Source organism: Scomber japonicus, chromosome 8, assembly GCF_027409825.1.
Source record: "Scomber japonicus isolate fScoJap1 chromosome 8, fScoJap1.pri, whole genome shotgun sequence".
NCBI classification, from domain to species: domain Eukaryota; kingdom Metazoa; phylum Chordata; class Actinopteri; order Scombriformes; family Scombridae; genus Scomber; species Scomber japonicus.
In genome coordinates this window covers 8,431,506-8,483,193 of record NC_070585.1, presented here as the reverse complement: position 1 = coordinate 8,483,193, position 51,688 = coordinate 8,431,506, and the positions used below count along the sequence as shown (strand labels likewise).

The window sequence follows — 51,688 nt, the reverse complement described above, 5'->3', positions numbered from 1 at the left end:
CAAGATAACACATGTTAAGAGAGGACTACAATATGATTTCCACATGTTTTCCGTGCAAGTCTGCAATATCATATGTTGCCCATATATCCTCATTCAGAAATCTCTTTCAACATAATGTGTGGAATCAGATACCAACCATCATAGTGGAGTTATGTGTAATGATCATTATCTTTAGGCCTATACTCCATTCATAAACATCTGGCTTATGGTAATTAATTTTAAATTACTGCATAAAGACATACAGTTTTTCATCTTTTTCAGAGACTTCTGAGAATAGAGTCAACTTTGTTTTCAGTAGGGTAACATGAAAGAAATGGCTTCAGCTAAAATATTTTTTTTTCTTGTTGTGTCATATATCTGAGTCTTTAATTTATATTTAGTATACTGAAAGAGAAACAGAGTCCTTGGACTGGATGTTAATTGATCCCAAATATTTTCATGGTCAGATTCTCTTCAGATATGCTCTCCAAATATTGTCTCACTGCAATTGCATGGAGAAATCAAGTGTGTGTATGGACTTTGTTAGTTTTTGACTTTTTTAAGCAAAGTCTGCAAGCAACAACGCTGTGTGGGGCTTATAACAGCCCATCCTCTAAAGAAAAACGGGTTAAAAATTCGACTTGTAGTTACGGTTGAGTGACAGACACCATCTAGTGGCCATAGTTATTATGACCACTTCAGATGACGTTAATAAAAGGTCACAAATTTACATAATAATAAGTGATGGCTTGAATGGTTGGCAAAAAAGGAGACTGCTGTTCACTTCCCATTTCCAACCGCTACTGTCATGTTTTCAACCAAAAGCACAGCTGTTGCTTAAAAACCATAACTACAATTGTTGTGGTGTTTACTGTTGTCATGAAGATGAAGGAATTAGTAACTTTATCCGACACCACTTTTAGAGTAATCATTTTAGCCCAAACCATGATCTTTCCCTACCCCTAACCAAGTGTTTTTTGTGCAGACCTTAACCTCAGTGTTGTTCTGGAGTGCACAGTACAATTGGCCTGTGTGGTTGGATGTGTAATTATGACTGTATTTATACTGAGCAGCTGTTTGCCTCAAGTGTTCATTACTACTAATATAATTGAAATGCACTTTGCCAAAGAATTTAGTTATAGTAAACAAACGTTACCAGGAGACCGTGTATGACAGAAATCTCGGTCTTGGACACCATATATCAAGTATAAATATTTGCAATACCAGACACTCTTTAAACAGAATCATATGGAAATAGTGTAGTACAGTTGGGTTTTTTTGTGATGGGCAAAAAAATGTGGGACAGAAAATTACAAAAGCTTTTGAAGGCCAGCTCTAATTTTAGTTTTCCTAACAATTATGGACAAAGAGTTGCAAACCTGTAGTTGCTAAGCATGCACATAAATAAACAGCACAGCACTGTTGTCTGCTACTAATTTCACTCAACGCAAGTTAGTCAAAAGATAAATTATGTTGACACCAACCACATCTGTCACTACTTGACAGAGAGTGCGAAATCATATTTCAGAGTAAGACGACATTCTTTGATGTTACAAAGACAAATACGTCTCTCTAATCGTCACTTCTGCAACCTTTTGACTCTCATTAGACATCATCCACTTATTTAACTGGCAGTTTTAAATGAGGACAAATAGGCATTCTCCTTTTGCCTTAACTTCTGTCAGTTAAATCTAAAGTCCTGGAAGAAATTGTCAATTCAAGCAAACATTTAGGTTATTGCGTCAACATGTAAAGAAAATATTCAAATAGAAAATTGAAATAACTGAATGCAAACAATAGCATCTGTTAAAGATAGTTTTACATCTGGGAGAGTTTAACAAGTTCTCATTATAAAAAACCACAAGAGACTCACCTGGAAATTCCTCCAGAAGGAAACAAAACAGTTTGAGTACAAAATAAACCCCCAAAACAAATCCTTCAGTTTTGAGTTTTACAAGAAAAACAGGCAGTAAAAAAGTATCCAGTTGGTGTTTTAGTCCTGTTGATGTTTGCTGACTTGTAAAGCCACTGAGGTCTGTGAAAGAGAGAGCGAGCAAAGGGATGGAGCGCTCAGTATGTATGTGTGTGTGTGTGTGTGTGTGTGTGAGTATGTGTGTGTGGATTAGTTTGACCCTCTGTAGGTCCTGAAGGCATCTGGATTTCAGATTAACTTCTCTCTTGTACTGTTGTAACTGTTTAGTCAGGAATGCTGCTTCCCACTTCTCCATCCCCTCCTACACCTACGCTCCTTCATTCATCTCCTCTCCCTCTCTCTTTCTGCTTTACCTCCACCACACTTTACTTCCATTTCACACGGCTAATCCTGCTCGAAATATTATCACCCCCCTCTGTCTTTTACCATTTCCTTTCTTTCTCAGTCCTCTGTGTCTTTCTCTTTGCCTCCTTTCTCGATGTCTGCTTTCTGTCTCATAAACATCTCTTCTCCGTCTCTGCCTGTTTTTCTCTTTACATGCTTTCACCTATCCCTCTTCCTCTCTTTTCGAGGTACATTACCACTTGTGAATACAGATTAGCCAATTATAATAATCCATCTATTGATATGGAGTCTATGCCGGCGGCTACACACACTGACACATACTTTGCAGAAGTTGGCAGGCGTTCAGTGTTATTCATGTGGTTTGCCCGGATAAAATTTAGACAGGATGAATCAAACAGGATGGGAAGGTTTTAGCAATTAATTTGTCCCCTAAGCCCTGGTATTATACATAGTATCTATCTACAGTGTTGAAACACTGTGGCACCATACCTTGGCTGTGTTGACATATCAATTTACAGGATGTAGGATAGTTTTTTCATGTAGAAATGTAAAGTCTGGGCTTTTCATAACATGACTGCTGGCATGTATCAACTAAGTACGAGCCTGCATGTTGACTGTGTAATAGGTTTGATCTTGTCTGTGCCATTTGGAAACACTTAAGTTACTGACCTGTTGCTTTGTTGCCAGAGTCAGTCTCCAAACAAATGTATATGAATAGGCTCTTTGTAACCCAGCTTTTCTGTGTGTGTGTGTGTGTGTGTGTGTGTGTGTGTGTGTGTATATGCTCCCCCTCTTGTTTCACGTTTATTTGGTTTACTGCATTTCAGGAAGAAAGAGGTGAAGCTATTCATTTGTGTAAAAAGCTTGTAAAACACTTAGAAAACGTTTTGTTAAGAAATGTTTTAAAGTGACATTCACAAAATGATAAATTTAGCACAGAGAGACACAGATAGATTCTCTGGAGTTAAGTATGCCTGTAATTCAACCATTCGTTATTATAAAGTCATTCAAGGTCACTCTGACAAAAGGAAAAGAAGAACAGAGGATCAAATCGCCAACCCTGTGATTACCAACCTGCCCTACCTTCTATAACACAGTGTTAAACTTACAGCATACAGGGACCATTCAAACCAAAAGAAGGCTCACTGTCATTACATGAAAAAAAGATGATGTGCGCCGGATTTATTACATGAGTTCATCCATTCTTTTCTGACAACTGTACTTGTGCATCACTCAGCACTTTGTGCTTTTCTTGTATCCAGGACCATTATACACACACATGCACAGCCACTTCAGTCATTGACTTATCATAGCAATGATTGTGCCCGGTGCCAGTTCCATAGGCCAAATACTGCAAAGTGAGAAGCACAGTGAATCTGATGTTGGACATATTCGGAAACATTCGACTGCAAACATGACTGCCTCATCCTCAACTTTGAAGTTAGAAGACATAAAAAGATGAGGCGACAAGTCCACTTAAGGTGAACTTTATCAGAGAAGGATGTTTGGCAAGGTTGCCAAGTGAGTTAATTTTAAAATGACTGAGATGGTGGCAAACAAGATCCACAAAGAGAGCAACAATCATGCAATAAAACAAGAAGTGAACATGCTCAAGGCCATCAGGACTCTTGATCCAGGAAAGAAAAACTTAGTGAGGTTTGTGGATAAGTTCAAGTTCCAAGACCTTTCTTGCCTTGCCTTTAAAATGCTGGACAACAACCGTTGGGATCTGAAGAAGGAGAGAGTGTGGATGTTATTGACTTTCAATGAAATTCCCTCTGTCACGCATCAGTTACTTGTGGCATTTGAAGCCCTGAAGGGTACTGGCATCACTTCATGCTGACATAACACCGGATAACATTATCGTCAACCAAAACAATCAGCCCTTCAGGGTGAATTTAATTGACTTTGGTCCCGCCCTTCCTGTGTCCAAAGAACAGGTTGGAATGACCATGCAAGCTTGTGCATACAAGACTCTGGAGGTGACCTTGGGTCTCCTTATATTTGAAACCACCAATATGTGGGGACTGGGATGTGTCATTGCATTCCTGTACTTTGGGACCAACCTCTTCCATGGAAAAACAGTTTTGGACATATTTCTGAATACCCATGGCAGTGTTTGGAGATGTGCGTCCAACTACCATATAGCACTGATTATGTTCTGACTAGGGATGCACAATATTGGATTTTTTGCCTATATCCAAATATATGATATTTTCCAAGTCACTTTGGCTGATTGGTGATTCAGTACTGAAAAATGAACATACTTTTGTCTTCCTAATTGCAAATAACATGAAGTCTCTCCTGTGGTGGAATTACCATATTATTATGCCTACTGGCAGATGCAGACATAAAATACAATACTTTTAAATTCACTAAAAAAACCACCACGCCAACTTAGAAATTTGTTAAAAAATGTATTGCAACTATAGTAGAAGGGTTGGCCGTGGAGGGATGAGCCATGAGGGGATGGAGGGATGAGGATTGAGGGTCAAAGGGTTGGGAATGAAGGGATGAAAGGTAAAGAGGGGGTATGAAGAGATGGGGGTGTAAGGGATCAAGGAACGAGGTCAGAATCAGGGTGCCAGTTAGATGGATGGAGGTGTGGAATGCCTCCATCCATCTATGGGTATAGAGAGGGAACCTGTGTGTGGTGAGACTCTGGGTGTCCTGGATGGAGTCCCAATGGTTCCTGAAGTCAAATGAAAGAGAGAGAATGTTAGAAAGGGTTTGGGGAGGAGGGATGTGAGAACTGAGACAAAAGAGAGAGATGAACGGATAAGGTATGACTTAAGTTGTGCGGAAATAAGGGTGGTATGGGGCGTGGTCTTTGTTCCCGAACTAAGTTATAAACCTTCATGAAGTACAAACTCACTGCGCAAAATAAGAACACTTTCATACATTTTTATGTGACATTTTCAATCAGAACTGTATGCTTCAACCTACTTTAACAGGCTTGGATGTTGGATTGGGCAGTGATATACTGCATATGCTTTTATCCCCTCAAATGCTGCTAACTGTGTCTTGTTTACCTCAGTCTCTGGGTCAGTTTCACTTGGGTCAGTTTCACACAGTTACCTTGTGTATCTGTTAGCACACACACCATTGCAATCATAAATGAATAGCATGATGCGTGCTTCCCCCAGCGCAATGCACATTTTGAAGACTACAAATGTAAATGTGGGAATGTGATGGATGGTTTGAAGCAGATGTGTGATTGAGAAAGGAGGACACATACACACACACACAAACGTCATTTTAAGTAATAACAAACTTAACATCCTGTTTTGACAGATTTCTTTTCTTTCTTGCTGTAATATTTTAGGATGTATGTATGTATGTGCATTTTGGAGCAGTTCCACCCAGTATTATACCGGAAAAACACAATCTCACACTCAACCAGTTAAATAATCAACCAATAATTGGTCTTGTTCAGTGCATTCCATTAATGATTTATCTATTTCATGCATCCACTTTTCTCTTTACTTGCCTTGTCTACTGTTTTTCAGGTAGTGATTTCCTGTGTTTCCCAAAATAACTTTCCCCAGAGAGTGTGCCTGGAACTTCATTTAGTCTGTTATGAGACAATATTTTACATTGTGGTCTGCCACAATCTATCATCCACCCATGGAACAATGTCAAAGAAATAACTTTTTTATATAATAGAAATACAATCATGTCCTCAATTCTAGCTGTGCCTGCCATATTACATTTTTAAATTGACATTCTTTGTTTATCGTGACCATTAGTTGAGAGTTCAGGGTACAGTCATGTTATTCTGTCTTAACCTGTCTCTGATGTTAAAGGGATCTCCACTTTTCCCAGTCGTTCCTTTGAAATCTCTCACTGTTGGCCACTTAATCTCACAAACCCTGAAGTTCTTTATGTTAAACTCCTTCTCTGCGCTCCTATATTTCTATAATCTACCCACCCTTTCTCTTTCTTTGTTTCTTTACCCTATATATTATAATCTTGTAGGCTGAAAAACAGATTTCAATGCATATCCCCTCTGAAAGGAACTCCTCAGTTTATTTGGAATAGCTTTAGTGCAGGAGAGGCTCCATTTCAAGTATTAGTGAGGGGATTAGACACTTGTTTACTGTAGCTTCATTGGTGTCTTGGTTCAGCTGCTGCTTAATGCAGGATTCAGACAAACTTTTAAAATTTCAATTCTATTTTCTTTATTTATTCAGTCAGCTCATTGTTTAACAGAAGAAGATTTTGTGAGACCTGCTACCTTACATAACTCATCTTCACTTTAAAGCTACTACTGAGAATCTGTTAATTCTCTGATTAAAATGATAAATGACTGTATGTTTGTTTTCTCTTGGGTTTCCACGTATTCTTATTATTTTTTTAATGGTAAATCTTATATTCAGCGCATTGCCAGAACTTTCCCTGTGGCTTATTTGGCCCAGCTGTGTTGATTTGTCAGCAGCGATGGAAACAGGGACCGAAGGAACTAAAGCACCTGTATGTCTCTCATCTCTTTCATTCCAGCTCTTGTCACGCACTTTCTTTCACTTTCTTCTCTGCCTTCACTCACTCCTTCACAGAGCCAAGATTCCATCAACGGATGGATCGTAAAACATTAATGCTATCCATTTGCAGTGTGTTGCACTAGTTTATGCATTTCCACCAGCTGACACATACCAAATAAAAATCTAACTATATTTTAAAGAAGAATGGTAATCTACAGCATCTTCTGTGTGTGTGTGTGTTCTCCCTGCAGGTGAAACAACAACAGCCAAAATCCTCCTTCATCGTAGGAAGGAGATCAACAGGAAAATTGTAGTTTGATTTCTTTTTTTACAGCCATCATATGATACTAAAAAATCTGTTACAGAAACCTAAAGAACATAAATATCACTTTCCATGACAGAAAGGTGTGTCGGACTAAATATTATTTCAATTGACTGGATAGTCTTTAAACCATACAGAGTTTCTCCAGCACAAATTAATAGCCAATAAGTGGCTTTTATATAATTGAGTTTTTTTTTTTGGTAAATTAAGATTATGCTCACATATGTTCACATATCAGTTACACCAAATCTTAACTATACACCTTACAAGTACTGTGAAAGCTGAGTGACTGAGGATTGCTGCTACTCAACAAGTCCTCCAAATTAACCAAGATTATAGGTCAATGCTTTCTAGAACGACACATATAAGTGTTTATCTGATCTGATGCCAAGATTGTCAGCATTAAATTGCCTTTTCAAAAAAAACTCATCTGTTCTCTGATCTCACACTACTGAGGTTTGGTTAGGTTTAGGTACTTGGGTGGGGGACAGAGGCTGAATTTTACATTTCTTCTGACAGAAATGCACAACTCTCCCCAGTGTTATTAATATTTTTGTTGGACCATCAGCTTGACTGAAAACAAACTGCAATACAACCCCCTCAGCATCTCAAAACATTATATTTATATGGCAAAGATAACAAAATGGAGAAAATGTAGTAATGCTCCAAAACTGAGCTGGTTATAAATGGTTACTAAAGCCACTGTGTAAGGAGACCTGATGGACTTGAGCCCTGCTATATTTCATTCTTAGACTCCACATAAATGATTTAAATGCATTGATGTCAGGTATAAGATCAGATGTATAACTGTACATCATAATCAAATCAACTGAAGGATTCAAGTCACATAACCAGGTGTGTTGGAGATGTTTCCTCCTGACAGCTGTTCCAAAGAGTTCAGCATTAAATATGAAAACACTGTTTAATTACTGTCAGGAAATGACTCAGTGCTGGCTTTTGTGTTGAAGAGAGAGAAGGCAAGGTGAGCAAGGCAACATAAATATAGTTTTTATCACTGTAGTGAATAGGCATGATCCAGTCACTACAGATACCATATCATAAAGATAAATATGAACTTGATCGGATGATTTAAACTTGACATGGGATCAGATGTGTGACTGCCCATCACAACCAGTCCAATTATATAAAGCCTGAGTCACATAACCAGGCCTGTTGGAGACTTATTTTGAGGTAACAAATCCCTTAAACAGGGTCAAGGTTGTTGTTAAATTCATATAGTTTGGTCAAACACACCGTTATGACATCTGTTTTTATGTAACTACTTGATGATTTACTCATTCGAGACCCAACCCTGCTCTCTTAAAACAAAAACTGCAAAAAATATATACATTTTAAAAAACGTTTAAAATGACATAACCCTTTTTCCTTTTCTGACCCTTCCCTCCCAACAAATATTTTTTATACAGTCCCTTAGTGCTGAAGCGGCCATAAAACTGGTATCTTCAAAGGAGTGTGAAATGATACTTGCTGTTGACCCAGATGCCTGAACTAAATGCAAATAATTTTATATTCTATTCAATTTTATAAGAATCAGGTTGTGGCCTGTGTCCTTGAAAAAATGCAAGAAAATAGGCCCATCATTATTAATTACAACGTCAAATTACATGAGTCAGCTGTGCCTTTAAACCCACCCATGTGCCTAAAGCCAACTTTACTCTTCTATTTCAGGGGAAAACAATCCATCAGGATTTGATTGTTAATAGACAGTAATGGCACAACACATCCAGTCCATCACTGTGTCTGATATTACTGCACCACATCAATCATCATTAGAGCTCTTTTATCGATATCTATTAGTTGGCATTTTATCAACATATCTGTTGTGTCCTGTAGCATTTCCTAATCATGAAATGTGCCCATAATTATATGCATTCACACGCAATTAAATAAAGGCTGGTGTCTGGTGATCACTATATTTCTTTATTAAAATCTCCTGAGGGAAATGGCAGTCAGGTTTCTCTGTGTTTGTGAGCACTTCCAAACACCATCCAGCCCTGCTTGCTACAACAGGTTTTTCTTCGTTTCCAGATGAAGCTTGATGTTACTCATGCTTGTGGTATTCCTAAAAGGAAGTTTGCATTGGGTACACTTAAAGGCCTGTCTTAGTGTATGAAGTTCAATGTATAGGGTGCATCCTCTCTCAGTGTCCGACTAGTTGTTGTTGCTGATTTGTAATGTTGATTTGTCACTTCCTCTCCTCAGTGAACACTTTATTTTCATTTAGTGGAACAGGACAAATCTAGGGTTCCCTCATCTAACCTCTCCTGATCTCGCTTGATAGGACAGGTACTATGTATAGGAATCTTGCAAAGCAACGCCTTAAGGGCAACCTGTCACATTTTATAGTTTTTAGCTTCTGCACTGCTACAGGCAATCAAGTATAAGAATTTTGGTTTTACCATCTAAACAGCCATCAGAGCGGATCAAGAAAAACATCTGCATGCTTCAAAAGACGGAAGATTCTAACCATTACAGGCAGATGTACACACTTGAGTAAATTATTGAGATAATGTCAAGGTGATGGTAAAACGAGATAAGAAAATTAAATTTTAGACTTGTGGTTTTATATAGATCTCTGATTCTGTAAAGAACAAAAATCTTTTGTTGAAGATCTCTTCACAGACTATTGTCTGATGCAATGTCAGCATCAGAATTCCAGCCAATCAACCGCTTTATTAAACAGCTCTAAATCACTTCTGTCTTGCTCTACATTTCGAGCCAAGCCAGATTACTTCATACAAAGCCACACACAGCCACACAGCTGTAAAACACCCCATGTACACATCTGTGCTGTTATATTTTTTGGCATTTGTTTTTTTGTTCTTTCTTTCTTTTTGGTTTATTGATCTATCACCAAATACATTACTCTGTGTGTGTAACTGCCTCTTACAGCATGATGTACGTTTTTATTGCCTGCATCCACTGAGTGATATATCAATGGGATGACTTTGCTTAATACAATCAGCAGCTAATAATGTATAATGTCTAGGTTTTATTCCCTTTTTTTTGGTCAAGCAAATAAAATATAGGAAAACTTACTTGGAAAACAAATGGATGATGTAAAAATAATCATTTGTAATCTTGAATTGAATATAGTATATGATAAAACAGACAACGATTCATAGAGGATTTTTTCCAAGAAAGATGTGTTGAACAGAAAATGTGAAAACCAGCATGGTGTCCTCAATAAAATCACTATAATATTGGACCCCCAAAGTGTGCAATGCGTGCCATTCATATGTTGTTGTGGCAAACTGCAATTCCCCGGCATGAAATGGAGAAACCGTGACGAGGGACAGAAAGAAATAACCTTAATACACTCTTAGAGGAGCTTGGCGTGTTGACAGGAAGGCCTTATGGAAGTGGTTAGCATTTGGAGAGGACTCATTGTGAACTTTGTGAGGAGAGAAGAGACAACAAAAAAAAGATGTACACCTCATATGATAGTCATGAATCATATTCCTTATTGTGTCTTTATAAGTCCTGATGGAGCAGGACAGTGTTCTTTCACCGCTGTTTGTGGAACTTGCTTTCACTATTGGGAAACAGACGTGATTTCACTGCATGCCATTGCAACACAATCTCTTTTTATTGACTGACTCTTTGAGCCAGGCTGTAAAAATCTCAACAGCTACAGGATGGATTGACAAGAAATTTTGTATGGATGTTAATTGTTCTCAGATAATATGTTCCTCTCACTTTTCCTCTATACGATATGTCTGTCTGATTTTAGTGACATCCTGACTGTTCCTCTAACACCATCATGACGTTTACATTGGTCTGAATGGATAAATTATTTTATAATTGATTTAAATGATGACAAATTATTAGAAACCCCTCTCAGTATAACCCAATACAGCTCAACGGCACAATAAAGTACAGCCTCCATTATGACTAATACACCGCTCATAAAATGAAGGGAACACTTAATGATCACAGTATAACAAGTGATTGTGAATCAATTTCAACCCAGCAGGAGGACCAGTACTGCAGGCTACTGGTGTGCATGTTTCTGACCAAACTATCCCAAACAGACTCCATGAGGGTGGCCCGACATCCTCTTGTGGGACCTGTGCTCACTTGCAGCTTGATTGACATTCACCAGAGAACACCAGAATTGTCAGGTTCACTCGTCACTAACAGACGTGAAAGAGTCTGGAGATGCTGTGGTGAACGTTATGCTGCCTGTAACATCATCCAGCATGACCAGTTTGTGTTGGGTCAGTGATGGTCTGGGGAGGCAGATCCTTGGTGGGTTGCACAGACCTCCATGTCATAGCCAACGGTACCCTGACTGCTGTTAGGTACTTGGGTGAAATCCTCAGAGTGATTGTCAGACCTTAAGCTGGTGCAGTGGGTCCTGGGTTCCTCTTGGTGCAGGACAATACCCAGCCTCATGTGGCCTGAGTGTGGAGGCAGTTCCTCGATGATGAAAGCACTGATGCTTTTGACTGGCCCTCGCATTCCCCTGACCTAAATCCAACTGAGCACCTATGGGATGTTATGTATTGGTGCATCTGATGCCACCAAGTACTGCCCTAGACTATCCAGGAGCTCACTGATGCCCTGATCCAGGTCTGAGTAGAGATCCATCCACCGGCTCATCAGAAGCATGCCCAGATGTTGTCGGGAGTGCATACAGGCACATGGGGGCCAAACACTGAGTCACATTATGAGTTGCCATGATCAAATTCATGTTGGAGCAATTTTTTACTTTGATCTTCGGTGTGATTTTAAATCCAGCCCTCAGTGGGTTGATGATTTTGGTTTCCATTAACTGTTGTTACATCGTTTGTTCTCAACAAATTAAACAATGCACATCAGTACAGATTTTCAACTTGAATAATTCGTTCATCAAGATCCGATGTGTGATTTAAGTGTTCCCTTAACTTTTTTGAGCAGCGTAGATGTGAGAAAGCATTTATTCTTTATTTGTTGCCAGAACCTGTTATTGACCTTTCTGGAAGTTTATACTTACCTCAGTGCAAATGCAAGTTTGAGGATGCCAAAAAATTTGTCTTCACACACACCCAGTTTTTTACGACATTCAAGCCAGACTTTAATGTAACTAAACTGTGAGTGAACCTGTGAGTAAGTCAACATCAAATGACCCCTGCAGACCTCTGTGTATTGTATAAACAACCACAGACTGCATAGACTAACATTCCTGTTGTCTTCCTGTGAATCCTGCAACTTTTTTCCTGACCTGGTTTGGTTAAGCTGTTTATAAAGCATATGGTATAAATTACCACCCAATTCTGTGTCAGACCTGTTTAGCCAACTACATTACAACTTATTTTTCGAAATTGTGGTCAATTAGCTTAATTTAATGAAATTAGTATGTTCAATTCAGTTGTGTGATTATATGCCAAGTACCTAAATAGGCAAATGGAGTTTGCACTTATTGGCAGACTGTCTGCATTTTGACACAGAAACTCGAAGGTGAATGGACAGTTCTTTATGTAGCAGACTTGATGAGGAGCCCTGTTAAAGGCCTGTCAAGATCTACATTTACACGGCTATGAAATGACTCTGTGTGTGTGTGTGTGTGTGTGTGCGTATATGTTTGTGTGCATGTGGGCTTTATCCTTAGTTGGTTTGTTTTGGCCCCAGGGTCCAAATCTGTCCTGTCAAGCATCTGTCTCTGCCTGTTTGTTGAAACACACACACACACACACACACACACACACACACACACACACACACACACACACACACACACACACACGCACACACACACACACACACACACATGCACTCATACCTGTATGTCATTGCCATGGTGATGTATACAATATACAGAGGTCTAAGATATTGTCAGTGACACACAACTACACGCACAAGTATTTTTAAAGTGGTAACAGCTTATGATTTCTGACATTTGTGGGTACACACACACACACACACACACACACACACACACACACACATTCATGCATAAACAAAATGCATAGTCATAAACATGGTCCATGTGTTACATACGGACAAAGTTTATTTCTGTCAAAGTTGGAAGTGAAAACGGCTGCCACACAAAGTAAGATTTTCAGTCTGTGTATCCCTCTTCTTTCCTCTTCTTTCCTCTTCTTTCAAGGAGGAAAACAAAATACAAGATGTCACCATGACAGATTTTTAAATCCTGTGCGAGGTCACCATGGTACTGTGTGTACTGGAGCTGCCAGCGAGCTGGTTTGTGCATTTTCTACACAAATCTGGTTCATGAAAAAACACAGAATTTATACTCACATTTTCAGACCTGCAGAGTCTAGACTTTCAAAGTTTTAGAATCATTTGTTACACAGTGTACATCAGTAAATTGCTTTGTGGAATCAAATGATTAACTGCTGCTTGCTAACAATGTACAGCAGCAGGATGGTGCATTGGGAAATAACACACAAATGCATGTTCGGTCGGTCAACTTGTATGAAAAAGTGTTTAAAAGCACATCTGTCCCGCTGACCTTTTTCATTTTCTGTGATATTTCAGACCCATTCAGCTTGCCAAAGCTTTCACATATTAAGACAGCAAAATCGACACAGAAGCAGTGAAAGCAACGTTTATTCTGGCCTGCAGTTCTCCCCAAGGGTACACAGACAGCAGCCATAGCAGCGTTGTCCAGAACTTGAGATCTCAGAAAGAAGTGTTTGTGCATCAGGTGTGTTTGTTTGTGATTGCTTTCATCCCAACATGACACCTATCAGCTGTTACTGAATGCCTCCTGGGCAGAGCTTTGCCTACTGCTGCTCAGTGCTGCTGCTGCTGCTGCTGTCAGTGGATAATGATGAATGATTTGGTCCTGGAAGCTGAGTCACATGGCTACATCACAGTAAATCACATACCAACTGCCACCATGCTTCATCACCTTGTTCAGTGGTGTGCGTTAGATGATATGTTCAACAGGCAGTACTGTCTTAATAAAGTTATAAAGGAGCAAAGAGAATATCTGAAAATCTGCAGTCTCAGTTATAAATTAGGTTATACATTTGCTCTTGTAATGTATTTTTTGCTGTAATTAATTTGTCAATAGTAACAGAGACAGACTTATGCACACATTTATATTCATTTGTCACTTCAGAGGCCATAAAACTGTGATTAACTGTCATTAATGATGTCTGAAATGTTAGTGTCAGTAAATAATATCACTACTATCTAACTAATGGGACAAGCAGCAAAACTGTGCTACTACACACTGGGCATGTTCCCCTATAGACCTAGACCTTTCTCTAGTTAGTTATTCTAGCTAAAGGTGACCTTTCACAGTGTGCACATTAAAGGCTGAAGTGGATCAACATTCCTACATGGTGTTTAAAAACATATAAACCTAATTCTTAACCTGTCTTTAATTCAAATCACATAAGGAAACTAGATATATTTTGCAGTAGTTTTGCAACCAGTCATCATCCAGTAGGCAACTTACACAAGTGTGATGTGGAAACTTGAAGCCGCCAGTCATCAGCGTAGGAAGCATTGAAAATGTGGGTGGGATAGTCTTACCGTGGGTGGGGGGATTCCATGCTGGACTCAAACAGGGGACCTTGAGACTATGAGGCATAAGCACTTACCGAAACAGCTGCTGTTAGTCTGCATAGAAACAAAAAGGCTGTGAGCAACATGTGAAATAAAAGTCAAGCTTTGAATGTCCTGAACATTGTGTTGTGACAGTGTGTGACCCACCTTAACTCAGCTACCTGACAACCAAGCATCAGCAGTGCTGATCCTATATGACAATCTGCCTGGGTGTAAGGTAACAGTGAAAACGCGCTTTGCTAACTTCAATAGGGATCAAAAGTCGTGTGGCTCTTTTAGACTTTCCAAATGTATGGATCATTCTGATAGTGAAACGAGTCATTTCTTAAGGGTTGTGTGATGCTCAAAACAATTCCATTGTTTGACAGCCGCAACAATGGCGACATGAAGGAGCTGGTGTTGACAGCAGTTTTGTAATTACTCTCACTGCCAGACGGGGGAGACAAAAGTCCCACACTCCAGCTTTAACATCTCAAATAAAAATGTTTTGCAAATTCATAGATTCTATATGTTTTAATAGGGGAGAAGGAGTAGGTGCCATTTTGAGGATTTTAAAGTGGTAATTACACTTTATTTTCGTGTGGAAAAATAGACACACATTACACACAATGACATGACACACAAGAAGACCTTGTTCACTGTCTTCAAGCAGCAGGAAACACAATTTGTGTGTTCAGAGGGACATAAACATTAAAATGTTTCCTTCTACCTTCTACCTCTTTAAACGTCCAATATGCAATTATGTTGCATGTTTAACTGCTGACACCAGATGTCTCCTACTTCACTGTAGAGTCCAATCTAAGTGTTTGTGCACTGGAGGCTTCAATAATGTAAACTGTATCCTGGTCCTCAGTTGGCTCCAAATTCAAGTGTGATGTTACAAATCCTGCTCGTAGGTATATATACCTTCAGCTTAGATTTAAGGAAGAAGAGAAACTTCTTCAGCAGATGAATATAAAAACAGTCTTCTAGTGTCAAACTCTGCTCATTCATCATTCTGCACTGTGAAGCTCAAACATTCAACTGAATGAATATAAAGAAAAACAAATGACTTTTGACTAGAGGGGAACTTTTCTGCTGTTAAAAGAAAATATATGGATATTCACAGTGTCAAACATCTTTAATAAGCCATCATAATCTTCATCATAATAATGAAAATATGCCATACTTAAGTATGGCATATCATGTATTCTTTATCTTTGAAACAATAGTTTAACAACATAATCTGAACTCAAGGTCCACTTACTAGATTTTAACCTTGAGACTCCAAGTTGCAAGTGGAGAAGCAAAAGGCAAGTAGCGTTTAATGTCAAGGATTAGTTTTGGTGTGTGCTGCTGTGTGAAATTAAAAGTGAACTGAGAATATCTCCAAATTGCAGGCAGACCCATGTGAGTGTGACTAAAAAGATCATGACCTGATGGCCTCAGCATTACCTCCAAAGGAAGAAAATAAATCAAATACAGCAGGACTGTATAATATATAAGGGGTATTCCAGGTTCAGATCTGGTTCCCCCTGACACACACACACATCCTCACACATCTGTGTTGAACCTACTGTAACCCGTGACATCAGGAATACATAATACATGAACCATCCGACCCAGAGATGTGCTGCCATATAGCTGCAGGCAAAGACGGAGAGAGAGGAAGCAAAAACAAGTAAGAGAGAAAGTGAAATTTATATCCAGACATTCCAACGAGAATAGCCGACAAGCTGACACCCATTCTGAGGAGTGAAGGTGAGGCTGTGTTGCTCTCATACCAGCCTTTCTCCATCACACATTTCAAAAGTCTCATATTATGTATCAATGCCTACACCATCATTGTGAAGCAGCCCCCCCCCCCCCCCCCCCCCCATGTAGACTTTCCATCTCCTGTGAATGTGTAAACTTATAATCTTGATGATTACAAAGGAGGTTACTGTACATCTGAAGTCAGACCTTTAAGGGGAGGGGTTTACTCATTTTTTAATATTTAACATGTTACTGAATACATATATTGCTGTTTTTAATTTATTTTCAAAAAGTAATCAAATATAATACATTACATTCATTTAAATAATTGAAATAGTTACATTACTTGTTACATTTTAAATAGAGTAACTAGTAATCTGTAACCTATTTCATTTCCAAAGTAACCTTCCCAACCCTGTATACAATGCAGAGAGAGGCAGAAAACCTGAATGGGTTTATTTGACGCCTCCACCTAAAAAATGTTTCACAATATTATAGAAAAAAATTGACCATATAAAAGTGAGAGAAAACCAAATGGTTGCAACATATATATATATAATAACAACAATAACAAAATAAAGATAGAAAAATAAGTGTATATGTGTGTGCATGTTTGTGAGTAGGACAATGGCCTCAACATATGTACATGATACACATAACAAATAAAACAGATACAATGCACAGAGAAAAACAATTACAAAACAGCAGTTAAATGTTCCTTTAAGCATCTTTTATAACATTTTAAACATTTTTTTGTCAGGTGGGAAAAGCCGTTCAATAACTTGGTACCTAAATCTTATTGAAAATTGACAAGTAAGAACATAAGGGGGATGAAGACCTGACAACATCTTTCAACATTTGCAGCTAACTAAAGGCTACAGTAACTACTCAAAGATGTCTAATCACACTTTTTAAAGGCAGCTATAATTAACAGCTATAGCCTATGATTTCACAAGTAATGTCCTAAGTGCTAAAGGTCCTCATTCTGAAAATACTGCTATATAATATGAATCAACGTTGGGAGATTCTGTCATTTTAACCAGCGGCATTAAAAGTTAGGACATTCAAAATTAGCAGCTTGTCCATCTTTATATTGTCCATCGCTCTTTATCAATAAAAATGAGTTACAAGACAAAAGAGGTTTTGAGTGAGCATCGGAGCTTAACATATGGGACCTGGATCCAAAACTGACCAGGCTATTTGAACCCATCCCTAATAACAGCATGATATGAGGTTGTGAAAGCCTGAACACGTCAGCATATAGCAGTAAAATCAGGTCATTTTAAAGGAATTTGAAGTGAAATTGCGTCACGTAAGACACACCTCACTACATTCATCTTTATATACAGTGTATGAGGCCCACTAACACTACAGGTTACAACTGGGTGCAGTAACACTTCAATAGGACATCATGAAATAATTACAGGGTGCTATCAAATAAATGATGTTACCAAACCCAAAAAACATTAGGAGTGATAAAGTGGAAGATGTTGTCAGAAAGGGGAAGATTATTTTTTTAAATGTAAAAAAAGGAGCTGTTTCAACATTCTCAAATGTGAGAATCTGACAACAGATAAATGAATGAATAATTAAAAAAAAAAAAACCTTTAAAAACTGATGAGATGAGACTGAAATAATCATTAGTTGGAGACCTTGTGAAAGCAACTCAATCATAACTAAATCATTCACTACTGCACTCCAGCGCTGCGTGTGTGTGTGTGTGTGTGTGTGTGTGTGTGTGTGTGTGTGTGTGTGTGTGTGTTCAGGAATGGGAGACAGCAGTGTTTATTAGGGTGCACCAATAAATCATAATAAAGTTCTCTCAGGGGTTTAGCTGTCACACACACACACACACACACACACACATACACACACACGAACACATCATACATACACATACATGCACTGCAGGCGGACATGACCCGGCACATCTGGTCTTGCCATCTCATACAAATGAAAACACACACACACACACACCGACATACACACACACACACACACACCGACACACACCGACACACACACACACATTTTGTATTAAAAAAGATCCTAATGTGTGTACGTGGGTCTTTCTGTTTTTGCTTTGTTTTTATGCTCTTTTTTAATGCAAAATGTGTGTGTGTGTGTGTGTGTGTGTGTGTGTGTGTGTGTGTGTGTGCGTGTGTAATTCAGTGGATGCAGTGTAATGTGTCTGCTTTGTGTTATAACTCGTGCACCTTTCTTTCACTGCCACGTGTGAAAAGCCTGCTTTCTATCACTTTATGACCTGGAACATATCCAGCATGCTCTCATCCAGGAGTGTTCTTAATAAACAGGTGTCCAACACAAACAGTATCACACTTAGCTATCTGGTGCTGTTTCAAATGCCAGTTATTTCAACTATACCTGCAGACACATGTTATTCTGCTCCATGCTGTCAAAATCTACTGATCAGCAGTAATCCTTTGATAATCTTTCAAAGGTTAAATCTGTGACTGGACACTGCCAGCTCAAATCTGATATTTTTTCAACTTCACATTATTTTTAGAGCTGTCAAACACATACCATCATATGAAATGTGTTTTACCAATATTTGGATAGCAATAAAAAGATTCAGGCTGGAGTTCAAAAAGGCATTTTACAATGAGATCTTTGAGGGATTTGTGTGTGGAGCATGTCAACAGAGGGACATTTTGTCTTTGGGGGTATTTTGGAAAACTCAAAGTCAAATGATTTGCTTATTATCATTATTATTATTTCATTTTTTACTATTCCAGAAAGTAATGTGGCCTTTATATGAAAAACATTTGAAAATGATTCCAATGAAGGTGAATAACAAATAATTAATTTATTATTTTGTCCCCATTTCAAAGTTACAATAAATAGGCCAGTGCCCTGATCTTGCTGAAGGAAAATCAATTCTTCAGCTACTAGTATAACATACAATGTATTCAATGATGTGGAATTACATATTTGTATTTTTTTAATTTTTTTATACTCATCCATAAATTGTTGTTTTTATGTATCCATTCAATTGTGCATTTGATTTATTGTAGTACCATGAAGTGAATGATAGCAAACATACTGTATTTTATAAATAATCACACACATTCTGTAATATAGAAGATAGTACTTTGCCTTTCACAGATAGATTACTTTTGTAGACATTCTGGAAATTTCTTAAACATGTTTATTTTATTAAAGTATGGGTTCACAACAGTCAGGTAACCAAATGAACACTGAACATTACTACCATTCCTCCTGTTCATACTGACCATTAGAAGATCCTGTCATAATGCACTTACAATGGAAGTGATGAATGGCAAAATCCACAGTCCTCTTGTGCAAAAATGGGTCTCAAAGTTAATCTGAAGCTAATATTCAGCTGTCCAAATGAATCAAATCAAATAGATATCTTTCAACATTACAGTGTTTTTAGTGCCAACGTCCCTCTTTTTGTTACTATACTTCCACCACAGCTCAGCAGGGAAACACAAAGAGGGAACTTGATGATATAAAGACTGTAAAAGTGGCAGATATCCACTTGATATGATTCAGCTTCAGATAAACTTTTAAATGCATTTTTACACAAAATGTCCTCATTATATATTTTAATAGTCAATATGAACAAAAAGAATGATTACAGTGAGAAAATTATTTGTAACTGTTCATATAGACACTTTGTTTTAAGACACACTTGAACAACTGAGAACCTATCCTTTAAAATGACCACAAACACATGAAATTAATTACACTGTCATATCTCGCGTCTTTGCCTTGATCTATATCCCCCACCCGTATTCCGCATCGGATTCTTCACAATCTTCGCAGAATGCGGGTAAGTGAATAAAACACCATCCACCATCGTCCCCCCGCCTCTCTCCACCATTACTGACCCAGCTTGATGACGAAATCAAATCTGTGTTTACCATGGCGGCTATCTGCTAATTGAAAGAAAAATGCGGCGTGTGTAGCTTCAAGAACAGCCACATATTAAGGGGAAAAAGTAGAAAGATATTCGTTTCAGGATGACGAACAGAACCTCATATTTTTACGACCCCGACGTGGGCAACTTTCATTACGGTGAGTTGGGTTATCTCAGTCAGCCGGCCTACAGAAGGAAATGGATGCTAATGTAAGCTAGCGACGTGCTATGCAGGGTTATGTTTGATTCATTTAACGTTTTACACTCTCACAGTGCTGTTGGGTGTTTGTTGTGCAGGTTAGCATCATATTACTGTCTCATATTCATTCCTACATGTTCATACAATTTCCACAGCTTGTTGCGTTCTCGGCCAAGCTAACGCAAAGCTAGCTGTTATCTATGTGTCACCGTTTGTGCTGTGTGGTAGCTCCTTTTCACTTGATGTTTTATTCATGGATTTGTAGCTGCTGACCGTCACATCCTTGTTGTTTGACAGTTGTAATGACATTATACTTCAGCACAGTATAGTAAGATAATGCACCTTAAGCATGATGTTACCGGTGTTTGGGAAATTGGTTACTTGTGTGGTTGCTAGTAGTGACAACAGCTAGCATCTTACAAGTGCTGTCAATCTGATTTAAATCAATTAGCTGTATTTATTTACGTTAAATATTTACGTAAGTTAAATTGTGCTCAGCAAGAAGCATTCACGTTTCTTACAATGTAGGAAACAAACCGCAGCCTGTTGTAGCCTACAGTACCTGCGGGTTTCATACACTTTTTCTAAACTGTACTCTGTAGACTAGGGGTGTCAAACGTATGGCCCACTGGCCAGAACCGACCCACCAGGAGGTCCAATCCGGTCCACTGGATTAGTTTGCAAAGTATGAAAATTGTAGAAAAGTAATTAAATTTTTTCTGCCTCTCAAGAGTCCCCCCGTTCCCCGTCCCCCTCTGGTCCGATTAAAATTCTCTGGAAAAACAATACATACACATATACACACACACATATATATATATATATATATATATATATATATATATATATATATATATATATATATATATATATAAAAAGGTACACCTTTCTAGTAATTGTACAGTTAATTCTTACGTTGTATTTTCAGAAAGTTCTGGAATGTTTTTCCTTTACCAGAATTTGTCACAACAGAAACACATAACATATAATATAACAAAAAGGGGTTATATTGACGTGTTTTATTTTTATAGCTCACAAATGTTTTCAAAAGTTTAAGGTCGCCTGTTTAGTACATGCAGCCATATTGTAGCTCAGCTCTTTAGGGTTATGTCATTCAGAAGATTTATTCCAAAGATATCATCATGTAAGTTACAACCTATACCAAAGATGTAATTGACATGTTTGTGCTTTATTTTTGTGTGTGTGTGTCCAGCGCCTGACCCACTGAAGTTTTGTGGTTATACACACACGACTACTCTGTTTCATTAAACTTTGTGTGTCTTCCAGGTGCCGGCCATCCAATGAAGCCTCACCGTCTGTCCCTGACTCACAGTCTGGTGCTGCACTATGGACTCTACAAGAAAATGATGGTGAGCAGTACAGACGTGGTGTCACAGATTCAGACCCTGCTGATGCTTTTCAGTCCTGAAATAATGACACTAATACTAAAACATTATATTGTACATTCTGTGTGTTTTCAGGTGTTTAAGCCGTACAAAGCATCGCAGCATGACATGTGCCGCTTCCACTCTGAAGACTACATAGACTTCCTACAGAAGGTCAGCCCCAATAACATGCAGGGCTTCACAAAGAGCCTTAACACATTCAACGTCGGTGATGACTGGTAAGAAATAATTGATTAAATATGTTTTTCCCCCTTTTTTCCCCTTTTAATGTCATTGCGCAGTAGTTGCAGACAAAAATGACACAGCTCTTTGTCAACAGTTGTTTCTAAATGCTTAATTACATTTGAACATCTTCAAATTCTGTCAAATAATATCCATCACTCGAGCTGCAACCATTAGTCGATCAACAGAAAAATAATCAACAGCTATTATGATGATTGATTAATTGCTAAAATCCACGTTCTTATATGTGAATATTTTCTGGTTTCGTTCTCCCTCTATGACACTAACTTTATTATCTTATGGTTGTGGACTGTTTGTCAGGGCAAAACAAGACATTTAGGTTGCATTATGTCCTTTAGGAAACAGCTTTTTCTGACATTTTACAGACCAAACAACTAATCATTTAGTTAGTTGCAGCTCTATAGCACTCTCCTTACTTTACTGTGTTACTGTGTTGTTTTGAATTGAGACATTTAATTGTGACTTTAAGTCTGCCCAGTTAAAGAGCCTCATCAGTAATCAGTCCATAGCTTAAATGCCAGAATTCTTCACCATGTCTGTTATCTGATTAACACACTCACATTATTCTGTATCTCTGTGTTTCAGTCCTGTATTTCCAGGTCTTTTTGAGTTCTGCTCAAGATACACTGGAGCCTCTTTACAGGGCGCTACACAACTCAACCACAAGGTAATGCATGCACACACACACACACACACACACACACACACACACACACACACACACACACACACACACACACACACAATCCAGTGTCACCACACTGCAAGCCAATGGTCATTTCTCCCATCAGTAGCATGGTAAGCAGTGATTTAGTAGCTTTAGTTTTAACTGTTGCAGGCACTTCCTGTCCCGCTCTGTTGATTTAAGATGAACATGTGTGAGCCAGATGAGAACTAAATCACCAGACACCTCATCCTTACACTTTGAACTCTTCTTTGTTGTACTGTCTGACATGGAGGAAACATAGTTGCAGCACTGCTATAAACAGTAAACTTACTATTTAAGCTCAATAATATCTCACTGGACACAAATTTAAAATGTCAATAAAATAAATCATTATTCTGACATGAAATTACTGAGAGAAGTTTAGAAAGAATGAACAACAGAGACATCAGTCAGTGTCAGTCATTCATCCTGTCATCTGTCCTCCTCCAGCTGCTGCTGATGTGATTGACAGCTGCAGGTATTGGTGGTAGAGAGGAGGAGGAGGAGGAGGAGGAGGAGGAGGAGGAGCTGGTTTGTCTCATCCAGCAGCTCAGTTTACAAGAATCTACTAGATTTTAAGATACGTGGCAAAGTAAACAGTTGGGCAGCAGACCTTAGTTTGCTCATAACAATTTTCTATTGGATGGATTGGATGTGAAAAGCAGGTGTAAATATCACTTTAAAACCACACCAGGTTCCTAAAACTTTACAACTGGTTTTAATTCAGAGCTGGGTTTCAGAGAGTATCCCTGCTCAGGACTACAGCTACAGAGTCATGATCATTTTATGACCTTTAATTGATTCAGATTCCACTTTATTTATACAGATCTGTGACATCGCCATCAACTGGGCTGGAGGACTTCATCACGCTAAGAAATTTGAGGTCAGTGTAAAGTCTTTATGTCACTCAGTCAGATGTTGAGCTGTGGATGATTGTTTGTTTTTAGTTTTTTGGACTAAAAATGTTTCTCTTTGCAGGCGTCTGGTTTTTGCTACGTCAACGACATCGTCATCAGCATACTGGAGCTGCTCAAGTAAGAGGACGCACATCTGGATAACCTTCATCAGTGTTTCCTGTGTTTGCTTCTCTTTTTCTAATGCTTAGCGTGTGTTACAGATACCACCCAAGGGTTCTGTACATTGACATCGACATTCACCATGGTGATGGTGTCCAGGAGGCCTTTTACCTGACTGACCGTGTCATGACCGTGTCCTTCCACAAATATGGGAACTACTTTTTTCCAGGAACAGGTGAGGGGCTGCTGAAGTCATTCAGTTACATTGCATGTTTTCCCACTCCTATAAGTAGGCCTACAACTGAGAAGGATTTCTTTATTGACCAGTCTCCTGGATGTTTCTTCGATTAGTTGTTTTGTGTATAGAATATCTGAAAATGGTGAAAAATAGGGCTGGGCAATTAATCGAAAAATAACCGAAACCGACATTTAGAAACTCTAATCAACTTAATCTTGTTCATGTCAATTAATGGTGGTGTTCACTGTTATCATGACAGTAAAGACTGCATATTTCATTTTAACCCAAACCATGATCTTTTCATAGTTCTGATCAAGTAAACTAGACATTAACCACAGCGTCACACCTTAAAACATTTATTTTCACTCATGTGCGAAAATGTCACAAAATATCACAGTGTAAAATACAAAACAAAAGAAACTGTGAAAATACATAATTGTTCATCAAAGGTGGAGATAATCCTTCATTAATCATAATCGAGGTTAAAAGTTTAATTAATCGTGATTTAGATTTTTGCCATAATCGCCCAGCCCTTGTGAAAAATGTCCTTTATAATTTCCAACAGCCCAACAGCCCAAAGTTGATGTCACCAAATGTCTTGTTTTATGTGACCAACATTCCAAAACCCAAAATTATTCATTTTATCATCACAAAAGATTAAAAAAACATGAAATCATCACGTCAGAATAGTTCCAGCCAGTAAATATGTGACATTTTTGCCTGAACTGATTATTTGATTATCAAATTGATTTTCATTGCAGCTCTACAAATTCATTTTCTTTAAATATATGTACAGCACCTGAACAGAAAAAAGTGTAAAATTAGTTATGCAAGTTTTGCTCATTAAATAGATGAAGTCCAACATGTCAGCATGTTTGGGTACAACTGTAGTCATTGTGATGGTGACACATAGAGACAAAAATAGTCAAGATCAAACATTTCTGGGTAGTTTTCTTTTGTAAAATTGTATTTTTAATGTGTTGTCTCTGTATTAATACTGTACGTGTGTGTGTGTGTGTGTGTGTGTGTGTGTTTGCTGCAGGTGACATGTACGAGGTTGGGGCAGAGAGCGGCCGGTACTACTGTCTCAATGTTCCTCTGAGAGACGGCATCGATGACCAGAGTGAGTTCAACTCCTACAATAAACTCAGATTATTCAGTTTATATAAGAAACATAACAAAACACACACGACTGCATTATAACTGCCAACGTGTGTGTGTGTGTGTGTGTGTGTCTCAGGCTACAGGCAGCTGTTCCAGCCGGTTATTAAACAGGTGGTGGATTTCTACCAGCCGACCTGCATCGTTCTACAGGTCAGTCTGTTATTCTCAGTCTTCATCTGTTTCATTTACCCTACGTATGTGAAGAAGCTTCAGGTTTCCTCAGACCTGGTCCAGAGTAAAGGTCAAACTTTGAGTTAACTGTTCTGGGACGATTAACCTTGTTTTAGTCTAGCTTTATTGAACTGGTTCACTTTTTTTTATTTATCTATTTTTTAAATCTATTGTAATGTAGTTTTTTCTACTCTGACTTTTAATAAACTTTTTCTGTTGTTCTGTCTTATTCTTTTATTTCACTTTATTTCATTTTAGATTTTATTATAAATCCTTTTTTTTAATACATTTTTCTCATTTTAATTTTTCAATCACATGTATTGGTTTCAATTTTTTCTTTATTATTTGTTCTTTGTTTTTATTCCTTTATCATTTTTGTGGTCATTTGTTCTTTCATATTATCAGCTTGCCTTTCAACTATGAAGCACTTTGAACTATATTATTAACCTGTAACCTGTAAAAGTTCTATATAAGTAAAGGTTGATTGATTGATTGATTGATTGATTGATTGTCAATATAAATCTGTCCTTTCTAGTGTGGAGCAGACTCTCTGGGCTGTGACAGACTGGGCTGCTTTAACCTCAGTATACGAGGACACGGGTGAGACCGCCTAATTGCAAAAGCATCTGTTTCCTAACGACTGGCAGCAACTTCTCTCAGCTCAGTTTTCCTTGCGTGTGTGTGTATTAAAATGTGTGTGCTTTGTTCTCTGTCGTGCAGCGAGTGTGTGGAGTTTGTCAAGAGTTTTAAGATACCTCTGCTGGTCCTGGGAGGAGGAGGATACACCGTGAGGAACGTGGCGCGCTGCTGGTGAGAAATCCAGATAAAAAGTATTCACCTCCTCTTGGAAGGTTTAAGTTTTCATGTTAATGTTTGTTTTAATGTGAAGGAAAGAAATAAACATGACATTAGCAACCCATTAATCCATTTAGAGGTGGGTGAAGACATGGACATGTGTTGTGTTGCAGGACCTTTGAGACGTCTCTGTTACTAGATGAATCCATCAGTGACGAGCTGCCTTACAGCGGTGAGTCACACTTTAATAAACTGCATATTAACAGCTTTGATTTGCAGCTTTGCACCTCACATTTCTCTCTCTGTTGTTGCTCCAGTATCAGATGACTCAGTGTTAATGAGAAAATGCCTTGAAAAGTTTGGCGCCATCTGCTGGAAAATTAGTGTAACTAGCAGGGGGACATGTAGCATTATTATCATTATTTTATAAGTTTGAGCTTCTTATCAGTTTTATTTATGTTTCTTTTGTCTTTTTAATACCTTTAAACCTAGTTTCAGTCTACTTTATATTAAACTTTTTTTAAAAACAACACATTTTTTCTCCTATTCTCTTTATTATGTATTTATTCATTTATTTTTTATTTATTTTTTATTCTAACTTTACTCCAAACTGTATATCTTATTTCCCCTTATTTTGTGTATATTTTTACCTATTTACTTTTTAGTCTAACTTTACTCTAAACTTTTCCATTTTCTTTTCTTTTTATTTATTTAATGTTATTCATTTTTTAAATTTTCTCTCAATGTTTTTTAGTTGGGTGTATTGATCTTTTTTTTTCTTCTTTTTGTTCCCTCATCATTTTTCTTCCTTTTCTTAATGTTGTCAGGTGTTCTGTCTTATATCAGCTTGTCAATGTGAAAGAAAAAGATGTACTTATCCTCTCTGATATCTCCCTTCATCATTCTCTTCTTCTGTCCTTTACAGAGTATTTTGAGTACTTTGCTCCAGACTTCACGCTGCATCCTGACGTCAGCACCAGGATAGAAAACCAGAACTCCAGACAGGTAAAACCTCATCCCACACTCCCACACTCAGCAGGAAACATGTTGAGGTGGATTTAACAACATTTAAACTCAGTCTGTCATTCTTTATTCTTCCTTTTGTTGAATCATTGAGGTTAATGATGTCATAAAGATATTAAATTATGAATGTAGTGTGCACTTCCTCTAACTGTGTACACATGTGGGTTTCAGTACTTGGAGCAGATCCGTCAGACAGTGTTTGAGAACTTGAAGATGCTGAACCACGCGCCCAGCGTCCAGATCCACGACGTTCCCTCCGACATGCTGAGCTACGAACGCACCGACGAGGCCGACCCCGACGAGAGGGGGGGCGAGGAAAACTACACCAGGTCAGCTCACTCATTTAAAACACTTAATACATTCATTAAAGCGTGACCAAACAAAAAACAACTTCCCGTTTCTCCTCTAACTCCCTCAGGCCAGAGGCAGCTAACGAGTTTTACGACGGCGACCACGACAACGATAAAGAGAGCGACGTGGAAATTTGACCCCACACCGCTCGCGGTTTTTTCATCTCCTGCGGTCTCTGAACGTCACGTCACCCACTGCAGATTTACCACAAACTCTACAACAGAAATATCAGATCTGAATGGACCGAAAAGACTCTCAGAGCAATTATTCAGTTTCTAAGTCTCGTTTATAACGTCACAGAGTCCAAATTACATTTTACAAGTGGCATAAATGGATATAGAAACATACATCAGGTGTTCATGTGAAAAGAAAACAGGATTGGAATGCTCCTTTTTTTTGTTATTTTCAAACAATATCAGGGCTCAAAACACTTTTTCCTTTTCTGTATATGTCAAATGTCTATATTTTGGTAACAGCAATTTTTAAAACATTTTTCTGCTTGTTATATTGTCCATGTTATTGTAGAAATAAGATTGACTTCTTAAAGAGGAAAAACAAAATCACTTGTAACTAATTATGAGTCTCCAGCAAGTTTTCCACCTAAAAAGACACGAGGAACTCATTTCTATTTTATTTTGAAAGTGGCGTACATGACTAAGAAGCTGTTTAAAGATACACGAGTCACACCTTCGTCAGGTCAGATGTTCTGAATGCCGCTTTTTTTTCCTCAGACAGAAACTATTTTAAGCCCCTTATTTTGAAACTTTAAAACAAAGCAGCTTCACTTCATCCTCAGACTGTCTTCAACTCTTCTTGTGTGGCAGTTGCTTTGTTTTAAACATCACTATTCGTGTGCCTTAAAGCTCTGAAAAGCCGAGCACTGATGTAGAGCTAGGCACATTTTCACACAGACATCCATTTTTAACTTGACACCAATTTGGATTCCGAACAAGTAAAAAAGAAAAAATCTGCAGCTCGAGGCCACCGGACTGGAACTACTTTCCTGTCTTCTTCATTCCTTCCTCTTTTTCCTCTTCTCTTTAACTGTATATATATATACACATATAAATGTATGAGCTGTGAATGTGTTTCTGATGTAGAAGAGGACGCTGTGGTGATGATGCTGGTAGTGTGTTTGTTGGATCAAAGGAAGGAGTGCTGCTCTTTCACTGTGTTACACATGTATACCAACTGTTAAACAACAGTAGAAACTCTTAATGTCATCTCTGGTCCTCTTTTTTTAGCCAGAAACAAGTTTTATGTGATTTTTTTGATATATTGTTGTCAGCAACTGTTGTTTTTAATAAAATGAAGAAATTGAATCACACACGTGCTTTTCATTTGTTGTAAAGTCAGATCGCCAACAGGGGGCGACGTGACTTTCTCTGCTACAACCCTTAAGTTATCAGAGACCACCTTGGTAAATGTAAGAGAAAACACACCAGGAGGAAAAGCCAAGGTCACATAGACTTTATTCCTCATTCATCCAGTGATATGTAGAACATCCGACACAACAAACAGTACTTAAAGGAGAATACACACTACAACCTGCAGTTTCAAAATCTCGACCCTAACTTACCAAAACTAGACTGGTGCTTTAAGCAAATCCAATCTTCAACCCTGTTTCATTCAAACTTCATCATCATGACAAACTGTAGCAATATCCAGAAATGTTATATTTCAGGTTGTTATGGGTTGTTTAAAGAAAATCCTGCCACTGGTCTGTGGCCACACAGGGTTAAACATCAGTTTTTCACTTTGCATGCAGATCCAGCCAAAAACACATTATTTTGTGTGTAAAATTAACTCCTGGCTGGCAATAACAAGCAGTTCCATGGTAAGCAGGCAACTCAAGCCTCTTTGTTTTGATAGACTTTATTATATAAGGCCAGATAGGGAGACTTTAGCGAATCTGGGCCCAGGCTGACACAATGATACCCATTTTTAACTGAACAACGATTTCATGATGCATTCCTCTTACGTAAAGTGAATAAACACGTCTTATCTGCGCTGCAGATGTGATAAAATGTAAACTTTTCAAAATTAGTAAGGTCTGAATGTTCTTTTAAGTGCAGAGCAGCTTTTGTGTTCAGTTGTAGAGGTTGGGTATCAAAATAAAAGCCTGCTGTTGTTTCTCCAACTCGTCAATACAGCTCCGGTTTCAGCCTTCTGCAGGCGAGAGAAGGGACAACTTAAAAAAGTCCCGACTCTGGTAACTAATAACTTCAAATAAATATTCATTCACAGACACAGTATATTAGAAACTTTAAAACAAATGATTTCGACTGAATTTACACCACAGCAGAGAATCTGAGAAGTGAGAGATTTCTTTAAACGTCCATGTTTACGTCAAAACTTTAAAAATCCAAGTTTCTCTTGTGGTAAATGCTTTACAGACGTGTGTCGTCGTCGTCTGAGGCAGCAGCAGAGACTAACATACATTCAGAGGCTCAAACACAACTAACTTTCCTTTTTCAACTACGAGCAAGAAGGAAGAGTGACAAGGAGACAGGTGACGGGGTTAAAGTGCAGCATCTGAAAGACGTTGGCAGTGTTGGATTGTGAGTATACTTTCTATTTTCTAACTCTAGCAAGTAGTGTAGTGGTGTACAGTTATTCAAAGTGTTGTGCATTAGAGTCCAGTGTTTATAGCCCCTGTCTGCTCATAAACAGACTTAGAGCTGAAAAAAACAAGCTTTTCTAGGCTCAGGTCCAGTTTTAGACCTTCATAATTGAAATATTTTACACAAATAGTGATAAGTCAAATCATGCCCTGTCATCAGTTTGACAAATACCTGCTTTAAATTGAGGAAATGCTTCCTGGACCACAGGGGGATATATTTATTTTTTGTTGTTGCCGTGTTGTGGTTGGCCACTGGGATAAAACAGGCAAGCAAGGCTGACTCTGCCACACCGTATCCAGGTCTATTAATACATCCACATGACCTCCACACACCATTTTGCTGAGAGCAGACAGGACAAGACAGACGGGCTGAGCAGAGAGAGAGAGAGAGGTGTACAGACAGTGACAGTGTGTCCAATATGAACTCTGCACTATTACACAATAAACAGAAGCACGGGCACAGCGCTAACAAGCTGCAGCAGATGGACAACATGATGAGTTAAAGTCAGAAGTCACTTAAAGGTGCTAACTATGGAAACGTTTCTCTCAAATTAGCTACTCAGTGTTCCTTTGGGTTATAGATGTTTCCTCCCGCTTTAAAACATGTTTGAAATATGTCAAAACTCTTCTGATGGATGGAAGATGGGTTGTCACGAGCATGGGGAATTCTTAAAAAACCCAGATGTTCACATGTTAGGCCCAGTTTGACAGTTGTGAGATGAGTGATTGTGAATGGAGGATGAGACAGACTCGGGTGGATGGGGGTGGGGATTAGTTGGGATCTACAGCTCTTCGCTCTCATACAGCGGGGCGGTGTGCTGGGCGGTGTGCTGGGCGGGGCTCTCCACGGTCAGAGAGGGCACGTGGCTCAGAGACGACAGCAGTTTCAACGTCTTGGAGCCAGGGGGCGCTGTTTTCGGGGCTGCACGAGCTGGGAGGTGTACAGAGGGAGAGATAGAGAGGGGTTGAATTATTGTTGAAGACCAGTTTTAAAATTTGTTATACAGATTCAAAAAGTACCAGAATTTGTTTTGCCAGAAAAGTCACATCATCTAACAGATTATTCTATAAATTGTGGCTATTAATAATGTCAAAGAAACCATAGGTATCATCTAATAATCTCCAACTGCAGGGTAAAAAAAACCCATTCATGAACAGATTTTTGTTTTTTATAGAATAATATGAATAACACTGTTGGTGTCGCCACGAGCAGCAACATTTTTTTTAATACTGGACAGGCTAAACATTCCTCTCATACCAGGTGTCTTAAAATAACTCTTGTACCCAGCACGGCAGCACAGGACAGCAGAGCATGGATCAGTGCCTAATATGTAACTTACACACATTTGCAGAAACAACGGCTCCTCTTGTTTCACTTTCTATAAAATGTTTTATTATCTGCCTGAGTTATCATACACTACGTGTACCAATGAGTGAGTAACATGTGTACATGTCCTCTGTGATGGTTCATGTCATCAATGTCACTTTTACACTTTCGTCAAAGCTCAAAATGTACAAATAATAATCACCAAAGTCAACATTGCAAAACAGAAAGAGCTGAGATTAAACTTCCTTTACTGCATGATTATGTCAATATGTGACAATACAGTCCACCTGTCTCCTTTTATTCCTGTTAAACATTAACCAATGGCACAGATTAATATGATCTATCAAAGTATTCTTTGTAATGATTCATAAAGTGGGATTTAAGCCAACAGAGAAACCTGCTGTGGTTATAAGAGGAAACAGAAGTGGGCAGATACATTCAGGTTAATTACTGTATCATCTGCATATGTTTGACTTGTGGAAATGCAGAACTGAATCCACAGCTGGTACATTAACATAAACAAAGGGGTATTGTTCTACTGTTTCTACACAATTAATATGAATGTATGTAGTGTACCTTTGTCAACTTAAGAGTTTTTAATTGTGATATTTTATCAGGAATATTTTCTGTTCAAAATTGTATAGTTGTCCCTGTACATAAGTCTGAAATGAAAGTGAAACCAAACTGAATTACAATTCTGTCTATATACTAGGGCCCTACTAATACTGGATTTTTAGGGCTGATGCCGATACCGATATTGGGAAATAAAAAAATTCCGATAACAATATATCGGCCGATAATCTTTTATACACACAGAATATGTACAGTACCACACTTTTTTCCCAAACACTTGTGACAAAGATATGTAATGGAGGCTGTGATATTTTAAGAATAACTTAATTTTCAGAAAAAGTACATAAGTGCTCTGAAACAGTAAACATCACTGGGAATTTAATATGTATATATTAAACTTGAATTAGGAAAACGGATTAGATGTACATAAAATGTTGCCTATATACCATTAAAAAATATCAGCACATATCAAATGGTATAAACATCAATAGCGATATATCTATGATAGACCAATATCGGTAGACTGATATATCAGTCAGGCTTTGTATTGTACTGTATATTCTAAGTGTTGCATTTAAGTGATTCATTCTGCATACTGCGTTAATGAGTAATATACTGTCAAACAAATGTTGAACTAAATCAAAACTTAGACAACCACAGCAGGGTATTTAAATATATTCCATTAGCAGAGCAATAAATACACATTTAATAACATTTAAAACAAAACTATCACAGTTATTTTACTGTGATGTTTTATGAGCCACAATAATGAGGCTGTTTTCATACACTTTAAATTGTACAGTCGCTTAACCTGTTGATGTTTTTCTGGATTAGTTACCTGATAGGAGACACTTATCTACACTGTTAGACTTTCACTTTCAGCTCATGTGATACAGAGCAACAGGTAGTCTGTGCAGTCTTTGTTGCCTCTCCACAGAGCAGATGGTGTGTTATGTGATCAAGCAGAAACCTTATAGCTGTGTTGTATTTTCCTCTACAGCGCTCTCTCTCAGCAGTGGTTGGTGATTATGCAGTATTCTTTAGGTAAACTCAACAGCTCCGTGCCTCATATGATCACCAAGTTTCCGCCTGATCATGTAACACAGCATTTGTTTGACGTGTTCCAGGCTATAGAGCTGACTTCAGTCGAGCGTGGAGTGCCGGACACTCTCCATCTGCTGTTTGATTTTACAGCCCAGGCTACTATGGTAACTACCAGGTTATCTCAAACCACAGATAAGACACAGAGATTCTCCTTTAAAGATCATTTGCATGGGAGCATGAACACACACAGAAAGGACTTACAGCCAACATCCAGCCTGGCGTTGCATGTGGACATGCCGGCTTCGTTGATGGCGGAGAGAGTGTACCAACCAGCATCGGACTTCATCACCCTCTCTAACAACAAGCACTGCCTGCCTGACCCATCTTGGTACAGACTGTAGAGAAACAAACGCATAGATTCAAATGTTAATTTACCTTTACAGCCTCCAGATGCAGACTAAGACTTATTGTGCATATTGTTTAGTGGTTCAACCATTAGGGGAAATATTGAGTAATCCCGGTTAGATAAAGCTTGGATAACTTTATAAAAGAGTGTACCTACAGTAGTTTGTATAATATTTGATGTGCTTGATTAAACAGTGCTCAAGCTGTAAAGACTGATAATTACACCTTGTGGTGGACATGCAGTCCACGCCTTTACTTGAAGCATTTTTGTTAACAGTGTCGTTTCTTTTGTCAATCAGATGTATTTGTCTTTTGACAAATGCTTTAGATGAACTCACCTCATTCTGTTGGGGTCAATACGCAGCATGTCTTTATCTTTCTTCCAGAAGAGCTGTGGAGGTGGGGAGGCGTCCACTTTACACTCTAACCTAACAGTGTCGCCCTCTAGAGCTCTGGAGTTCGACATCTTCTGGGTGAAGGTGGGAGGACGGAGAGCCTCCTGGGCTGCAGAGATGAAAAAGAAGTGAACAAACTTTAAAATTCAATACCATGCTGAAGACAAAACTTTACAAAGTACACGTTCTGTTTCAGATCTACGACTTTAATACTAGGCTAAATTTTTGGTGTATTGACAGGAGCTTGATAAATTTTTACCTATTACATCAAGCCTCATGGTAAATCTGCTCTCTCCTGCGCGATTCTTGGCTACGCACTCGTACACGCCAGCATGATGAACTGTGACGATCTCTATGATGAATGAGTGCATCCCTTTCTCACACACCAACATCTTATGGTAGTCATCTGGACGTATGGCTTTGCCGTCCAGGTTCCAGGAGACGTCTGGAGTGGGGAGACCTCCAACCTGAAAATAGAGGAAAGATCATTTTATTCACCTTTTATTTATTTGTTGCATCAACTTGTTTGTATAACTAAGACAGACTTTACTGACTGTATCAGTAACCTTGTAAAGGTGAAGACATCAGTGTTAATCCGTGTGTGAGTGTGTGACTGTGTGACTGAGTGAACGCTTCACCTTGAAGTCAATCCTGCAGAAGCGACCCTCCTCCACAGTGAGGTCTGGAGGGATCTGCATGAAGCGAGGAGCGTAACATTTCTCCTGGATAGCTGATCCCTCGTTTCCCTTATCATCTGTCCCCGAGTGGTGCCTCCCCCTGCAGCCGGAGAGTGATCATTTATTCATAATACAGGGGAACCTCACTTTCAATGACTGAATTTTTTATAGTCCGCTAGAGACAACACAAACACACACATACAAACAAGCAACCATAGTAACACTTAATTCCCGTGCCGTTTCTGTCCTCTGACAGCATGGTTACTGTATGAGGGGACTGGAGTCATTTGTACCTCTCCAGTTTCCAGTTTCCAGTCTGAAACCCTTGGGTATTAAGTCTCTCTCCCAGTTCTCCCTGGAATCCCATAAAAATGACGTAAAGTTGCAAAACAATCCTCAGCCAAAAATCTCCACAGGTCATTTAGCTTGACTTTAAATCTTGCTTCTTCTTGATAGTTTTAAACAATTCAGTTTTATCAGTTTCCAGATCGCTAGAGAAACTGGGGACAGATATTTGGAAATAAAAAAGTGGTCAAGTTTGAATACAATCGAATCAATTTCAACCCAAATCTACTTATTTCACCTGTTTTAAGACGACTATTTCCATGGATGCTTCTGTGATGTAATCTGCACATTATCATGCATGACAGCAGCTTGAAGCTTATTTACCACACTCAAATGGACAGCAACAAAAAGCAAAGCTAGAAATTCATGACTTGGAGAAATCTGGAAAGCAAATAAAGTTGAGTAAATAATGCTATGCTGAGTTGGAATCAGGGGATTTCCTACCAGAAACTTGGGTTAATAATTATTATCAATATTGATTCATGAATTGTATTTACCATAGTCCACCTGTGTGTCGTCCTTCTGGTGAATCTGGCTGTAACAGAAAAAAGATCAATATGAGGTTTGTACTTTGAGAACTGACAGTACAGGTTGACAGGTTGACAAAATGTGTGCACGTGTGTGTATGCGTGTGCGTATTCTGACACAATGGTCCTGTTGTCACCACTGAAAGGGGCTCGTTCTCAGAAAGAGGGCTAGAAATAGCAGCTGACAAACCTTGTTGGCCTGAGAGTACATGTGTGTCTGTGTGTGTGTGTTCATGTGTTGTGTGTCTGCGTTGTGTGTGTGTGCGTGTGAAAGAGGCAGAGAATAGATGGTGCAAAGCCCTGTGAGCGGCAGAGGCTTTTTGACAGAACACCCCCCTCCCTCCTCCTCTCATCCCCCCTTATCCCACCCACCCACACACACACACACAGACACACACAGCAAACTGGTCAAATTGACAGCATGAGACAGCTCAATGTGGCTGCTGATTATATTGCCAGGCCTTTTCAGCTTTGGACTCGGGAGTCCATCGGGGGGCCCTGAGAGGGTAACAGGCTCCCTGTGCAGCCATTCAAAACCAAACGACTGTAATAATGTGTGGTCTTCACTTAATAGCTAAATGAAAGCGAATGGGTTTTGGACTACAGCCAACATAAATGGTCTGCACTCCAACACACACTCTACAATTTGAAGACACTGTTGGCAATGATGAGATTGGAGGCTGTAAGCTGGTACCTGGTCTACTTGTGAGTCTGAAAGATTGTCTTGGTCTAACATGTAGTTGGCGTTGTCTGGACCCAGCAGCCTGCGAGCCATACGCTCCTCATAAGACAGTTTCTGTTAGAGACAAAGCATATTGAAATGTTTTCTTTGACTTCTAACATTGTTTGTAGGACACACAAACAAACACACACACACACATACATGCACACACGAGTAGATACCTGGCTGTTTCTCCTCCTGGCCTCCTTGGACCGCAGCTTCTTTTCCAGATCCTGGATGAGGGCGTCTTTGGAGCCCTGGATGTCTTCATCTGTGGAGCGAGAGGAGGAAGGCCGAGGAGCCACAGTCTTCTTCAGAATAGGCTTGGGGAGACTGGGAAAGAAAAAAATAACACAGAAAGAAAATATAATGAAGAACGGAGGAACAGAAGTTAAAAAGAGCACAAAAAAAGAGAGCGAGTGGCACCAATGAGCTTTAATCCAGCTAAAAACCCTTGTACTGTACAACATTCCTTTTAATGAGCTTTTGTAGTAAGTGCTTGGTTGAAAAGTGCTGTGAGCAATATACAAGTTGTTATAATTGATTCATAAAACAAAACATGACTTAGAGGCACTCTTTATGGCTATCCAGCTGGTACAATGTCTACAAAAAAGGCTAAATTCAAATACTGAACTGATACTGAGTTTTGATTCAGGACATGTAGCTTCTACAAATACTGGTATTTAATACCAGTGGTATTGTGGTATTGAACACATCCACCATTGGGAGTACACTCACTGTTAAATGAAGGTGTAAAGTGAAGTGCAGCACCATACAGGGGGGACAAATAGAGTCAAACCTCCACCCAATTCACAATGTACATCTAGCTTGCTGAAGACGTGTTTTTGGTATGCAGGTGTGTATGTAGAAATGCGTGTTAAACTGTGACTCACGTGTTAGGTGTCCCCTTGTAGTTGGCAGGGAGGGAGACTACAGCAGGCGGTACTCTGTTCTGACTGTTGGGAGTATTGGGCTGTGGGAGAGGGGAGGAGGAGAAGGGAGAAAGGGGGGAGTGAGGAAGGGAAGGGGACAGTGGCAGAGACTGCTGAGGAGGGGAGGAAGGAGAGGTGGCTGCCCTCATGGGAAGGAGAGGGCTGGAAGGGGCGAGTGGGGAGCGGGATGGAGAGATGGAGGGGTGGGGCAGATTGGAGTTGGGAGACAGTTTAGAGGAGGAGTAAGGGGAGAAGGAGGATGGGGAGGGCAGCACGGAGCAGAGGTAAGCGGCCGGAGCTGACATGCTGTCCTGGTTGGCCGGCAGGGTGGCGCTGCCGAGGCCGGTTGCACTGGGGACACTGGGGGTGAGGGTGATGGTTGAGCGCATGGTGCTGCGGGGGAGCGTGGATAAAGAGGAGGCTGGGAAAGGAGAGGAGGAGGGACTGAGCAAGGGGGCAGTGAAGGAAGGAGTAGGAGGCGCAATGGAGGAAGCCGGGGTGGAAATGGGAGAGCTGAGGTTGGATGAAGAAGGGGAGGACTTCCCCATTCCGTTGGCCTGGGTCTGGATTGGTATCTGGGCGACGACCTGCTGGGTTTGGTTTTGATTGAGGTTCAGTGACTGAAACTGTGACTGAGTCTGAGACAATGACTTGGACACTGACTGGCTTTGAGAAAATGACTGGCTTTGTGTGGACATCATTTTAGATTGACTTTGTGTCTCGTGAACATTTGAACTATTCTGAGAGATGTTGAGGTTCTGTTGGGAGTTAGTCTGGTTCTCCTGGGCCTCCCGCACCACGCTATCGTAGCTGGGTGCCTGGAAGGCCGCCTGCGACTGAATAAAATGTCTCGGTCGCTCATAGTTGAAGGCGCTGGGAGGGAAGGCGCTGGGGGTGAAGGTAGGCAGGTCCGACAGGTTCATGGTGTTGCTTCCTGACTGGGAGGACTGGAGGAGAGAAGACACATTAATGTAGAAAATGGACTTCTAGACATCTATAAATTCACAGTGGATGTACAGAAATCAGTCTTTGGTTCTTACAGTGAAGCTGAGCTTGCTTGGAGTGAACAGTTTGGGTGTTGGGGTTTTCTCCTTGACTTCTGGTGGTGGTGGCAGTGGTGGTGAGGGTGAGGGTGGAGGGGGAGGGCTGGGTGTACAGGCTAGGATAGTGACCTCTGGTGACCTTTGGTCCTCTGGGCTCAGAGCATACTCCTCGCTGCGGCTAAAGGGTTCCTCAGAGCAGTGGTTTATCGGCTGAGGCTCTGGGAAACTGAAAGACACAAACAATTTATATATAGTGAAACAAGTGACAGATTCTAGGATAGGAATAATGCTGGCCAATATCACCAAAATCTCATATCCCAATATAGGTAACTGCATATCCTGATAATGATACCTATCTTGATATAGCACATTTTAATTCAATGAAGAAATACTGCCACCCATAATGCATTGCAGATTTGCTTGCTTGTTTTCTGGCTATATTTTAGCCTTATCCAAAACTGAAATTCCAGGGATTTGGTTTTGCACTTCAAAAGTTAGAAATTAGAAAATGATGAATAAATCTAACTGGAGATAAATCTAGTGCTAACATATAGTTAAAAGAGAAACAATACATGGTTGCACACAAGCATAAATACCTTTGAAAACACTGAAAGTTTCGTTTTCAGTGAGGCTGACATGAAGCTGTACTTGCTAACTCTCGCTGATGTTTCAAATGTTGGACCCCTCACCAGAATGTTATCTACACTAATAAAGATAACGCAGATCTATTGTTCTGCTCCCATTTCAGCCCACTCAGTATTACCAAGACTGGCTGGTCCTCTACTTTTTTATTAGGAAAGAATGTTGTTCCCATGACGACCATGTAGTCGTGGCTAGGAAGGAGCATAATGACAATAGCAGTCTCCCTCTTCCCTCTCTCACTTACACTCGCTCAGTCTTTTTCAAGATAAGACACTTTTTGATTTTTGATTAAGGCCAGCATCAGCTGACCGAAAATCTGAATCTATAATCTTGGATTTGGATCATAATAAGATGATGGACAAACATGATTTTTACCACTAATCGAAATCTAAAACATTGTATGAGGATGAACTGTGCAGAAGGGTCAGACACGCAAGTGCTGAGTTATGGTTATTTCACAGGATCATTCAGAGCTGATATAAGCTTACAAGCATTTGGCAACCCTACCAAGGCCATTGGATATCAAAGAGCAAGTGAATAACTTTTTTCTGACTCATACACTTATGTCATTAAGTGAAGTACTGGATCTATGTGGTAGGAAGAGTGAAAAAACTGATGTTAAAAATTCTAAATAGTAGACCAGCAGCTGCCAGCTATCAGGCAAACAGGGCCCAAAACCTCTGACGAATGTAGACCCTACAACCACCAATACTGCAGTTACAGGCTAATAGCTTTATTAAGAGTTAAACTAATCTAATCTATCTCTAACTAATCTATTAACGACATATCAGCTAATATTATTTTTAAGTATAAATACGGAAGCAGCAAACAATTTTGATGAGGACCTCTTAAAATAGGTTGTTAGAGAATTGTGACCAAGATCCATCCATGCATTTTCTGCTGCTTGTCCGAGGTTGGGTTGTGGTGGCATCAGACTGGGTAAGAAAACCAGACAACTTTCACCCTAGCAACATCCTCCAGGTTCTCCTAGGAGAAAGGTCAGGAGAGATATGTATTTTCTCCAGCATGTTCCGGGTCTGCTCAGAGTTCTACTACCAGTCACTTCTGGAACACCTCCAGGGAAAGATGTCATGATATCATTCTTTTAGTCATTATCCAAAGCTTGTGACCATAGTTGAGGGTTGGGACATATAGGTAAATCAAGAGCTTTGTATCTGGCTCAGGTCTTCCTTCACCACATCAGTTATAATTCCCGCATTACTGCCAATGCTGCAACGATCCACCTGTCAACCTCAAGTTCCATCTTACCCTCACTTGTGAATGAGACCCTAAGATATTTGAACTCCTTCACTTGGGGCAGCAACTCACTCCCAAATCAGAGGAGGCAATCCACCTTTTTCTGGCAGAGTACCATGGCCGACATGTGGAGCTGCTGACTCTCATCCTGACTGCTTCACATTCAGCTGCAAACCACCCAAGTGCCTGCTGAAGGTCATAATGTACTGAAGTCAACAGAACCACATCGTCTGCAAAAAGCAGAGAAACACTCCTGAGACACCCAAACTGGACACTCTTTTGCCCCCTGCTGTGCCTTGAGATTCTGTCCATGAAAATCACAATCACAACAGAATCAGTGACAAGGGACAACCCTTGTGGAGAATGAGTGTGACTTAATGCTGAAAATGCACACACAGCTTTCAAAGCGGTCATATAATGACCAAATGGCTTGCAGCGATGGCCCCGATACCCCATACTCCCTCACCACCGCCCACAAGACGCCCCGAAACAAAAGCTCATAAGCCACACAGCACATGTATACTGGATTTCATAGATGTTTCCATGACTCCTCATGACCCATAACTCCTCAACTATCCTTGCAAAGGTGAAGAGATGGTGAAGAGCCCTCCCCACCCCTCGATATTATTTTTGTCCAAATGTCCCAAGTCAAAGTAATGACTAAGAGCAAGTTGTGGTTAAAAACTGACAGAATTAGTTGGTTAGACTTTTTGTTGAAGTTCATGTGAACTTTTACATCAGTTTGATTATTTTATGTATGATTTTACAGACATTCCCCTTCTTATAGATTTCTGAAAATACCATAACCCTTGACAGTCTCCGACAAACTACATTATACCAACAAATGTTTCAAAACGACCAGAATTATTTTTTAACCATGTTGCTTATCGACATTTTATATATACCAATGCTAATGTATCTGTGATAAGCTCCTATTGGTGGATAATATTGGAGCAGAAACACATCAGTCAGGCTCTAATACAAGATGTTTAGACTTGTCATAGTAGGAAAAGCACAGGTGTAATTGATAAGGATGGCCCTGTTCCACTGAAACATCACAAGAAGCCATGACACACCAACCTCCCCACACGTCACACCTGAATGTAATAAACAACAATTTCATTTATGCACTTCAATACTTGTTCATTCTTTTTAAAGGTCAACAAACATCTGATAATTTAAGCAGCAATTCAAGTTCCCAAAACTCATCCACGAATGTCACAGATGTCTAAATGATCATATTGTGTAGTGTACCAGTGTGCGTGTGTGTGTGTGTGTGTGTGTGTGTGTGTGTGTGTGTGTGTGTGTGATAACGGTGGTGTGATGGCATGTGTGTGTGTTTGTGTGATTAAGTAGGCAAAGCTATATTGGTAGAGGAATTCGGACATCAGCTGGCAGGTGCAGACACTCTGCTGGTGGTGACCCAACCTTTTTAACACACATACACACACACACACACACACACACACACACACACACACACACACACACACTTTCAAACGCAGACACGCAATCCTGCATGGCACTGTGGGTAGGATCATGTTATTCTGTAAGTCCTCTGTGTGACCGACGACAACAGAAGGAACAAAAGCGATACCAAAACAGAATCTGGTAAACTTTCAGAGAGTCAGCCATTCATTTTGTAAGAGCTGTGACACTGTGGTGAGATACATCACTCATACTGGGTGGTGAGACATTCAATGATTCATTCATTCATTTGTCCATCTACATGTCTACCTGATCATTATATACAAACTCAAGTAATTCTGATCAGAGATGGAGAAATTATGCATATTACCACCAATCAACCCAGCACTAAATTAACTATAGTATGTTATATTCACTTCAGCCAATATCTCCTACTTTACATGTTGTACCATCCTACCTTTTTACAGCAGTTTGGTGATGAATAGCAGAATAATTTGCAACAATCTAAAATGTTTAAAATGTTGTCATAGAAGTAGAGCATGACCGATATATTGGTCAGCTGGTGTTATCAGCCCATTATATTGGAATCAGCATATATATTGTACTATTATATTTTATTTGTATTTATTATTATAAGTTATATAGGCTGCATTTTATGTATATTTGATCCTTTCTCTTAACTCAAGTTTAATATATATGTACAATGCCTTTTCTGTTCTGTTTTCCCAGTGAAGTTTACTGTTTCACTGCACTGATGTTATTTTATACAATAATAGGTTAATAAGTTATTGTCTAACTGTAAAATATCATGCCTTCATTATGTACAGTATCTTTGTGACAAGTCATTGGGAAAAAAATGTGTATTTATATATATATTCTGTATATATAAGATTATTATATATTGATATCAGAATGTTTTAATTCTCTCATATTGGCATCAGCACCAAAACACCAGTATAAGTATCAAAGACAGTGATGCTGTGGGTTGCAAGGATGTACTCTGTGAAATAAAGGAAATATCTAATGTTTTACATTAATAGGAAAAACTGAAGGAAGGTGAGCACACCAACATGTAGATAATAAACTGAAGACATATCAACTAAAATGTCTCAAAGAAAAGCCATAAATTATGTTTTACAGCTGAAACTTGATCCAACCATAATAACTACTCCCTCACATCATTTATCTGACGTGGGTATTTTTACTGAAGGAATGAGTCCATACCCACACGAGCACCTCACATTACAGCTAATCCCATCTCCTCTTTCTCATCGAATAATCAAATCAATAAAATGATCGAACCCACATACAGTAAACTTCAAGATGACCAAAGAACCTCAACGTGACCTTAAAAGCCAGACTGTTGCTGCCAACAGATCCTGAACAACTGTTGTAGTGAGCAACAGAGAGGAAGGGGGGGTTTCTGAAGGACACAGACGCCATGTCTGCACTTCACGTTGTGGATGAGATCATACCCCATGGCCACTAATATAGAGTGGACACATTACACTCAGACCAGCATACTTCACACCATGGAACACACTGGATTCAATACGAACCAAAGTATCAGTTAAAAGTTGGTTGAAAAGAGGGTGAAATTCTTATACTAAACTTTATTTAATAGACAACAAAGCTCAAGAGGCCAAATATAACCTCATACTCACTATGTATCATCTGTGGCGCTGTACTCACTTGTGGTATTTCCATCTGCTTTTGGTGGTGTAAATATTTATTTATTTAACATCTTGTGCAATATTACTCTCAGGCGTAAAGTAATTTCCTCAAGTACAACTGCATGTGAATGCACCATGAAGTAAATCAATCCATATAATGAATACAAAAACAACAAATGAATATTTTTGGTGGTGGTGAATCTATTTTAGAGCACCAAAACTTCTTTAAACTGGGAACATTTCCATAAAAAAGTGAAGAGGATAAATGACAGTACCCTATTATCCAATATGTAAGCTCTTTCCTATGACTGCTGATAATAGGTGAATTCTCCTGCCCATATCACCACTTCACAGATGAGCTCATACACCATTCTGAGGCAACACTTGGCTGTCTGGCATGCAGCAAACACTAACAACATGATAAAGATACATATTTATGGTGATTCCCTGCATGGAGCGGCTCCAGAGGATTCCCAGAAAAGTCAGTGAGAAGATAACTTCATATTCCTATCAGGTTTTAAAGAGTTAGGTGTGTATGAAGTAAACAGTGTGACATCAGTACAAACAGGAGTCGAGTTAACTGCAATTTAATAATAAACAACACTGTTGATGCCAAGAATTAAATTGTAATTTGGGAGTCATTCAGCTGCATGTTTGTGACTTTTAAAGCACAACAGTGTTGAACAAATTACACAAGAGTGAAAAGCTTGAACCAAGAGTTAATATTTTCCACTTCATGCACTAATAAATCGAGGAATAATAATAGTAATAATAAAAAACATGACAGGAAATAAAAATTAAATTATCTTATTTCCTCCTAACGTGTTTGAAAGAGCACCAGTGGATGACACAAAACCCCAAAATAGACTAAAGTCCATTTTCCAAAGATAGTTTGACCTTTTAAGGAGGACACAGCATATTCAGTTTCCATGATATAAACAAGGAAGCATAATTAGACAGTTAAAACATTAAGTAAACATACATTATAAAGAATAAAGTTGTGCTTCTGAATAGTGAAACGCCTCCACAGGTTTAAACCTCCGCCTGCGCAAACACACACTGGATCAGTTCTTACCTCGGACCCCGTTTCTAAAGCAACCGTCCTTAAACTTCAGCACCGGCTGAATGAAAGTGGACTTTCCCCCCTGACAGACGGGGAGTCCAAGCTCCGGTGAGAGGCGCGAAGCCGGACTGCAACAGGTGAACCCCCGAGTGCGCGTTCACGAGGAGTATGCTGTGAGACGGGAGCGCGCGAGTCCCAGCTGATTGGTTTTGGCTTCCAAAAGCTGCAACTGCAACTTTAGCCTTCAATGCAGCTGCTTCATATGACACACGCATATTATTTATTTAACTCATTCATATTTTCGCGCCAAGTGTTTTTAAATATTTTCTCAAATGTTATAGGCTACTTGTCTTCATTATTCATTTAATAATTAATAAATCTCCCTCACTTCAAGAGAGAACTTGAAGACTACTACTTTAGAAATTTCAAAATGAAACAACAGCGACACCCTCTGGATTTAAAGAGGAACTACAACACAGTAGCTATATGTTGATTGTGACTGTGCCTGCCTCTCCTCTCTCCCTCTTCTCCCTTTCCTCTTTATTTCTCCTTTCTGCCCGGTCAAGGCAGATGGTCCCATCTAGAGTCTGTTTCTTTTTGTTAAAGGGCAGTTTCTCCTTGCCGCTATCGCCAAGTGCTGCTGATGGAGGAATATTGGGTCTCTTTAAATTAAGTTAAAGAGCAGTCTACACCTGCTCTGTGTGAAAAGTGCCTTGAGATGACTTTTGTGTGATTTGGTGCTTTATAAATAAAGATTGATTGATTGATCGATTATGGGGACAGGGCCTTCTCTATTGCTCGGTGTTTCACCCAAGGTCACAATAGGTTTGTGCTGTTGTCACCATGTGCTCTATGCTCTATATGACTATGTACTTTTATTATTAATGTTGTTGTAGTAATTTTTTTAAATCATCATTCTGATGATTTTATTGTATATGTTTTTCCTCTGTGAAGCACTTTGGATCAACTGTTGTGTTTAACGTGCAGCACAAAATTGTTGACAAATTGTTGACAACTCACAACTGAACAAACTGTATTTACTGATGAAGACAATGTGATAACGAATGAAAGCCCCAGAAGAAGCAAGTAAATGGATCTTGAGTTCATATTGTTTTATTTACTGTTGCTTTTATTTAAAATAATGAACAATAATGTAAAGCTCAAACAATTTACCTAAAGGAAATACCAACTAGAATGATAATATGTGATAAATGAGTGAATGAAATAATTAATGAATAAATAAATACACTGTTTATGAGCTTCCTCCATAAACTATAAACAGGTCTATTATTTTACTATTATGAGTTCAGTAACATTAAATAAAATCATAGTTGATTTTAATAATTGATGACTTGTTAAAAACGACAGGAGATTCAGCTGCCGATCATCAGTATGATAAGTACTGCTAAAAGTAATGAGGTCAAAGGTCACAGTAGACAAATGACATTTAAAGAAATAGTTGTGTTTGCCTTATGAATTGTCTCAGATTTCAAGATAAGAGCATTTATGGAGTAAACAGAGGGGAATGTCGCAGTTGCACAACCTAGGATACAACTTGTGTGAAATGTTACAAATGTAAGAAACCCATATGAGTGTACGGTTCTGTGTTGTTTCACAATATGTTCACATCATTTACACAATGAAAAACACCATAAAGAAACAACTTTATCATTGGTTTACACTATAGGTGATTGTGTAAACACTGCTTAGGTCCAGGATATGTATGATGTATGTAGAGACCCATTTACTGAGTTCGCCATTAATTTAATTCCACACATATTTTTTAACCCTTGCTCAGTTGCATCAATGGAATTCGTGCTACAGTATATTTCTGTGTTGTGTACCATCTACTCACTCTGCATCACTGGTGATGTTATCTTCCATGGGGCTGTCAGGCCACTCAGGAGGGGGAAGGGTCATAGAGTCAGGCAGCAGAGGGGGAAAGTCCTCGCCGCTCTTTCTGAAGGAGGAAGTCTGGACATATGCACTCTCCTGCTGGAACATTGCCTCGTTTTCCTGTGTGATAGAGACCGTTTCCTGCTGGCGAATGGCCTCAATCTCCAGCTGTTCCTCCAGGTCTACATGGGGTGGGGGGTTTCGCAGCATGAGATGAGACGTGATATGAAGACTGTTAGTACACTTATCTGACTGATCATTTTGATTACATTATTTTGTGATGGGTACACTGGTGTATAAATGGACATCATACCATTGTACACTTCCAAGATCGCTGAGCATGAGACCGTGCCAAAGGAGTTGATGGCCATGCATTTAAACAGGCCAGAGTCTTCTGGAAAGGCTTCGGTGATCACTAGTGTACAGAGCTCCTCTGCAGAGGACAACACAAGAACATCAACGCTCAAAACATATACTGATTTACATTCAGTTATACATATATCCATACAGTATGGAAATGCAGCAGTATTATCACACTGAGAGAAGCATTTATCTCCACTAACTGATGTGCTGTGTTTGAATGAATAAATGACTGTTTGCTTGTCATAAAGGTCTGTATATAGATAAGAGGAGACAAAGGTACAGTAGCAGCAAAAAAACAAACTGTTTCTACTGATTGTCATTTCTTAAAATGCTTTGATAACAAGCTGTATAACAAGCTGAATTTTATATGGTATCAGTTTTTTTAAGTACTAGCCCTTTTCAAGCAGTTACCTCTCACTGCCACAAGGAGTTGCTAGTGTGCTAACTTTCAGAATACTCAATATTACTGATATTACATTGTATTGCAAAAAAAACATTTCAATAATCCAGATATGAAAGATGTTTTTAGATGTATAATCACTGGTTTTAGAAGTTTGTTTGGGAATCAATGCACTGCATCATTTCTAAGATGATGTGACTGAATGCAAACCACCCATCAGTCAGTCATGTTTACCACACACTGACAGCACCTCTGAGAATTAAACCTTAAGTACAATGTGAAATATGAAACCAAGTGCCAGTCCAATAGCTTTTAACCAGCCTTTTTTGGTTGCTTGTGACCTCTTGTCTGAGGTTATGGCTGCAATGTGGACATGAGATACGAACAGTTCAACCACAGTTTTCCATCTTTGCTTTGTTTTAGTTGAAGAGTTCATAGAGCCCCAGAGAGGTGAAAGTAAACTAACTCTCAAAGTTAGAGAAAAGTAACAAAGAAAATCTCAGCTCAGATTTATCTTGGGATCAGTTGGGGATTTCTGAACCCCACTTTTGGGAATCATTATCATTCAATCAATACTCTGTGCACTTACCTGGCACTGATGCAGAACTGGCCTCTGGAAAAATAAGGAGAGAAGTGTTATTTTCTCTGGACCTACAGTAATGTTGCCAGATGTGGAGAAAACACTAATACAGATTGATTGAAGTTCTTTGATGAAAAAGTCTATGGAACCTGTACATGACATTATTTTACAGGGTTAGATTCTTCTGATGAGAGCTTCAGGAAGGTATCTTAAGCCATAAAGTTATTGCCTAATCAATTGCAAAGTCAAATTGAAAGACGAAGTTAAGTTTGTGACTCCAGTCCACGCTGCCGCACACTCACTCTTGCGTAGTATCCTAAAGTCATCGGAGTCCAGTATTTGTTCATCCTCTCTGTACCAGATGACCTGCAGGGGAGGAGTACCCCTCATTCTGCACTCCAGGACCACCAGCTGGCCTTTCACTGTGGACACATCATGGAGACACTGGAAGATGTGACGATGATAGATGCAAAGAAGGGAAGATGGAAAGAAGAGAAAGGAACATACAGATCAATATCAGGAATGGATTACAGTAATATAATCTTTATTGCAAAAGGTTTTACCTTAACAAATGTAGGGGCCACTCCATTCCCTGAATACTGTTGATTGTAGAGGGGACTCTGGGTCTGAAAAGGAAATCACACATTTAATATTGTATGTGTAGCAATTATTTTATACATTTGTTCATATCTACACAACCAGATGTTGTTACATGCAGACGAAAACATATGCATGAGGGTTTTCATGCCTCTACATCATTAGAAGGATAACAAGATTAGATGTGATCACCGTTTGAGGGCTGACAGACAGCGGCTGCACCAGGCTGGAGTGCCTCTGAGCGAGGATGGCCGAGGAGGCTGAGGAGCTGGTTGAGCAGGAGAGGAGCTCCCGAGAGGAGGAGGAGGAGGACGATGAGATGGTCAGAGACATAGTGCTGGTCTTCTTCTGCACCCTCTGGACGCTATGGGGTCACACATACACACAGTGGTCTTTAAAACGTGGTTCGAGGACTCAGCTTTAAGTTCAACTGTGTGATTTTCATTATCATACAAACTTATACACTATATTCCTGAATATTGCCACAGAACTTTCTATACACTCTATGTTCAGTGTGTTTTATGTGTGTGTCAGTTTGAACTTACTCTGCCATGTTTCAGGCGTCTCAGGAGGCAGCGACACAAGTTGTTTTATGATCTGCAAAGACAGTGTCAGACAGAGGTTTTATGCCATTAGAATCCCACGCGTATTTGCTGACATCCAGTGAAAGTTGTATGTTTAACTGCATGAATAAGTAGGCCTGTCAAAGCATGCATGGCCAGCAATATCTCTACCTGGATACATAAAGTTCTTGAGCAACAGAAACAAACATGGAGAGACTGAAAGATGCTCATAACACAACTTTAAATCTGTCAGAAGCTTTGTTGTACGAGCTGTGACTGAAATGCTGAAGACGATCCATTGTTGAGTGTCTCAGTCTATTGAGGGTCAAATTACTGTCAGTGACAGTAGAAGTTAAAACAGATAAACTGCCAGAATTGGAGTTACAAGGTTTTAAACTGGCAGCAGTAAAATATATGACTGATCTCATCTACCCTGCAACATGAAAAAAATACCCTGACTGTACATTGATACTGGCTAGGTCTATAAAGTAGAAGGCCAGATTTGATTACATGCAGTTATATTGATACTTATTTTTCAGTCAGCAACCCAGAAAAATGTTGGAGAAGTGAAATGATCTGTACATATTAAACATAGACTGCAGATTTGCCCTTGAATCCCAATCTCTCTCCAGCTGCTGACATTACAGATGTTGAATCCTGTTTATGAGGTCAGGTGAGTCTATCCTGAAATTATCTGCAAACACTTGTGAGGAAAGTAAAGGCTGCGAAAACATTCTGGGAGGAAATCTGTGATGCGTCTTCAAGTTGAATAGAACACAATCCATCACAACACGATCAAAACATCACAGCCTCAAAAAAAGTAGCATCAGCATCTCTCTGACACACCATCAGCAAGAAGTAAACAAGACTTTAATAAAGTTTCACTGCTTTCTCAAAGGTCTGATTTATTGGACTGTTGTATTGGATCTTTCAGGTTACTTAGAGTATTACAATGTGTATCTCTATGGAAACTCTATATTTATGCACTTTTTTTCTTGCAAGTACAGAAATTATACTTATTATAGAGAAATTATCAACGAAAGAAATAATAATGATATCTGCTCAGATGGCACTCAGAATTTAGACACAAATATAATACCATTATTACCACCAGACTAAACTACCCTAGCTCAGATACAACATCTGGTGATACTACTGGCATGAGATCCACTGTTAGCACAATACTGTATGGAGCATGTTAGAAGCACATGTTTTCAGCAAACTTTGTTTAGCCAGTAGCAGTCATTAACATGAATCAGCTGTTGTTGCTGGAGAACTGTAGCACATATACTGTACTACACTTGGTTGAATATACTGTATATTCAGCAGCATGCAGCCACACATTTGCTCATTCATAGTTTCCAGTGGGAACTTGGTTTACCAAATGGCCCAAATCCAACAAATCCCAACTCTGAAGCCTGCAAAATTATAGCAGACTATGCTGTACTTGTCCGTCATTAAAATGGGCGCAGCACTAAATATAATGACCACATACATGAGCAACTGTGGTAAACCCAGAGATCCTGCTGTCACCACAGTCTATTAATTCTTAAACCTTACAAAGCTGAGCCGAATACTCATATTCTGACAGTCTGTGTTTTCTGTTGCTGGGAAATCCCTGTTTGAGTAAAAACATTCATTTTTTGCTGGTTAAATGTGAACACCACATGGTTGATTTCATGTAATTCTTTCATGAGCCACATGCATGTAACACATTTATCCAAATATAAAAAAACAAACAGAGAGGAAAACAAACACACTAAGTTGATATTTCTGCAGTGATCCAGACTTTATAATTCACCACAATTGTGAAGTCTGCATATAAACCAGGTGTTAACTGGAGTGAAGGGAACAAGAATCCATAAAAAGGAAGCCAAAGCATGCTTTATGTATTAAATTGCACCACAACATTGCTGTTGCAGGTTTACTTTAAAGGCGCAGTGTGTAGGATTTAGCAGAAAATAGTGATGAGGTTGCAGATTGCAACCAATTGAATAAACTCAAACTTCCCTTCTGATCATGTAGGAGAACCTATGATGGCTGAAAAAACGTAGTCCTCGTTAGAGCCAGCGTTTGGCTTTTCCCTTCTGCTTCTACTCTTTCATGCTACTGTAGAAGCATAGAAGTGCAACATGGTGGGCTCTGAGGAAGTGGACCCACTCCCTCTGTAGACCTAAAGGGTTCGCTCTAAGGTAATGAAAACATGATTCTTATTTTCAGATGATCATACATGAATTAAAATGCATTTCTGCCAAGTCTGTTCTGGCACTAAATTCTACACACTGCACCTTTAAAGACAAACTAAACGGTTTAAAAAACATCAAAAAATCCTTTCTAAGACAATTTCTCTTTCTATTCTTGCAACAATACAAGAACAGGTATGAACCATTCAAATCTGGATTTATTGTCTGGTCAGTGTCGGCACACAGCCTGTAACCCTGAGCTCAAACATGCAGGCCATTACACTTTCTTTTAAGTCAAGCCCTAAATGCCCACTTCCTCTTTCTCTAATTTAGCCACAATCAAACCAATAAAGGCCTCACTTCCTTTAGGTCAGGTTCAGTGTCTCCATCATGGTGTCACATCTAATTGAAGGTATATGTCGTCTTTCATCGTTCCACACCCCAAAAGACTCCCACAAAAATCTCAGCCTGCTGCACTGGGTGTCTCTGCTCTGGTCCCAGAGAAGGAGCTGACAGGGGAGGCTGAGGTTCAGGTTTCCAGGCTAAATTAAACTCTGCTGCCTCCTGAGCACAGCAGAGACTCTCTGACCTGAGATAAATCTCTTTTTCACTGCAGATTTCTATGTCTCCTCTACCTTTAACCTCCTTTTCTTTGAGTTTCTCTCTCTCTCTCTCTCTCTCTCTCTCTCTCTCTCTCTCTCTCTCTCTCTCTCTCTCTCTCTCTCTCTCTCTCTGTCCGCCTCTGTGTCTGTCTGCCTGTTTTTTAAAGGACTATAAGTGCATGGATCACAACAGTCTAAACACTGTCTAAATCACAGGATCACAGCTTAGGTAAAAAACAGCTGCAGCATGTACAACATCCATGTGTACATCCAG

At 39.3% G+C, this 51,688-nt stretch overlaps 2 protein-coding genes across 2 annotated transcripts; one reads left to right on the top strand and one right to left on the bottom strand.

The window, feature by feature from the left end:
- The first annotated feature begins 20,213 nt into the window (after positions 1–20,213).
- On the top strand, positions 20,214–28,877 carry hdac3 (histone deacetylase 3). Its single transcript, XM_053324007.1, has 15 exons — positions 20,214–20,401; positions 21,730–21,812; positions 21,924–22,066; positions 22,677–22,758; positions 23,624–23,680; positions 23,776–23,831; positions 23,915–24,048; positions 25,094–25,174; positions 25,292–25,365; positions 25,922–25,986; positions 26,107–26,196; positions 26,355–26,413; positions 27,107–27,186; positions 27,376–27,533; positions 27,623–28,877. The coding sequence occupies exons 1-15, from the start codon at positions 20,347–20,349 to the stop codon at positions 27,690–27,692; spliced, it is 1,287 nt and encodes a 428-aa protein (XP_053179982.1). The 5' UTR covers positions 20,214–20,346; the 3' UTR covers positions 27,693–28,877.
- Positions 28,878–29,003: 126 nt separating this feature from the next.
- Positions 29,004–46,512, bottom strand: myot (myotilin). Its single transcript, XM_053324002.1, has 12 exons — positions 46,440–46,512; positions 46,086–46,308; positions 38,165–38,393; positions 37,086–38,071; positions 36,375–36,525; positions 36,166–36,267; positions 35,442–35,479; positions 34,561–34,699; positions 34,182–34,389; positions 33,866–34,031; positions 33,384–33,517; positions 29,004–31,109 (listed from the first exon to the last, which is right to left on the bottom strand). The coding sequence occupies exons 1-12, from the start codon at positions 46,495–46,497 to the stop codon at positions 30,961–30,963; spliced, it is 2,583 nt and encodes an 860-aa protein (XP_053179977.1). The 5' UTR covers positions 46,498–46,512; the 3' UTR covers positions 29,004–30,960.
- Between the last annotated feature and the right edge of the window lie 5,176 nt (positions 46,513–51,688).

Bases quoted from the DNA above. Each gene is read 5' to 3' on its own strand.
- myot (XM_053324002.1), bottom strand. From the start codon at position 46,497: ATGGCCATCAACTCCTTTGGCACGGTCTCATGCTCAGCGATCTTGGAA. The intron at 36,268-36,374 runs GTATCTACTCGT...TGTCTCTAACAG, and splicing joins CCAGGAGGAGAAACAGCCAG to AAACTGTCTTATGAGGAGCG. The intron at 34,032-34,181 runs GTAAAAATTTAT...TCATCTCTGCAG, and splicing joins CATGAGGCTTGATGTAATAG to CCCAGGAGGCTCTCCGTCCT.
- hdac3 (XM_053324007.1), top strand. From the start codon at position 20,347: ATGACGAACAGAACCTCATATTTTTACGACCCCGACGTGGGCAACTTT. The intron at 22,759-23,623 runs GTAATGCATGCA...TTATTTATACAG, and splicing joins CTACACAACTCAACCACAAG to ATCTGTGACATCGCCATCAA. The intron at 24,049-25,093 runs GTGAGGGGCTGC...TGTTTGCTGCAG, and splicing joins CTACTTTTTTCCAGGAACAG to GTGACATGTACGAGGTTGGG.